Source organism: Ambystoma mexicanum, chromosome 2q, assembly GCF_040938575.1.
Source record: "Ambystoma mexicanum isolate Mex_15411 chromosome 2q, UKY_AmexF1_1, whole genome shotgun sequence".
In the NCBI taxonomy this organism is placed as follows: domain Eukaryota; kingdom Metazoa; phylum Chordata; class Amphibia; order Caudata; family Ambystomatidae; genus Ambystoma; species Ambystoma mexicanum.
In genome coordinates this window covers 1,253,630,758-1,253,702,846 of record NC_090924.1, presented here as the reverse complement: position 1 = coordinate 1,253,702,846, position 72,089 = coordinate 1,253,630,758, and positions in this window count along the sequence as shown.

Sequence of the window (72,089 nt, the reverse complement as noted above, 5' to 3'; positions counted from 1 at the left end):
CCAGGTCTGAAACATTTGGCTTTCCAGATCCATGTTGCAGATCCCTGCATTAGTGTTAATTTACCTGAATAGGTGCAAAGCTTCTACCGTCCTAAATCTCTAAGGCCTTACGCACCTTTCAATAGTTCCCCATCAGGCAACGTACTGACTCATATATGTGGTGACAAATATACTTTTTGAGAGGAGTTTCGGACCCACGAAGCCCAGATACTCACAATTGTATCAGTGGCTTCACCTCGTTCACCTTCTCAGCCTGGAGACAGAGGTTCTTCAGCTTGGCTGCTAGCTCAAGTGCTACCTGTTCACTTAAGAACAGGTGGATGTTGTGGGACGTGGGTTTAAACCAGCACTGCCCTTGTGCTCCCCCATACCCTGGTTGATAAATTGAGAACCATGAATGGGTAATAATAGAGGCACCATTTATTGCAGCCCTTAGGGGATGGCATGAAGCACTACATACATGACTACTAAGGGCCCGATTCATGGAAAAGTGCGCAGAAATCCTGCAGCGCAAGTGTGGCGAGAACATCACTGTGCGAGCCTGCGCACAGAGGTTTTTCAAGATGCGTCCGGAATGCCCCTGAGATGCCCACATGCAAATCAAAAACAGCCATAGACAGCCACATTTTTGTGCTCCCTGGGCCTGAATAGATGCACCCTCAAAAGAGTGCGTGGGGTCCCCTGCATGCAGGTCTGCATCTCAGGGACCCTGTTCAAGGTCCCCCATAACTATCACTGGCACCCTGACAACATGCGTACAATTTATCGTAACTCGGGTAAACTGTTCCTGCACCCAGCTGCACAACAAAGGAATACCCCTAAGTTAGATCAGAACCCCAGCTGTGTGCACGCACCCCTAAATCTGACACCCGATCTTACCTCTGTGCAGTGAATCCTATGCGCAAGTGTCTGTATGCCTGCCTTCGGGTGGCTGATAGTATGAGGGCTTTGCGTGACCAGTTCCCTGCTGTAAGGTTGCATGGTTGGATCCATAAATAAGTATTCCTCCTGCAATATTGGGCATGCAAGGGACTGCCTGCAGGCCTTCCTTTGTAACACCACTTTTTTGCTTGTTCTTCCCCATTTTCTGTGTTTTTCCACCTTCCCCACCCTCTGCGCAAACCATGCCCATGCTCTGCGTGGTGTCTTGCGCAAAGCACTCGGTCCGACCCAGGGCCGTGAAGGGCTGTCGTGAAATCCACGCAAGTCCATGGAGATCCCACGCATTTGATTCCATGAATCAACAAACAGGATTACGAACGCAGTTGGCACACAAGTTCTCTATTTTCTGTTCAACAAATTCCATGAATCGGGCCATAAATATTCTCTATTGACTTGGGTGGGACTTTGGGAATGCATTTCTAACCCAAAGCCTTTAACAAAGCACATAATGCTTTAAAAAAATAAATAAAATGTGCTTTCTGTCCCCCAATGTTATGTGTCCTGCATTCTTTTTCCACTTTTTCCCTCCTCCTTTCTTATTTCCGTGCAGTAAGAAGTTTCATCAATGAATGCTTGTAGTATGTTAGAAAACACGAAACTTCACATTTCATGGCAGGCTAGCCTGAAATATTGTCTGGGTGTGTATTTCGGGGTAAATGTGGTGCATTTTAAATCAAATTGTGCAATTTATATTGGGCCAATTTTTTTTTTTTAAAGAGCTAAATCTGTGGCAAGTAGTTAGGCTCCTCTAGGATTGCGGTCAGCGCCTGTTAGGAAAGATTTCATATTTGAATATAATTTTCCCTCCATGTGTCAACCCCCAAACTTATTGCTGCTGTTTACACCCTGATCTAACCTTTGCCAGAGAAGCGCAGCCCTCCACCGCACTCCTCTGGGCTTTCGCTCAATTCCTATGGGGAAACTGACATGCCCTTAAGACAGTCAGTACTGGGAGACTTCGTTTCCCTTAGTCCTTTCCTCATGTTGCAGCTTTTGTGCAACATGTAACAAGAGTGCAATGTAACTTACTTTACCGCACTCGTGGGTCTCTAGGCTTTCCAAAGGCCCTAGAAACTCTTGCTGGACTTATTATGAACTGTGCAGGTGTGTCACGGACAGGACTGGTGGCAGCTATCGTTTATCTTATGTTTTGAACCCTTTTTTGCCATGTTATCTGCGCTTACCGCGTTTGGCACGAATAGGTGGACTGGCTCCAAAATGGCCATGCCACACGGTTCTTCGTCGTGTCCTTTGGCCATCTTGCCCCTTTACCTTCCCCAGGTCGAGCCGACCCGGGTCAGTCCTTATTTGGTCATGCAATTTCCTACGAAACCCAAAGCTTTCGCTGGCTTCTGCATGCCTGGTGTCTGTGCCTCCAGGATGTGGGCTGGGATGTCTGTTCCCAATACACATCCTGGGTGCCAGAGAGTCTGGAGTGTCCTGAATGCCTGGGATCACCGTGGTCCGTGATTGATCCACGTATGGAGTGAGTGTTTGTGAGCAGATCTCCCATTGTGTCCTCTCCTTTTTGGCGCAAAGAAAACTTTGGATAAGAGGAGGCCGAAAACACCACTACCATGTCGATCCCCTGAGTTCACACAAACAAAGGAAAAAGAGACAAGTATCCTGCAACAAGAAGCCAAGTCGAGGAACCACTGGTGAGCCGCTGGAAGGTTTGGCACCCTGAGCCCGCTGTCGTCCTGCGAGACCCCTCTGCATCTGATCGTCCCAGAAGGTCTGCAAAGGCGGTTCGACCCATTGGAATAGTGGAACCAACTATTCTCGGCACCTTCATCAAACCCTGCAAGTAAGCCTCTTCGGAAGTGTCCCTGGGCCAACCAGTGTGCTGACCAGCTTACACGGGACGTTTTCTCTGTCACCGCCGCCGTTTCGAGCAAGCCCTCGAAACTTGGTATCCTGCTTGCTCTCTGTCCCCAGCACCCTCACACCAAATTTCGTACACTTGTCATTCCCAGGTCTGAAGTGAGACGAGTGCGCCCGGACCGGAGTAAAGGCGGTTACCGTGTTGCCCTGCTACGGCGACGACCTGTGCAAGTTCGCTGCACTTCTGATCCCCTCGACCCTGAACCCTGCTACCGCGGAATCTACATGGTGTCGAGACGTCCTGATTGTCGCATCCGAACCTGCCAGCAACGTGAAATGAACTGGCAAAGTCTGGGTCTGCATGCGTCGGGGACCGGTGAGTAGTCCATACCCCAACCGGTGGCCCCTAGCACAGGAACCCATTTCTTTTCTACTGCTTTTGCGAAATAGCGGACCCATCCCACACTCTCACCCTACCTCTCCCCGCAAGTGGAGGTCTTGCTTGAGTAGTGGGGACTTGTTGTTCATCGCCTAATCCACCTTCCTGAACTGTCAGAGACCCTGGAAGAGACTCTATTTTGTCCATTGGCACAAGCGCGTGCATGTACTATTGAGCATAAGGCTCCTCTCTTCGTAGGGCTTGGACTGCCTCTAAGTTAGGTGTATTTCTGATGTCGAACTGAGTCTAATGATTACTTGCACCTCCTGTTTTCTTCCCACCTAGGTGGTCTACATATTTCATGCATTTAACTCCTTAGACCCCTCGGTCTTGTATATATATTGTATTGATTGAGATGTGTTGGTTTACTTCAGTATTATTGTGATTCTTTGCTATGGTCGATGTTACAAAGGCTGTGTAATAAATGTGTCTATATTTTTTAATATAACACCTGTCTGGAGTCATTTGTAAGTGTCCTTGCTTTGTGTGCTCATTGAGGTCTTTCAGTCACCCTCACCCCTCTTGAGACTTAGGACCTCATTACACGGACGACAGTAACCATGGCGCTATGGTGGCCGCTGGTATTTTACCGAGTCCGCCATGGTGAATGGCGGAATTACTGCCCTATTGCAAGGTGTATGGGGACAGTAATTCCCCATTCACCATGGCACTTCCCCATTCCCATTTTTGCCCCCATAGGGCTCAATGGGAATGGGGAAGGCAGTAATTACGCTACCGCAAATTGTGGTACCGTAATTATCTCCAAGGTCCCTTTGCGGGTCCCGTCCTTAACAGCTGGTAAAACCAGCCGTTAAGGTAGGGTCCCACAAAGTGACCTCGTAGTAAGGCGGTAAGGGTTTACCGGCACCGGTACCCTTACCGGTACCGGTAAACCCTTACCGCCATCCATGTAATGAGGCCCTTAGTCTTGACCACCGCTATCGCTACCCTGATTCGTCTGGATTGTCCAGAGGTTACCCTGTTCCAAGAAACTAGGCTGGCCTTCTGAACCTCTGCCCCTCCAGGTCAGAGTTCAGAAATCCATCTTAACAGTGCCCACTCCAATCTCTCGGCAACCTCTGCCTTGGCCCTGGCAATTGTTGCTTCATGCGTGCACTGCCTCTCCTTGTCCCGCTGCCACAACAAACCCATCTGTGAAGACACCAAGACATGAAGGCGCCGTCAGGCCTCTTGAATCATTTGAACCATGTCTGAACCTTCTTGCCTTCTGCTGCTAGCAATGTCATCCAGGATTTGCCTTCTCACCAACATCGCCTGCTGCCTGGCAAGGTGTCTATGGTGCAGGTTCTCTCTCTGACTGTATGACAGTCTGCATCAGTGGAGTACAGCACCGGCACTTCTATCAATTGCCTGCTGTTCCTCCACAGCCTTTTGATCTGTAGGTTGCTGGGCAGGTTTCATGACCATCTCATCTGCCATGGTACTGACTCTCACCTCCACCAGGGACACATCCGGAATCCCCAATGGAGGGACAGGAGCACAGGCTACAATGATGTTAGCTTGTATGGAGGCTTCAGTTGAGTTTGACTGGGGCACAGTCCATAGGGGCCAACGGCAAGAAGTGCAAGCAGCGCTGTTGCCAGTTGGAACAAGAGTCAGCCCACCTGACCGTGATTCTCTGAAAACATCTCATGAGTTGCACGCAGAGCATCACGGAAACATGCCTGCCGGAAGTGTGGGCTCTGTCTGGTTAGAGGCATCGGTAAAGGTGGGTAGTGCTGCTGCAGGGGGCCCTGGGACAGGAGGTTGTGCTGACCCCTCCATGCTGGACTGCTTAGCGTCCTGTCTCGGGACATAGTGTGCAGCCTGCACATCCCCCTCCCCCGGTACTGCCACCTGACACCATGGGCAGGTCTGCAATGGCCACCTCCTCCTACTCCTCATCCATCATCTCAGACACCCCCAATGAGGTTGCCAAGCCTTGGGGTCTTTGAGTGGATTTGTCACAATTACCCTGTACCTCTGCTTCTGAGGTGTCCATCGCAATGATGGGATCCTGGAACTCCTGCTCAGCAGCAGTACAAACAGAATGGGGCACTCCACCAGATACATCGCCCTCAGAGGAGGTGGATATAACTGCCTGGGGACTTTTCCTGTGCCCCTGAAGGCCTTGGCCCTGGGATTCATCTCCACAGACCAGGTGGTATCCTCCTCTTCAGCCACCACAACTATGGAAAAGGGAACAAGAACACAGGGATCAATCGTATGTGCCAATGCATGTGTACTCTCATCAATTGTATCAGTCGCATGCTGTCAACATTATTCAACAATCATCTGCCTCACACACACATGCTCTCAAATATGAATGAATCCAGTCTCACAAGTGAAAGCACAAATGATAAGTCACATTGATGAGACATGCACCTATGAATATAGCACATTGATGTGTGGACAGATACATGACAACAACTAATTTCATATCACAATAACCATGAAGCAATGATCCAAGTGTATGAAAAAGGCATCTGGCTACATGTGTCAGTACCACCAACACCATAGCAACATCTCCATCCAACCACTTCTTGCAACATGCACCCCTGACAGTCCACGTTACTGGCCCAATCTGTAAAGTCCTGTATGATGTGACATTTATAACGTGCTTGTACAGAGGTGTTTCTAGGTGCAACAAGAAAAGGAGAGTTAAACAAAGCGAGGAAAAAATAATGATTGTACTAAGCCTTGTGTCATTCAGATTGCGCACGTGCGGGGTAGAGGGAAGGGGAGAAGTGCCAGGGGGGAGGGAAAGGGGGAAGTGCGATTATCTGACAAGTGCAGCCAGCGGGTGGCTAATAAGTGAAGGCGCGAAGGGACTCTAAGGTTGCTGGGGAGCCTGGAGGCAGTACAAGGGCAACTCAACATGCAGGAGCCTGGGCCCAAGTTCAGCGGTTGACCAGGTGACCAGTGCACGGAGCAGTCAGGTGCATCAGTAGGGGAGAGGAAGAGAAAAAGAGGAAGCAAAAGGGAATGTCTTGAGTTGCTTCTGGAACCAGAGGTGGTTCTGCTCAAGTTTGAGAGAGTAAGGGAGGCTGTTCCAGAGGGAGGCCTGAGCCAAGGAGATAGACATGCCCCCAACTATCTGTTTGGAGAAGCGCCTGATCCTCAGAGAGTTTGAGGTGGATGAGCAGAGTGCTCGATAAGGAAGATGTTTTGGAAGAGAAAGATGAAGGTAGAGCAGTCCCATGCCCCAGAAAACCTTGTGGACGATGCAGAAGGTCATGAACTTGATCCTTGCAGCTAGGGGGAGCCAGTGAAGAGATTTTAGAGCTGGAGCGATACGATCCCTGGGCTTGAGGCCAATGACAGGTTTTGCAGTCCTGTTCTGGATAAGTTGTAAAGGTCGAAGAGTAGAGGCAGGACGGTTTTGAAAAAGGCTGTTTCAATAGCCCAGCCTACAGAGGAACAGAGCTCCGGAGACAGTGAGCTTCTGGGGGAAAGTGAGAAAAGGGAGATTACCTCTGAGGAGGTGCAGCTGATAGTTTGACTTCTTTGAGATGTTAGAAATGCGAGGAAGGAAGGAAAGGGTGAACTTGAAGATGACACCAAGGTTCCTAGCCTTACAGGAAGGAGCAGGAAGAGGGCCCAGAGTGGGTGGCCAGCTAGAGAGACAGAGGAAAGGAGGAAGCGGGTGTCCCAATTAGGAGGAACTCCGTTTTACTGGCATTAAGGCTGAGGTCATTGGTGGCACATGATTCCAGAATTGTGGCCAGACAGTCTGGTATGAGAGAAGAAGCAGAGGTGGCTGAGGGGAGCCAGAAAGAGAGCTGAGTGTCATCCACATAACATTGAAAATTGGAGCAGAAAGTAGCAATGGTGGGGCAAGAGGTGCCAGGTATTGGTTGAAGAGCCAGGGAGAGAGGTTAGACCCCTATAGGATAGTAATGTTAGGAGGAGAAAACGTGGTAATTGCATGTGTTTTGTGTTTGCATGAATGAAGTTGAGAACAGGCTCAGCAAGGAAGCATAGAAATCCATCTATCTACTGTTACATCTTTCACTCTCATGTATGGTTGTAGGTATAGTCAATTACTGCTCCAATCTGTGGCTTTATGCATGACCCAATTTGCCATGACATGACAGAGCATTGATTATCACCCACCTGTGCACATTACAGATGGCCCAGTTAAAATGTCTGACGCATGTCTGCCAGACCCTTTTGTGTCTGTATCATTTGATTTTGAATATGCATGTTCAAGTGTATAGGTGGCCTTCTGAATCTTGTTGTTTGACTTTGTACAGGTCATGACACAGAGGATGAGGAGGAGGAGGAGTAACAGGAGGAGAAGGCTGAGAAGGATGGGGCCGAGGATGAGACGCAACCATCCACCAATGCAGCCAAGGGTGATGTGTCTGGTGAGAATTCCCTCATGTTGCAGGCCATCATCAGCAGGCCTGCCGACTCATCTTCCAATGATGCTGCTGAAGCAGATGAGGAAGGCTTATTGAGGGACATGGTGGAGGGGCCACCAATGAGTAGTCTGGATGACATGGAGCTGCTAGAGTATCTAGAGGCTGCTGAGTCTGAAAATGAGTTGAGTGTCATCCGCATAGCACTGAAAGTTGGGGCAGAGAGCACCAAAGCAGTGGGCAAGAAGTGCCAGGTATTGGTTGAACAGCCAGGGAGAGAGGTCAGACCCCTGTGGAACACCACAGGTAGAGATAGAGATAGAGATATATGAGAGGAAGGACCCAAGGTGGACCTTGGAGGGTTGATCAGAGAGTAAGGAGGTCAGCCAAGCTAGGGCCTGATTGCTGATACCCAGGTCATCACAGAGATGGTTGAGCAGGATGGCATGGTTGACCATGTCAAAGCAGAAGAGAGATCAAGTAATATGAGGACACAGGGGGTGTTGTAGTCCAAGTTGGAGAGTAGGTCTTCTTGGATGTTCAGGAGAGCAGTTACCGTGCTTCAGGCAGCACTGAAGCCAGACTGTGATGGTCATGGAGACACCAACAGATTAAGTGTGAAGGTTAAGCTTGGAGATGGCCAACGTTTCCAGGATTTTGCGCAGGAAAGGAGTATTGGAGATTGGACGATAGTTAGTCGGGCAGGAAGGGTCGGCAGAGGGTTTATTAAGAAGAGGGTGCACAAGGGAGTGCTTCACGGGATAGGGGAAGACTCCAGTGGTGAAGGAGTGGCTGCAGAAATCAGCCAGAGCTGGAGCCAGGGCATCAATGTGGTCCTCAATGGTTTTGGAGGAACAAGGGTGGACCTGTTTTGACAGGACTTTCATAGATCGGACTTGTCTAGGAACCTTGTCTTAGGATAACAGGGGAAAGGCAGAGAAGAAGTGAGGAGAGGTGGCTGCAGAAGGGCCAGAGGAAGAGCATGGAGTAGAGGGAGGAGGGGGAGAGGATGTCCTGTGTTTTAGAGATGAAATGAGCAGCCAGGGCCGTGCAGAGGGCCTGTGAGGGGACAGGAGAGGTATAGACTGCAGCAGGATTTGTCAGCTCCTTGCAGATTTTAAATAGTTCGGCCAAGTAGTTAGATGTTGTGCAGAAGTGGGCTTGGATATGGGCTCTCTTCTTGGTGTGGACAGAGAGCCGGTATTGCCTTTGTAGCAAGCGACAGGCCAGCTTGTCAGAGGATGTACAGGAAGCATGCCATTACCTCTCAGACACCCTGAACTTGCGTTTAAGGGTGACAAGGTCTGAGTCGAACTAAGAGTTACACTTGGCTTTGGGCTTCAAGCGGATCCTCATGTCAGGGGTAAGAACATAGAGAGTATCATATATAGCAGAGTGGGGCATGGAAAGGGCTGTGTCAGGGTGTGAGTCAACCAATGGGGGAGGGGTAACCGAGAAGGTAGGTGGCAGTGCTGTAGTTGGCTTGACCTGATGTGTACAGAGGGTGAGATGGGAGGAAAGGACAAAGTGATCACTCCAGTAGACAGAAGTGGTGAGAGGGATCGAAAGGGGGAGGTCTGAGGAGATTGGAACATCCAGAGTGTGCCCTGCAGAGTGAGTTGGTCCAGAGGGGAGAATAGAGAGTAAGAGAATTGCAGGATTTTAAAAAAAAAATCTATGTGTTGTTATGTGGCACACTTTGTTTCATTGATGTGTGCACTACTTACTGGAATGTTTAAGGTGCATATCTATGTGGTCTTCTGGTTATAAGCACTGTTGCAGTAGGAGGACTTGAAATTGTGTATGATTTTCCATTTGGATGTGGTGGTACTGTGGTTGCAGTTAGATGCCAGTTGGCGTATTCAAACTGTTTATCTGTTTCCTCTTTTTAGCAGCATTTGTTTATGCATTTGCTTGCTGTTGGTGTTTCTAAGTACTGTGGTATTGCAAACTAATATTGCAGGATTTTGGGGGCAGTTAGATACCTCTTGGTATATTCTGGTTATTCATACTTAATAAGTGATGAAGGGTTTCCTCAGAAGAACTTTCATTTTTATTGTTGGATTTCAAATTGTATAGTAATGGGAAGTAATATTGTAGTATTGTGGTTGCAGTCAGATACCAGTTGGCATATTCTAACTGTTTACAGTTTCTCAGTTTTGGAGGGTATGTCTTCAAGCACGTTCATTCTTGTTGGTGGATTTACATTTTTCACTATTGTGAAGTGCCTTTGCAATACTATGGATGTAGTTACATGTAGTTGCATATTTCTTGCATTGGTATGGGCATTGTTAAACAGCTGTTGCCTTGTTCTACCAGTTGGTGGTTTCACAGGTCATTGAGGACAGTTTGTAGACCCTCATACCCAGTACTTCTCTTTTGAAGTACTTTGTGGGAAACAATATTAGTGTGTCCTTTGTACAGTTGTTGTTTCTGTGACTATAATCATTGGGTCATTGGGGAAAAAACTATATGGCAGTGCAACTGATGTCTTCATGGGCCAGTTGTTGTATGTTAAGTTGTTCCAGTTTCACAGTGTAGAAGGTTGTTTTCCTTTTGCAATTACATATGACATATGAGATCGTTGGTATTGGGCAGTAGGTTATGCTATGTTTGTAGATCAGTGAGTACATTTTGGTTTCAAGAATATTAAGTAGGCATTTGCAAGATTTGCTGGCAATCTCTGCCTGGCAATATCATTGCATTCACACGACCCACACTTCTTTTTAAAGTATGCAGTATAGTGATCTGCCCTGGTTGTGGCGCCCGTGTGGTAGATTATGCCTACTGTTGTGAAGGTTTTCTTGCAAAATGTGATACTTGCCCTTGTGTGAAGCTAGTAAGCTGCAGTTGTTTTTGGTACCATTTGCATTGTATTGTAAACGCATTACTATTACGTATTGGCTATGTGATTGTATCTGTAAGGTGGAACGACACAAAGCGTTTGTTAGGGACTTGTTCCTGCACCACATGGCAGTGGAGAGTGCATATATGTTTCCACATGTATGAAATCTGGAAGATTTCATTTTTAGGTATGTTTTTGCTTTCCAGTACTTGCAGTAAGTACATTAGACATTTTTGTTGATCTTCTTGTGATTTTATAGTGAATCTCACCATTCCTGCACAGTTGGCTAATTCCTGCCTTATTCATGAGGCACTGTAAGTGTTCTCAGGATTGGTTGTTGCATTTCTGTGAAGTAGTGGTCTGCGCTGTTTAAGTACATGTTTTCAACAATTGGTGGCAATTGGAATAGAACATTGATTGCTACATTTGCATAGCAATTTACACCAGTTGTGATCGAAAATTGGAATGGACCAGACAGTTCTGTGTCTGACTCATTTGATGAGAGTCAATGTTGTTTTTTAAAAAAAAGTTGTTTTCTTTGTTTGTGCAGTTGGGTATGCATTTGCCTTTTCAGTACATCCTTCTGCGGTTGTGGTAATTGATGGAGTACCAGCTGCTTTCAATTTCTTTGGTGGTACTGTTGAGAGATCATATATAAATTGTGTTTGCACTACTTTTCTTTTACAAAGTTTGCCTTTTTGAGGAACAGGGTACAATTTGAGATGGAGTGTGTAGAGTGCACGTAGTCTGTTGTACTCTACGATGCAAGGAATGTCAGCCTTGACTTTACTTGCATCAAAATTGACTAGAAATAGTCCTTCAAGTGTACGTAGGCGTGGCAGTGCTACGTAACTCATGCCTTCTTTAAAGACTGTGCTGCCATTGTCAATCAATACTTGATCTAGTGTTAAACCTTGCGATTTATGAAAAGTGACTGCATATGCTTGAGACAGAGAAAACGGTTCTGTGCATACATACATTTCTCTGAAAAGAAGACATTTGGCTGTTGAGCTTCCCCTCATTTTAACTTCTGAAAGTCTGTCAAAGTGAATGTTGACAAACTGAATGCTGTTGTCATGTGGGTATGTCTGGAAGCCAACAACTGTTCCAACTGCTGTATTAACAAAACCTTGCTCTATGTCAAGGTTCCGCTTTAGCATTACTCTACAATTTAAACATAATGTTAACATTTTCTCCAAACCAACTGTGTTGGAAATAGAGTTTTCTAAGGTATGTAGTCGTGCTGTGGCTTTTTGACACATATATACTGTCATACCATGCAAATCCAGTGTGTCTGTGAAGTATATTTGCACTAGTGGTTGCATTTCTTTTTTCAACATTGTTTTATTGAATTGTGCACAGCTTGCTAGGGTTGGCATTAAGGACATACAGTTTACGTTTTTGTGTGCTAATTGTTCATTGACATCAGTAGCACATGTGTTATGCCCGTATAGCTCATGGATGCGTCTGCTATTTAAGATAGACTGTGCTTCCTTAGAAAGCACACCAATCTGATTGCTTTTCAAAATGTTGGCATAGGTGAGGTCTGCAGACTGATGCATGTTTTCAGTTAGTTCTCTGTATTGGAAATGTTGCCAGAGATGTACATTTCCTATGCTGCCAAGTGTTTTATGGCACAATTTTGTCCTAAGGTTTGAAACATAGATTCACCTTTCACTGGTGTTAATTGAAAAAGATCTCTGAAAACAATAACCTGTTTTCCTCCAAAGAGTTCTTTGTAGTCTGTTTTAAGGACCTCTTGCAATCCGAGGTGAATCAAAGCCAACATTAGGTCGGAGACCATGCTCCCCTCATCTATTAGGAACATTTTGATTTGTTTCAAAACTCTGCATAGCTACATAGCAGCTTCTGTTGAAAGTTTGTAGTAGCCTAATTTGTTTTGGTGTTCTACTGGAAGGAGTAGCAATCGGTGTAAAGTAAAACCACCTATGCTGTAGTCAGCTAAAGCAGTGGGGTCCGTTACAAGAGCGGAAAGCGTATTGTTTGTCAACTGTTGGAGGAACTTGCTGATGATTTTTATTAAAAATGTTTTGCCTGAACCAGCTTGACCACTTACAATACAGGAGTACAGGTTTATAGTTTTGTCAGGTACAAGTTTTAGCTTCGTGCTGCACACCATGTTCAATTTCTTTTGTTATTTATAGGAAAATGCTACGCTGCTCATTGTTTAGTTGTGATTTCATTAGAGCAAAGTTTTCTTCAGATTTCTCATAATGCCACATGGAGCCTCATTATAAGTTTGCCAGTCCGGTAACAACGGTTCCAGTAAGCTTGCCGGTACTGTTGTTATCGGACCAGCAAACTACGAGTTCTGCTCGTAGGTACCTTCCTGCTGGCCAGGTCTGACCTGGCGGGCGTACCGGCACCCACGAGCATAGCATGTCGGATGCACCGGCACCATTCACGAATGGTGCCTGTTGCATCAACCTCCCCATTCCCATTGAACCCTACGGGGCTCAAATGGGAATGGGGAGCATTTTTCTCTAGCGCCCGCAAATGGGCAATTACCGGGTCTGGCATGGGAGTAATGACCCAGTAATTGGTCATTCGCGGAAGCTGGAAAAAATCTCAAGTTTGGCAGCAGCCTGCCGGTTTTATATCAGTTATAGTGCTTTCACTTGCATTGAAAGCATCTTCATAGGAGGGATGGGTATCCAATAAATCTTCTTCTTTTCTCCATGATTTAAAAAGTTGCAATAGGAACATGTATTAAAGTTCTCTATGTTGAGGAATTTTTAATAATAGCTTCATGTGATTAATCAGACTGTGTTTGAAAAGTTTAACCAGGCTGCCCTCACAACTTTTGACTATATATTTACCTTTTTTCTCTTCTGGTTTAATATTATTTTTGTATGACAAGCTTTGGGCTATGTGGTAGTTTGGGCTCCTGTTTGGGTAGTATGTGTTCAAAAAGTTATTTTTCAAAATGTCCTGGCTGTTGAGATCGTTTGTGGCTATTTCTATGTCTTGGTATGATTTGAGAACTATTTTTCTGGATGCAGCAGGACCAAGGCTTAGCCAGACTATGTTTTCAGATTTCCCATACAAGACGGTGCCAGTTAAACGGTCTGCGGCTTTGTAGTAGCCACATTCTCTATGGGAGAACATTTTTATGCCAAAGCTGTATAATTTTTGTGACAGTGTTTTGTCAGATGACATATCATCCCAGATGACTTTCGGCTCTGTTGTCTCTGCTTTGGTTAAGTAGGCTGTGACATATCGTGCCACAGCAGTGGAATTGTATGCAATGTACTGGACATCTATGTTTGCATTCCATAGGAGGGCAATGATTGCATTGTAATCATTGATGTACTTTGATGCTTCAGTTCTTTTTATGCAGTATGTGTTCCTAGGTAATTTTCCTTTCACACTGTGGACCTCATCACGGGTTCGGCAGTAACCCTTAAATCCGGCGGTCATCTTATTACCGCCGGATTTAAGGTTCCGCCAAATCAGGGCTTCGGCGGATTTCTCCCCAGCTCTGAGCTGGGGGGAAATCTGCTGAAAACGTGCGCTATTACCGCCGGCGGCAAATCCGCCGGCGGTAAGAGCGTGAAAATTCCCCATTGAGCCCAATGGGGAATGGGGCATTCCCGAATGGGCTCAGTGGGGAATGGGGAATTCCATTACCGCCAAACCCGTGATCCGGCACTAATAGCGCCGGGGGGTTTGGCGGTAGGGCTAATACCGCCGGCGTTGCCACCCAACTCGTGATGAGGCCCTGTGTCTAACAGAAGACATGAAGCTGTTTACTTATCCTTTTTTCTGAAACTGGTCTAGGGAAACCAAAGCAGCATTTGGTGTATTATTTGCCTTTGTTTTTATATTTGTGCCGACAATACTTGCCACACTTGTGTGTTTGAAACTGCAATATTTGTGCATGTATAAGAACACAGGGAACTTTTTAGGAAGAATCACTCTTGGACCTCCGCGACTTGAGTTCTAATCACCATTTAGGTGGTGTCGCAATGGTGCGTGCAGGAAGACCGGAGACACTGAGTTCCCCCACTCCGATTGTAACAATAATCAAAGAAGCTGCACGCATCTGTTTACTGCGCCACAATAAGATTTGAAAGACTTGAAGTTGTTGCCAAAAAATGAAAAAATGTATACGTCTTCTGAAAATTTCAAGATTCACGCATCACGCGTCGGATTACCAGATATCCTGGTAATCCGACGCGTGATGCGTGAATCTTGAAATTTTCAGAAGACGAATAGAGTCTGATGGGACTCATTTGATAACCACGTTAATGTGTAGCTGACAAATAAGTTGATGGACATTGCCCTGATCTGAAGAAGGCACAGGGATTGTGCCGAAACACGTGTCATCAAACAAAGGGCTATTAATAAATACATTTTTTCATTTTTTGGCATCAACTTCAAGTCTTTCAAATCTCATTGTGGCGCAGTAAACAGATGCGTGCAGCTTCTTTGATTTGTGCATGTAGGTAACTGTGCACTTTCTGAAGGGATTTCGCAAGTGACATATTTGTGAATGAACGGCAAAACAGTGGCATCACTGTCCTGACCAAATTTAGGAGTATCTTGTGGATGTGAGGTGCTCCTCTGGCTTGATTTTTTTTTTTCTCCAAAACAAGTGGTCCACTTCTCCGAGGGGTGGAATTGTTTTATTACAGATTGAGTGCAGCATGGCAATAAAGCGAGGATGAATGTACCTTGACACATTTACAGGGACAAGAGAGCAAAGATGTCCTGGTGTTTTCATGTCTATCCCTGCTTTGTTTTCGTTTGCTATGCATTGGAAATCGTGCAAGTCTTCTCATGATATACCGAGAGGTTTAAGAATCCTAATATTTCCAGACTTTACGAAGGAAGAAGATAAAGATCTAGCCGATTCATGGGAGCAAAACCTGAACCAAAGTTCTTATACTATGCTTGAACTTTTAATAGAACATGCCTCAAGGGAACATAAAAGGATAACAGAACAAATTGAATTGATCAAGAAAGAAATTAAAGAAGCAAAGGCGTTGGAAGTAACGAAGGAAAAAAACTATCAAAAAATGTTTGAGGTGCTGAAAGAATATCAAGATGAGATCAAACTAAGAAAAATGAGGAAATACTTTAGAGATAATAGAGATTATGAAGATGACAAAGTATACACCTTTCAAGACAAATATAAACAACTTACAAAACCAAGATCACAAGAAAGTACCCCAAACACCTCACCAGGCAGCTCATATGTGGAGTCAGAAGACCAAGAAAAAGAGTCTGAAGATATAAATAACAAAAAAACTGGAGGAGAAAGATTTTTAAACCAAATTAAAAGATATAAGAAGGGGAACAGACTAAACTATCAAAAGCAAGTTCGTTTTTTAGTACCACAGCAAACAACACAACAACCACCGCCTACAGGAGGAGGGGGAAACGTGGGAGCGGAAGACACAGGAAACCTATATGCCCTAGAGGATTTCAGGCGGCTCACGAGAGCAGGGGCAAGGGAAGCCGCAAAACGGAACAAATAAATGACCTAGTACTAAATATATCTAATCACCAGTTAAAACCAGAGGAGATCTCACTACTAAACAAAGGATTTACATTTGCACCATCTACGAACTTTGAAGATACAGCAGCGCATATAGATTTATTCAAGTTTGTAAGGAAGCTCAAACTGAAAAAATATTTTGACACACAAATCTCAGCACATCGCACTAGGAAACCACTAGCGGCAACAAGTACCTTCACCATTGAAGATTTAACAAACACACATCTATTAAGATCTCTACAAGAAACAGATGAAAGACATATTCATGGGACCCTTCAAGAACTCGATATAAAACAAACTGGTCTCACAGCCGAAGAGATGAAACCTAAATCAAAATGTATTCCACAACTAATGCCGGACAATCTAGTGGATACTTTTTATAAAGCGGTTACTAAAGACCTGAATGACTATATGGATACTAAGTTCAAATCCAATAAGAAATACAAACGATCATATGACAATCTGACACCAATGGAAAGAAAAGCTTTAAATGATTTAACAAAAGATAACAATCTAGTCATTAATGGAGCAGACAAAGGTAGAAAAATAGTAGTGATGAAACGGGAAGACTACCTAGAAATGGCAATGAAACACCTAAATACACCGCTTCGCTACACTAAACTTAAATCTAACCCCAAATTTGAGATACAATTAGAATTAAAGGATGCTATTAAGACTTTGCATAGACAAGGACTTATAACGGACGAGGAAAGCCACTTCTTGGATATCAAACAACCAACTTTACCAACAATATACTTTTTACCTAAAATTCATAAGAAGTATGAGAGAATCCCGGAGGGGAGACCAATAGTAAGCGGAATTGGTTGGGCGACTATGAACATGGCACAATACATTGATGATATTTTAAGACCCTTGGCAACCCAAACTAAATCATATTTAAGATACACAACATCGGCAATCAACAAACTATCCACAATAAAATGGCAAGAGGGCTACCTATTAGCCACGTGGGACGTAAGATCCCTTTACACCTCTATTAGACATCATACTGCTATAGAAACTATAGATTATATTTTTTCAAAAGAAACCGCTTCTCATTTTCAATCAATAAGTATGCTAAAAGAAATGTTACTACTTACCTTACAGAACAATGTATTTGTATTTAATGGAAATGTCTTTAGGCAAACCCGAGGGGTAGCGATGGGATTAAGTATGCTCCGGCGCTAGCCAACCTAACAATGGCAATGTATGAAGACAAACAAATTTACACAGATGAATCTTATGAATCAATTGTGATATTATGGACATGTTACATAGATGATGTTCTATTGATTTGGAGAGGGGAAGAAGAAGAACTAGAGAATTTCAGGAAAAGAGCTAATGCCAATGAGATGGGGATTGAATTTACTGGCATTGCAAGTGGAAAAGAAATTGATTTCTTAGACTTGAACATTTATATTTCAGACAACTCAGTTAAACCAAAAACCTTTAGGAAAAGCACAGAGGCCAACTCAACCCTTTATGCTACCAGCTGCCATCCCAACGCAGTAATTAGAAACATACCAAAGGGAGAATTCATCAGAGCCCGCAGGAATTGTACTGAACAAACAACCTTCAAAGAAGAATGCAAATTACTAACGCAAAGATTCAAAAGGAGGGGATATGGCAGGAAAATGATAGCGAAAGCACAAGAGAAAGCTATGAAATTAGACAGAGAAAGTACCTTAGCCACTAACACAAAACTGGTCAAAGAAGAAAAAATAAGCTTAATTACTACCTACTGTGCTGATAACATAGTTTTGAGGAAAATTCTAAAGAAAAATTGGTATTTACTTCATTTGGATCCGAATGTGAATAAATACATTGATGACAACTCAACTATAATCTACAAACGGGCAAGAACGATTAAAAACTTTCTGAGTCCTTCACTTCTTCCAGAGTTGAAGAAGGATAATACAATAACATGGCTTCCAGCACTTCCTAAAGGCTTCTATAAGTGTGGCACCTGCACAATGTACAAGTATGCATTGGACAATTCAACAACCTTTAAGGACAAATATGGTGTTACACAAAGAATTGAACATTATATAAATTGCAGGACGAAATATGTGGTGTATGCCATCATTTGCCAATGTGGAGAAATATACATTGGTAGTACCATTAGGGAACTTAGAATTAGAATACGGGAACACCTATCAACCATTGGAAGTCAAGCAACAAACCTACTACTAGCCCAACACTGGCAGAAGAACCATCAGATGGACGATAAAAAAGCACTGAGATTTGTTGGTCTGAAAAAAGTAACCTTAGGCCCAAGAGGCGGGGACCAAGAACTAAAACTCAGGCAACAAGAAGCTGAACTAATTTGCAAATTTTGAGCTGTAGTGAAAGGCCTCAAAACAGACAATGGGCCTCATTCCGAGTATGGCGGTAAGGGATAGCGGCCACCGCTAACGAGAGCGGTGGCGGTAATCCCTTACCGCCATACTCCGAGTTCCCTTTGCGCCATGGTGGTTTTAACACCTGCTTTTAGCAGGTGTTAAAAACCATGGCGCTAAGGGACCTTGATGTAAATTACGCCACCGTAATTTACGGTGGCGTAATTGACGCCTTCCCCACTCCCATTATGCCCTATGGGGCAAGAATGGGAATGGGGAAGGGTAAATGGGATTGGGGAATTACCGCTCCGCCAACCTTGGAATGGGGCGGTAATTCCGCCATCCACCAAGGCGCTGCCGGTCCGGGTACGGCGTCAACCAAGGCGTTAATAGCGCCATTGGTTAGCGCCGTACTCGGAATGAGGCCCAATGAGATGGCCTCCTTTTTATGAATAATGTGTGTTTATACGCACTGAGATGAGCATTGACTGAAAATGTATTTGTTGAACTTGCGGATTGAGAACAAGCATGTTTTAATAATTAAAAAATGTGCAAATGTATAAATTGCTTTGTGTTAACCATGAATACAGATTTAGAGTATATATTTATCCATGTGTATTGAATAACAAAGAACTACCTTCAACTTGAACTGATATAGTAAGGGATATATGGTATCAGGGAAGTCATACGTGCTATAAAACAGGTTTTCACACATTGACAGAAAAGCGTTGACATAAAATCCACTCATAACATATCGCAGGGACTAGAACTGACATACTATATTAAACAAGACCGTAATTTTGAGCAGCCCAGGAACATGGCCGCGGTACCAGTAATTGAGAAAGGACTATAGATCATGCGGTATTAACTAGCATTAGTAACCTATTAAAATAAAAAAGAAAAGTAACAGGCAACTATTTGGCTAATATTTTTTCAACAAAGAATACGAGGTGAAGTCTTCATGATATTTAAGGGTTTTAGAAAATTGTTACGATTTTCCGATTTCGAGTATCATGAGATATCCAAAGGCCAAATTAGTAACTGTACACTGTACATCGGATCACTCTTTGCAACTAAAGAGGTTAATTCAGGATCAGAACTATGGGTAAACATGTGAACTCAGTTAGTTTTCCCATTCCAATATGGCCGTGGGCAATTACGTTGAAACGAGACTGGGTTGCCAGGCAACCACAGCGTAGCATACAATAGTTTGGTGGGGACGCCGTAAACACAAGGACATTTTGGCACGGGACGCAGTGAAGGAAAGGTAAGCCCGCTCACGGGGGGGCTAGAAAGACAAAGGGGTCTGGTTTATCTCGCACACGAGGGAACACGTGGAATATTTCTGAACAACTACTAAAGTGTGTGCTTTGTGTTAACCATGAATACAGATTTAGAGTATATATTTATCCATTTGTATTGAATAACAAAGAACTACCTTCAACTTGAACTGATATAGTAAGGGATATATGGTATCAGGGAAGTCATACGTGCTATAAAACAGGTTTTCACACATTGACAGAAAAGCGTTGACATAAAATCCACTCATAACATATCACAGGGACTAGAACTGACATACTATATTAAACAAGACTGTAATTTTGAGCAGCCCAGGAACATGGCCGCGGTACCAGTAATTGAGAAAGGACTATAGATCATGCGGTATTAACTAGCATTAGTAACCTATTAAAATAAAAAAGAAAATTAACAGGCAACTATTTGGCTAATATTTTTTCAACAAAGAATACGGGGTGAAGTCTTCATGATATTTAAGGGTTTTAGAAAATTGTCACGAATTTCCGATTTCGAGTATCATGAGATATCCAAAGGCCAAATTAATAACTGTACACTGTACATCGGATCACTCTTTGCAACTAAAGAGGTTAATTCAGGATCAGAACTATGGGTAAACATGTGAACTCAGTTAGTTTTCCCATTCCAATATGGCCGCGGGCAATTACGTTGAAACGAGACTGGGTTGCCAGGCAACCACAGCGTAGCATACAATAGTTTGGTGGGGACGCCGTAAACACAAGGACATTTTGGCATGGAACGCAGTGAAGGAAAGGTAAGCCCGCTCACGGGGGGGCTAGAAAGACAAAGGGGTCTGGTTTATCTCGCACACGAGGGAACACGTGGAACATTTCTGAACAATTACTAAAGTGTGTGCTTAAAACGCAAGAGAACCAAAGCCTGTAAATCTAATGCTCTCTATTTGCTGCGCTTACCGTTAAGGCCAGTCAACAACAACAAATGAAAAAATGCTCATAGAACACTTTTCCAACCATTTAACGATTTATACTCTTTCTTTATGGGAACTATGAGAATTAAGAAACGTTAGCCAGCACAAATTCGGTTAATGTAAACACATGGGTGATATATATGTTAATACCAAATGGGATACGATTATCATCAAAACCTAAAAGATATTTAACAGGATGAACATTCTTCCCAACAACAATTGCTTTGGTTTTTGTAGATGGATCTGGGATTTAACCCATGACATTATTCACAAGACATTAAGAATACTAGTGGGAAACAGTGCAACTAGGTAAGGCTGTGTGCGTAGTACCTGATACCATAATAATTAAAAGTAAATCAAGAATAATAACGAAAAAATAAAAAATACAAATCAAGAAGCACATGGACTATTACATGAATACCTGTTCATTCACCATTGAAAAGTATTAGTGAAATTTAACCTTATGGTATTTTGTGGTTTAACTTATCATTTTCTCTTTTTTCTCATCTAATTGGTTTTTTTTCAATCCTTAACACTCCTACCCTTCACCCCTCCCTAAAATGGCCATTCTTTAATTTTATTTTATCTTACTTAATTTGTGTATTTTTGATTTAAAAAATTAATTGACTTGAATGTTCTTACTTGATAAATCAATGACTCTCATATGATGTTAATATGGGAATATCATGGTATGTGCTTAACATGTGTACATTTTAAAAATAAAAATGTCTATGTAATACTAATAGCCCTGATTTGAAAAAGATGATTCAGTCATCGAAACACGTGTAATCACAAAGGGCACCAGAATATCTCATAATAAACCACAAGATGTGTAGGTTCTGAATACTGTAAAGGGAGTCATTTGTCATCCTTTTCAGTTATCTGTGGGCGCTTGGGAACAAGCTAATGTAACACCCCAAAGAGTTTCATTTTTCAAAACAGAGGAGAGGAACCAAGGACTCCATTGTTACCTTTCCATGCGACCCTGAAAAGTCATACCAGCAATATAACCAAGGGCGCTGAGGTCCAGCAACAGGATAACCCCACCGAAAGAGTTCCTCGAAAGATATACTATTACTTCTCATGATATACTCTCCACAACTTAAAGTGACAAACCATGTGGGTGTGCCAAGGTTGCGTAGCATACACCGTACATCTGTGTGATGTCAGAACTAGTATTCTTTTGTACCATGCATGTTTGCCAAGAAATGTGTAATACTTGACTGTAAAACCTCATATTATGTTGCACCCTTTGAAGTAGCTGCGTAGCAGACATGTTTAGAAAATTGGAACCTGTTTTCAATGTGTGTGCAACTCTGTAGCATAGAGTTGCTAGTTCACTTTCAAAGAGGAGGCGGAATATGTATTAGACATTTTGTCTGAATCTGGGGTCTTCAGAATACCTTCATAACGAGAGGTATTCTGATGCTGTTATTTGTGTGCAATTTTCATCATAATTTCCACCTTTTCCAGTAGGAAACAGTAGAGGAAAGGCTCCTGCTTCTACACTTTTTTCCCATATGCTGATTGTAGATCCTGTGGCTTGCCGTATTTGATATGTTTCTAGTGCATCGCCTAGGTGTCTTTGGAGCGCAGTGGGTGAATTGTATAATGGTCTCAAATATTGGAGGCTGTAGCAGGATCTAGAAGTTCAAATTGGCTAGTTGATGAGAATTCTAAATTATTTTGGTAGATTCTCTCAGGTTCTCTTCAATGTGTATTTATTTTTTAGTATTCATTGTTGTCTTTAAGGTATAGCAGGGCTTCTCTAACTTTGTTTAAGTCTACTAGTTGCTGCCACATTTGTTTGTATTTTATAGGTAGCCATTCACTAGGATAATCAATGATTGATCTATTGGCCATTGCACTCCTAGAGTATCTACATCTTCTTTAATATTTAATGGCAAATACAGTACTTTGCCACAAATGCCTGTCAGTAATTCAGAAGGAGGCAACTTGGCTGTTTTCGGTTGAAGGCATATTATCGCTTGAAATGGGTGCAATGTTTGGATTACAATCCTTTCATACAAATTACGCTGTTGGAGTGGTTTTGGCAGTGGGAATATTTCCAAGTTATTAGTGATTTGGTTATTGTCAAGTTTTGGAGTGCAGTATGAGCAAAGTATTGAGGGGTTAGTAATTTTGTATTTGTTTTCTGCTATAAGATAGAGATCTAATTGGAGCCATTGGGATTATTCATTGTCTTCTATTTTGTATGTTATATCTACAGTTTTGGTACTCTTTGTATAAAAAGTTCTGCGGCAACACACACATACTTGGTTTGGTAGTTCAGAGGATGTGCTTTTAAACTTTGCTATTTCTTTTTTGTACGTATGCAATAGAAGGTTGACAACTGCAAGGTTGTCGCTACTCTCTTCTAAAGTTACTGGATTTTGTAAGTGCTTTTCAGTTCTAAAATATTTGCTATGGATGTGGTCTATTTATTTGAGCAGTTCTTTGGCTGTACCATGTAGGAAAATGTCATTTAAATGCTCTAGTGCTAAAGCAGGACTTTTTGCAAAGCACAGTCTCTGAACGAGATTTCGTACAGTAGAATGGTGTGTTGCTAACATTTTGATGTGGTGGAAGGTACTTTTGCAAGCAGGCTAATATATATCCCCGTAGTCCTGTGTATTTGCGCACTGGACAGGAGTCCACAGTTTGTAATATTTTCATTTTTAATGTGTCTTTGGCTTTCACATATTGATTGAAAAACTGCTGCAAGTATTTGAAAGATTGTTTTCACACATTACACATTGAGGTGCACAGCCATTTTTAGACGGGACGGATTGGATAGGTGGAATGGAGAGTTCATTGTAAATTTGCTGTGGATATTCTTGCAATCAGCGTTTCTTCTCCCATAATGTTATTGTCTACCTTTTCATATCCTTGCCCAATGGTATGTATGACAATTGGGTTTGTTTGATCTTGTTTGTATGCCTCTTCATTGAAATATGGCTCTGTGCTGGTGGTGTGAATCCACTCGCCTGCAGAGACGTTTGTAAAGGTATCTATGCAAATATTGCATCTGTTGCAAAGTACTTTTTATAGCTTACTAATTAATTTTGTTAGTGGTTTCATTCTGTTTAAAATTAATATAAATAATTTCCTTTTAAGGAGCATTACACTGTCTATGAAAGCTTCCAGGATCAGTTCTCTGTGGTAAGTTTTAAGGATGGAGCGTGATTTCTGCCCTGTTTTTATGGATTCTATGGTGGAACATTTTTTGTACAATACATTTTTTGCAATGCTTACTTGTGACTATGTTAGCGTTGGTAGATGTAGTGTTTGCACTGCTGGTAGTTGCATTATTCTTAATACATTTACTTTCAGTTTTACATTTGGAAAGAGAAGTCACACTTTTTTCCCTGCTACCTGGTTCTGATTTGCTTAGTGACTGTATTAGCTGTTTTGTTTGAACCTTTTGTACAAAGTCTTCAAGGTGGTTGGGCATTTTGCATGGCTTGAGTTCTATCTGCTCTATTTCTGTGTTGTTTTCTATGGAGTTGCTTTTTGGTAGACATTGGGCCTCATTACGAGGTGAGCGGTAAGGGATTACCGGCACCGCTAAGGTCACTGGTGCCAGTAATCCCTTACTGCCCTACTACGAGTTTCCTTTGCGGGTCCTTCCTTAACGCCTGTTTTTTTCAGGTGTTAAGGACGGGACCCACAAAGGGACTCTAGAGCTAATAACGGTTCCTATGGGGCTCAAATGGGAATGGGGAATGGCCCTGGTGAATGGGGAATTACCGGTCCCGCCAACCTTGGAATGGACCGGTAATTTCTCCATTCACCAGGGCGAGTCGGAACGAGTTTGTAGGCAGCCATGGCGCTAATAGTGAAGCCCTGAGGTGGAAAGGGCTGTGGAAGCATAGCTGTTTGCTGTGGCGAGTGGAAGAGAGACATTACATTTATCCTCCGCTCAATAACCTGAGAAAATCCAGAGAAGCCCGTGGAAGAGGGGAGAGGTGCGTGTGCCTTTAACAGCTGGGCTGGGCTGTCAGCTGACCACCCAGCTGTCTACTTGAGGCCGCCTCCGTGACCCTTGCGGCGTGAAGCCCTGAGGTGGAAAGGGCTGTGGAAGCATAGCTGTTTGCTGTGGCGAGTGGAAGAGAGACATTACATTTATCCTCCGCTCAATAACCTGAGAAAATCCAGAGAAGCCCGTGGAAGAGGGGAGAGGTGCGTGTGCCATTAACAGCTGGGCTGTCAGCTGACCACCCAGCTGACTACTTGAGGCCGCCTCCGTGACCCTTGCGGCGTGAAGCCCTGAGGTGGAAAGGGCTGTGGAAGCATAGCTGTTTGCTGTTTGGCGAGTGGCAAATAATGGCGTCTACCCAGTCCCCTGTGCTAAGGACCCGGGCACAGAGGCGGCGTGATGGCGTGGTAGCCCCTGACGAGATAATGCCTACTCGTCGACCTTCTCGCGTACAGAAAGTAAGTTGCTATCACTCATGCACCTCTGAAACTGTTGAATACAACGAAGGTATTACTCAAGCACATGAAGCACTTCCCCCCGACAACGTAGCAAACAATATATCTAATCCACCCACTCTCTGTGACAATGTGTTCGACACCGCAGGTTTCACGCATGATGTCATTACGAGTCGCGACATTACTCACGGGTGGCGCGGGGGGTCAAATGAGCGCCGCGCGCCGGAGGTCGGTGGGCCCCTGCAGGCGGTGGCGGCGTCTGGAGGTTGCGTGGTTCTTGGAGCCCCGCCGACTCGAGGCGGCGGCGGTGCCTGTGACGAACCATTTGGACTCCGCCCGGCACTTGACGTGGGGTGTGTTTGCTCGGCCGCCGCTCCCGCGAGCGATTGCGCTGCGGGGGCGGGACTCGGAGCATGCGAGTCGTTGAACGCGCACGGCCAGGGCAGCCTAGACTCCGTCACGGCTCGAGGTCTCGCTGAAGACGGAGCAGCGCCCTCTAGTAGTGAGCGCGCTACAGAGCAGGATAACGACCAAACGAAGGAATTGAATTCTGCTGAAAATCAGACCGCTGGGCCACGGCCGGCCATTCATTCTCCTTCTATCTTACCCTACGACGATGTGGGGCTCATTTTAAATGACTCTAGCACAATGATTACTGCGAGCTCTCCAGTGAGTGTAACCACGAGACTGTCTACAGTGGGCTCGCATGAAGAAATCGTATATATGACTGCGAACAACTCTGGCAATCAACATAGCATTTTTAACACTAGCTTGCACGACTGTGATCGCAACTGCGTTTTTAACTTGGAGCACGGTACAAGGGGCGAGCCAGAGGCGCGTAATTTAATGCCCGCAAGAAGAGACTCCCTTGGGGTAGTGAACAACGTTCTTCAGAACTTATCGCGCTTGAACAAAATGTGCGCCAGTAAGGCATCCAAAGAGACGATCCTTTCAGCCAAAACGAAAGTAAAATCAGCAGTTAAACGCAATAACAGCCAGCTGTTGGGGGCAACTTCTGACATATGGCCTGACTCGTGTTATAAACGGTTAAAAGAAACCGATCAATCCTTAAAGGTCGACTCGAGGCACGAGACATCTGATTTACATTTGACTTCAAAAAAAGACTTGCTATCTCTAAATGGAAGTCCAATGGAGCCATCGACGAATCTGATGATAACGAACATTCCTCACATAACGAGTCTATGGACTCTTCACTAATGGAACGCCCATTTCCGAAAATTCGTCGTGACAAGGAGCCACATACGACCAGATCTGCTGAGTCTCAACCCAATTCATTTTGTACAAACCTGCCGACGAGGTCTTCTTCAACGGAATCACAAGCCCTTTTCATGGCCTCCCTGTCGATCTCATTGGCCCCGTTTACGAAATTGTATGAAAATATACATGAAGCCACCAAGGACTTAACAACTGTGGTCGCAATGATGAGTTCCAAATTAACTCAGATTGAAAAAACTTGCGACCGCTCATATGTAGAGCAACATGAGTGCCTTAAACGACTGGAAGGAGCATTTACCTTGTTAAACGAGACCAAGAAAACTGACTCCTCCGACAAAAGACTGTTCGCTGAAGTTGCGCGAGAGACCCTTGCCCTATTTAAATATGACATCAAAAATGTAGGTAGGCGGCTGAATGAAGAGTGCCCATGTGGCAAGTTCACTAGCTTGAAAGATAAGCCTCAGATTGAACAAGACCTTACTAGGACATCTAAACAACAGAACTCATCAATTGATGTTGCTCCAAACCAAGACCCTCAGTGCTCGCAATCGCCACAATCGACACATAACTCTTTAGTGGAAGTGGATCTTGCTCTGGCACCTGTAAAGGACCTTGGAGCACCTCACGACACAGGGATTACGATTGTTTCACCTACTTCAATCACTGGGCCTTGCTCATCGGTTATTCCGTTTGTACCGAACAGTGTTAATTTGTCGTTTAACACAGCATTTGAGCAAGCCAGATGTGCTGCTAACAAGACCTCCGTAGACCCCCAAATGCCTTCTTCTTCTGGCATTGGTTCTGCAACTGAAGCGACTGCAGAGGTTGCGACTATCCCCGCAAATGTAGGTTTACCCAAGGTGTTTTCCGTTTTTACGGGATCGTCTAATGTTACAGGGAAGCAGGTGACTTCGTCTTCAAAATCAAAACTTGCGGCAACCAGTAAGAAACTGAAAAACCCAAAGTCAAAGAAAAAAGGCTCAAACGGATCTCAAAAATGTTTACGCAACATAAAGATGGTTCAGGCCGCTCCTATTGACTCGGACAAATCTTTAACGGCTCATGCTCCAGCTATGAGTAACCTCTTAATATCACAAAAAAGTGCACATTCGACTTCAGTCAATCAATCTCAATTAAAGAATACTAAGCCATCTGATGACGACATAACTGATCTCTTGGATTTTTCAACTTATAATGACCCAGAATTCGTAGAGTTAGAATCTGTCTCACCCACAAGCTTTGATGTGCCCTTAATCACTGTACCATTTCCTCAAGTTGATCCGATTCCATGTGTGGAGAAAGCTGTACCATCATTAGTTAAAGTCGCTTCAAACACTGTAATAACAAATCAGCCTCGTACTAAGGAGGTTACTGGTAACAATTCGACATTCAAACACAAGTTCCACGAAAGACACTGTGAGCTTATTGAAGTTTGCGATAATTCGAACTCCACGTGCCTGCCAACAGTCAGTCCTGTGTTTATGACCATGGCCGACAAGCGGAATTTTTGCATAGCTCAGGCTCAAATCAGCAGACCAGGGGGACCCTTGGATCTGTCATGCCCCTCAATTAAAACAGATAAAAATAAGGAGCCCGTAAGGACTTTGCTGGAATGTATCGAGGAAGATCCCCTTGAAACCAATCGAAGAAGATCAAAAGAATTGGCGGTTGATAGACCTCCTCAAACTTCACACGATAAGGTTCTAAAATCAGCGCAGGATAAAGTCCCCATATATAAACTGGCAATCGAGAGTCTGGAACCAATTAAGAATCTGATCTTGAATCGAAGAACGGTGCTTCAGTTACTCCATCTCGTTCCAAGCCTTCGTGCAATCTCCTCAAACGACATAAAAGTCGTGGAGTTTCCAGCGGAAGGCACGAACGACAAGGTGTTGCTTCACTTTACATCGAACCTTCTGATTAACTCAATATTAAAAGAAAATGTAGCACTGTTTTCATTAGGTTTCGATGTTTACAATCTGAATGTCTCTGATGTATCACCGCAATATTCCAGCGGAGTGCCTAATAATGGAAAGGATGCACCCTCGATTGCTGTTGCAGTACCAATGTTGTCGAAAGATGTGCCAATAAGGACACCGGAAGGATCGTCTCTCTTGACAAACACCCGTATCCAAAGGTTCAACCAATCACCGCGCCGGCCAAGGTCTCCTCAACTGCCATCTAGCGAGGCTACTGCTAAACGCGACGGCTCCAATGCTCAAATAAGAATCACAATTAAAAGAAAGGATTCTTTCAACGGAACTCTTAATGAGTGTCAACACCTCATAACACCTGAAGTTGAAAATTTAGAATGGAATTGGCTTGCCGGGGCGCTAAATGTTAAAAAGAGACAATAACGCCAGGACTCTAAAGCCCCTACGGTTTGTTCTGTTGCCTCATGGAACACTCGAGGGTTTCTTCACCTGTTTAATAAACCTTGGTTAGAAAAGCTTCAAATTGTGTGCCTACAGGAAACATGGCTAAGTGAATTACCACTCGTACAGGACTTTGAGTTGGTAATAAATCCGGCCATAAAAGCTAAGACGGGTCGCCCTATGGCAGGGCTTTTAACGATGGTCAGCAGGACTTCTGGCTGGTGCGTTACAAATTCCGTCAATCACTCTCCATATATTCAGGAAACCACCATTGAAAATTTAGGGAGACGGGACTTGCAGAAGGACATGATGATCATATTGAACGTATATTGGAACCATTTACGCGCCGGTAAAATGGTGTTCATTGACCAGATCATCGACGTTATTTATCATCTGATGGAACATTCAGACTCTCCAAAGATTCTTCTGTGTGGCGACTTAAACATCGATCTATGTAAGGAGCCACAGTCAGCCCAAAGCTCACTGGCACTGGCCTGGATAACCGAAATGAAGTTACGTAACTTTCAGATGCTGAATGGCAACACTCATGGCGACTTACCGTCTAGGCAAACATGGCACCGTATGGCCTCATCCTCAACGATTGATTATATGTTCGCATCCGAAGCTTTACATCCGAGGATACAATCGTTGAGGATTTGTGAAAAAGATCATTGCGACCATAACATGTTGCTTATGGAGTTTGTATCAAGCTGCACCATTCAAAGACCAAAATGGTCTCACAAGCTCGAGGTTGAATCAAACAGGGTTCGCTTAAGACTAGAGGAGAGCGAAGTTAAGGGGGTGATGCTCCAGTATTGTCATCCGAGTGCCGACCTCGAATATGAACATCTTTTGACACAATTCAAAACGGTAAAAGTGGGTTCCAAAAACCCCAACATGGTCCGTGCCCACTACTTTGATATTGAGATATTGACGCAAAAACGAATGATGCGCACAGCCATAAGGAGAGCTAAGGCTCTTGACAGGGTCACTCGTAAACTAGAAATAAAGGTGGCAAAGCAAAAATACAAAAATTGGTTGAAAATGCACAAATACATACAAGTGCAAAACGACGCAGAACAGATGTTAAATACTCTAAAAAACAAAAACACGAGTGATTTTTGGAGACTCATTAACAACTTTCAGGCTCCTCAAATAGCACTACAGTCCAGTATGGTTTCAGAAGAAACCTGGATCAATCATTTCGAAGCCCTATATAAAGATAAAATCCCTGAGACTACCACCTTGGGATTATCCGCGAATCCATGGAATTTGACGTTTCCAAGAGAAGAGATTGTGTCCATTATTAACAAAGCAAAAAAATCAAGAGCTCCTGGACCGGATGGGCTTTCCAATTTCACGATTAAACAACAGCCTGAGTTATGGGCGTCCATATGTGTAATCCTATTTGACAGGATTTGTAAATCTCAAAAAACTCCGAAATCCTGGAATTCTGCGGTTATTGTCCCAATATTTAAGAAAGGTGACAGATCATGCCCAAAGAACTATCGTCCTGTGGCTCTACTCGACAGTTTGGGGAAAATCTATGCCACAATGTTACAACACAAACTGGTGAAATGGGCAATTGAGTCTAATCACGCAGATAAAAGACAATCAGGTTTCGTAAAGCAAGTGGGCTGCTCTTTAAACTTGTTAGTTCTAAATTTGCTGAAAATGGAAGCATTAAAATCTAAATCTAAGGTCTACTTGGCCTTTATTGACTTTTCTTGTGCTTTCGACACCATCGACACGTCCCTCTTGTGGTCAAAATTGCAAAGTTGGGGATGTCCTGTCGACTTATTGGCAGCAATCCGCGAATTGCACTCTGAAACCTCCATAAAAATCCGGTTGGATCAAACTGGAAATGTAACAACCCCAATTAAAACCTATAAGGGGGTAAAGCAAGGCTGTCCCTTAGCAGCTGCAATATTCAGCCTATTCATCTCGGATATTGGATTGGCAATTAATGCCGTAAGATCTTTTCCGCCGAAGATCGGCAAGACCTGCTTAAGTTGGCTGTTATATGCTGACGACCTTGTTCTTATGGACCTAACTCCTGTAGGTTTGCAGAGGAAATTGAACGCAGTTGCCCAATATGTTGCATTAAACCACTTGGTAATAAACACAAAAAAGTGTGAAATGATGGTGTTAAAAAATCTTAATAGCGGAAGACAAAACAAGAAAAGTCAACCAAGATGGTATTTGGGTAGTGACACCATCAAGACAACTCTGAACGTAAAATATCTTGGAATGTTACTAAATTCATCAATCAACGACGGCCCTTGGATAACTGAAAATAAAAGGAAATGCAAACAATTGGCCAGTCAAGCAGCCATCATACAGAACAAATATGGGAAATTTTCACTAAAACCGGTTCTTGCCTTTTACCATCAGAAGGTAATCCCAGTATTACTATATGGCGCAGAAAACGCCTTGGGCTGCAGTTATGACACATGGTCTTCGCTGGAGAATTGCTTTTGGTCGAAGGTACTGGCGCTGCCCAGGGGGATTGCAACTGCTTGTGTGAGGTACGAACTTTCGCTTATTTCGTTACACGCAAGGGTGTGCTGGGCCCTAATAAGCTTATTTCGAAAATCGCGCCTGCGAGAGCACATTCTACAATTTGACATCTTTCACGACCCCTCACCAGCATTTAACAGTATGTTATCATTATGGTCGAAAAGATGCGAAGCGATCCTAAGTACTCACGGAATCACCATGGATCAGCTACATAATGACCCGAACGCTGCTAAATTAAAAATCTGGCGTGCCGACTGGGAACAAACTTGTACTCAACGCACTACAGCTGCCTTGATGAAGGACGCCCCGCTCGAGATAAGGCCTTTTAACATCTTACATTACAACGTTACATTGAATTATTTCCAGGCCCTCAGGCCCGAAGAGCGTTCATGCTGATGCGGCTGAATGCATTTAAAACTAGTGAACGGCTGGCGTCTTGGCGAGCAAATAAAGTTGCATCCTTGAAGTGTAGAATATGCACTAAAGACAGGGAAACACTAAAGCACTTGGTGCTATTTTGCACTAAACTTCGTTCTGAAAGGACATTCCATCTGGGGCCTTGGGGAGCAAATTACCCCTCCCGCTGTGCGGATGAGTGGTGGGCTTCCATGTTTCAAGGATGTGACAGGAAGCTGATCTTACCATTAACTCGATTTCTGATGTTGATTGATAATCGACTGAACGCACTGTCGGTTGATGTTCAAGGATGACAATGTTTCGTATTGTTGTCGGCGATCTTGGAGGGGCATTGCTAGTGACTGCCAAGAGACTGTTAAGGGATTGTCAAGGACATTTCTCTCTTGATGAAGTTCAGTGCTGTTTGTTCGTTTGTAAACTTTTTAAAGGTTTGTAATAAACCGATTAAAAAAAAAAAAAAAAAAATAGTGCCATGGCTACCTCCAACCTCGTAATGAGGCCCATTGTCTTGTGTTTGTTGGAGAAAAAAGGAAAGTGTGGGTTTGGAAGTTGTGCAATGTATTTGTGTGTACTGTGCATGTGTGTTGGAATATGAGTGTAGATATACATAGAGGAGTGTGATTGTGCAAAGGGCTGTTAGTTTTGGTTGGGAAGGTTGTGGTGCTATGTGTGTTTGTTCCTGTGGGAAAGGTTTGCTTCAGTGTGCATGACAGTGTAATGTGCATGAAGAAGTAAGGACATTGCAATGTTTTTTTAAACTAGTGGGTGTTAGCATACTGATGTTATGATGACAATAGAAACAGTGCACTGTTTGAGTAACAGGCAGAACACTACACCAGTACTTTCCTTACCTTTCTGGATGCGAACAGTAGGTTTCTTCTGGGTTTTATCTTCCAGCAGAGACTTCACTGGCTTTTAGCAGGCAGTTCTTCACTGCAATTGCAAAAGAAGGAAGTTAGTGAGTATGTGTGTTAATGGTAGAGTAATAGAAGTAGGAGAACACATGGTTTTAGATTGTAGGAGGATTTGTTGGCAGGAAGAGTAAGTGGGTGTGTGCAGTTGTACAGCACTGCATACAAATGGGGACTTGGGAGTATTAGCATTGTTGGGGCGAGTGCTGCAATGATAACTGTGCCCTATGGGGCTGCAGTTTTGAAGTGTGTGAGATGTGTTTGCACTATTTGTTTTGGAAATGGATAAGTGGAAGTCATAGTAGAGTGAGAAAAGGGCAGAAAGCTGCAGAGAATGGAAAGGAGAATTTTAACCACATGGCATGCTTTCCTAATATTCATGAAGTTTCCCTTTTTTGTGTTCATTCTGGGCATTTTACATAGGATCTTGCACTTGCATGTGCTGTAGAAATGTTCCCAATGTGTTTTTTTCTAAAGAAAATCACAGGCAGTGGTGCTGAAATTGAAATATGTGGTTTGCAGGCGTTATGCTAGTGTGGAGTACAAGAACACTGTGAAAGCAAACAGAATTGTAAGTAAGTGTCAGTTGAAGTGAGGAGATGGTACACATGACATTATGATTATTTGGTACGTTATGCAGAGCAAGTGGCAGGCACCCTGTTTATATGCAATCAATATATGAAGTTGTTATGCTTTGGTAACATATATGCATTCTATGTGCATAACAAAACATATGCATTCCCGGTAGTTTGTGTTGCTGGATGTAGATGTGAATGAATCTGGGAGTAGACATCTTGGACAGTTGTATAGTACTTTCGGATGCAGGTGCTTGGGAATCATAGCAGACCTGTGCTTTGAGTGTTGAACAGTACATCTACAGTGTTGTACTGAGTTGCTAGAGTTAGATGTACAGATCTTGGATGTGATTGGTGGATGGTTGTGGGACTGCTTACCAGTAGCCAATGAGAGAGTGCTGCAAAGTGTGAAGTGGAGAGGGAAGAATGGCTGCCCCTGTGTTATGGGAAACATGGGCACTGCGGTAGTTCGTGGATCGCATGTGCTACATCTGGCGCTTCTCAGCATGTGTGGCATGGAAAGGGAAGTGTACTATGGGTATTAGCCAATCAGGTGTTAAGGGTGTGCTTTACAGGAAGCGGGGGAGTAATACTTGTTTTCATCGCTGTGTTGGTTGTGTAGTGAAGATGGCTGGAGTTATTGTATGGATAGTGGGAGATTGCTATTTCTGATCTCTAGAGGTATGCAAATGCAAAAGGTGTTTCTGCAGATTTTGGTTTTGCAGGCCTGGATTCTTTATGGAGGAGTGCGCCTGGCCGCAATTTGCAGGCACTGCTTGCTCTTTGCAGAAACATGGCTACTTTTGGTAGTCCTGATGTTTTGGTGGTGCACTGTGGAGGGGAGCATTTGCGGTACATCTGTCCCCCAAGTTTGATTCCTTTATTGAAGTTGTTGGTGGAGGAACTAATGCTGCTTTTCCCAAATGCAAAGGTGTTTTTTTCTGAAATGCTACCCAGAGCATAATGGAACAATCCCAATGTCTTCAATCCCCAGCAAAATGTTGGACGGTGCCTTGTGAATAGTGGCATTGCTATAGTTCTGATGAGTGCTTGGATGTCTGTTTTCTCCAAGGACAACATTGACTCCATTAGTGTGCACTATTCTACTGCAGATGGTGTTTCGTTGTCCATTCTTGGAAACACATGTTTTTTTGGGGAATCTAAGGGATGCTTTGCAGAAGTTGATGTAAGGCAGTAAGGAAAAAAAAGAAGAGAACCCCACTACCCAATAAAATACAAAATAAAAGATGTTTGTTTTCAAGCACCTTTAAAAAAAGAAAAGAAAAATGATCTTTTCAGCAGCACCACTAAAGAGGAAATCTCCTACCCTGCTTGAAATTTCTTTCCTCACCCTCGTGCTTTGCACTATATGTCCACAGACACCGCAGTATTTCGCAGATCCCACGTGCCACATCCAGGGCTTCTGAGGATGGCAGGCATGGAAATGGGACTGTGGAGGCCAAGGGATTGGTCAATAATCTTTCCTGGGTGTGGTATGCAAGGAGAGACTGTGGCAGAAGGTCTGTTTGCTGAGAGGAGCGCAGATTGTTATGGCTATGACTATGCCCTTCAGGAGGCAGAGTGTATGGATTTTGGGGGACCCGTGGATACATTGCTTGCAGTAGTATATAGAGCACATCTTGGATTCCCTCATGTGGATGTGCACTGTTATGGAGTGCGTGACATGAAGTGGCTGGATTTGGTTCCCCTTTGTGCCACTTTGATGATGCACCATCATCCAGCCATTATTATTGTTCATTGTTGAGGGAACAGTTTAGGCCACGTTACTGGAATCCATCTGCAGTTTGGAATGAAGGAGGCACTTGGGAAAGTCATGGACATGTTTCCAAACTCTTGCATCATTTTTTGTGCACTGCCCAGAGACAGATGTGGCTGCACTCTTCACCATTTGGTCCGCAAACGTAGAAAGCCAGGCGCAATGTCAACAATGCTGTTTGCGCATTTTTGCGAGATGTTGGTATGGTCTTCCTTCCACAATGAAAACATCACATTTCATAGCACCAACATTTTATGCAGAGATGGCATCCATCTTACTGATGCTGGTAATCCCCTTTTTTTGCGCAATATACAAAATGCTTTGCTGCCGTTCTTGCAAGCATAGGAAGCATGTGTGCAGTAGGTATTGGCCATTTCAAAAGGTCCAAGAACCAAAAAAAAGGCTTTTGACAGCGCCACCACTTTGTCATGGAAAAGAATGCAATGGTTTACATGATGCCACTCCCTGCATGCCTTAGAAATCCGTGGACTACCGCGATGTCCGCAGACTTCTGAGACTGCGCAGGGCTTGCACCGTTTCATAGGCACTTCTATTTTTAAACCACTGTGAAAGTAGGCTCCTGTACAAAGTAGTTTGTGCTCATCATCAGATGTTTTAGGATTGATTCAATATATTCAGATGTGGTTTCTGTTAATGTGGTGACCCTAGAGATGATTGGGTGGCCTGGATTACCTGGTTTGTGGATCCTGGGGAGCATATAGAATCTCCCAGGAATCAAATTGTTTGGTTGGTGGGTGTTCTTCTACAATGCTTGGCATGGACTTGATGTGTTAGAGAGATGTTTTGTACCCCATGCTAGGATCATCACACAGTTTCTGGTTATACTCTGGGTCAAGAAGTCATCTCCCCTTTATATTTGTGGATGTCCATGTCCACAACAGCTCTACCCTTGTTTTCAGGCTTTATTATGAGTCACTTGTTTGTTTGGAGTGTTCTATTTGCCCTTCTCTCTCGGGAGGTAAGGTTCTGTTTAGTTACATGTTGCTTTTCAAATATGTTAGATATTACACGTTTGTTCAGAGCGTCAATATATCCCTCGCGTCTTGGGCTCTGGCCATATGGAGGTGTCTCAATTTAGTGTTTTTGTGGCATCATAATCTGGGCCAGCTCTTTGTTCATTGCACTGCCCATGGAACTATTCCTTGAGGTCTAAGCATCATCTGTAGTCTTCAATTACCCCAAAATGTTTCATTTAGTCAAGTTCCTGGCAAAACCACAGTTAAACAACTTGGGATCCAAATAAAGACTCCCAGCTAAATCAACATTTGTAAGTCAATTTAGTTTGAACCCAAAAAACATACTTTCGGATCTAAATTGAATATATAGCTGTTAACTTACTTCCAATTTTCCAAACAAATCTGTTCTGGAAATCCAAAAATAGAATGAGGAGCAGCATTGGGGTGTGACCTTTTATAGGGGTGCTGGGGAGCTCTTCGCGGACAGTTGTGTGATCTCCAGATGCTTCAAACCCCAAGCTGGGCTCAAAAAGTTCTGAAAAGTGTCCAGATGGCCAGGGGCATGGTCTTGGACCTCTGAATGGGTGAAGTTTCACAGTAAAACACCTTGCATTGCTCAAAAAAACACTTTTTTGCTGTTCGGGAGCCCAGACTCTATTCGCGGATAAGGGCCGACGCTCACCGTAGGTGTATTCACATGGTGACATCGCAGACATTTGCAAATGGGATGGCTGTCCCCAGCACAGCTATAGCGTGTGATCCGCTCTGCGCATGCACATAGGTGTCCTACAGACAGAGTTGAGGTCCTCGAACAAATTAAAAGTGTGGCACACATGCCACAACCTCAACTTTGCGGACGTGCTGGAGACAGGCACGTTGTTCGTAGGACACAGGGAATGAGATGCGCATGCACCCAGTTGTCTGCCCGACATGGGTGGGTTCACCGAACTAATTAAAGTACGTCACTGCTATGCGGACATGCTGGATGGGCATGATGTTCGTAGTACTCGGGGGGAGAGATGCGCATGCCTCCAAGAGTTCGCCAAACTAATTAAAGGTACATCACAGCCTTGTGGACATGCCAGTCAGGCGCGGATTCCTACGGACAACTCCATTTTGAATGCAGACTTTCCGGACAGGCGCAGTGTCTGCAGGACACTGCCATTTTGATTAATTGCGGACATCCCATACAGTACCACGGTCCACAGTCTTGTATCAGGGCTTTTATAAAAAGGAAACACACACACAGTAACAGTATACACATAGAACTTTATTTACACACGTAAATACACTCAATTAGGAAAGGGAAGGGGTAGCAGAAATGGAGATATTTACAGCAGAATTGTGGTTTTCCACAGGTTGGGCATCAGGGGAGGAAGGGATTGAGGTCTCATCATACAGTCTTTGTTTACAGGGAATTTGTGGAGATGGTTGGCTGGGACAACGGGGGAGGGATAGAGGTGCAGTTGGGGCAGTGGTATTTAATATTGTCCATTATATGTCTCTGTACAAAATCTTTTAAGTCACCAAAACTGTTCATTAATTGGTCAATTTTTTCCTCTAGGCTCACTAGTTGATATTGTATACTGTTACTATGGTTTTCTATGTGGTCATGGACTTGTGGAGGAGCTGCTACTTTTGGGCCATTCCCTTCATTTCCTGTATGTACTGTTAAAGAAAGAAATATGTGGCATGTACATGCGAAGCAATGTGTATGAAATGTCTTACTTTTCAAACTGTACTGTGTACCAATGGAGTTACTGTCTTCACTCATTTCATCATGAGAGAACTTCTCTTCAAGTCAATCCAGGGTGCTTGCCATTTCTGTGTAAAAAAAGTGAAATATTGTTGACTAGGTTTTCACACAGAACAAACTGTGCAGTTATAGGAAAAAATGTAGTGTACTTACCACTTTGTAGTACAGTTCTGCTGTCAGTACTTTGCAGTTGTCCCGCCGACAGTTGCTTCTCAGTTTGTATGTAAAGCAGCAATGAGGTGATACTGTTGGAAGGGGAGGTTATTTTTCTTCTTGGTGCATTACATTATGTTGCACACCCTATGCATTTGCACTGCTGCTTTCATAAGTACAAAGTTTGTAGATCTACTTCTTTTTTCCTTGTGTGCAACACTTATGTGTTGTTCTTTAAACATGTTCAGAGTCTTTGCTGCACCCTACAACAATGTGGGACAACCCTGAGCTTTTGGGCAGTATGGATGCTACCCGAGGTCTGCAAACAGTAGCACAGTCCACAGACCCTGTAGTTATCAGCATGGGGACAGTGGGTCCAGTCTGTTGTATGGTAAATCTATACAAATTAAGAGTATCCTGGTAAAAAATTCAGTGAAAACATTTTGTTAAAGGGAGGTTATGGTTCAGTTGCTCTAATAAAAACCTATCAAATTCAGTGCAAAAATGTTGTTAAAGGGATGTTATAGTTACCTTGCACTAATAACAACCTAGCCATGTTATGGTTACAAGTAAAACCAAAACCCCCCAGAAATTTGCCAGTTATGGTAAGCTAAGCAACCATAAATTGCGCCACCACGGTGCACTGCAAACACCCATGACATCATAGATGACATTATGGCATTTTATATATATATATATATATATATATATATATATATATATATATATATATATATATATAAATATATATATATATATATATATGTATATATATATATATAAATATATATATATATATATATATATATATATATATATATATTCAGTAAACAAACTTTGTTAAAGGGACGTTATGTTTAAGTTGCACTACTAAAAACCTATCAAATTCAGTGAAAAATCATTGTTAAAGGGACGTTATAGTTCAAAGTAAAACCGAAAAACCCTTTTGGTAAGCTAAGCAACCATAACTCATGCCACCGTGCACTGCTAAGACGAACACCTAGGACATCAAAGATGACATTACAAATGTCATTGATGACATCACTGATGATATCACATGTTTGGCTCCCCCTTTTTTCCTTTACTGACATATCTAGACCACATGGTTTTGTTCAGTAACAGTCAAGAATTAAAAATTGAAAAGGCACTGTATTTGTAGACTTATCCTTCAAGTATGTTCTTACAGTAATTCCCTTAGGGTCAAGTCACATCATATGAAACATATACATAGCGGAAGACACAGGTTTGAAAGAGCGCAATACTTTCTGTGCATGAAGACAATCTTTAGGCTTATCAGCACTTTCTCATTACTGTACTTTCCCTATATATACTCATATTTGTATACATTGTACTCACTCCTTTCCTTAGGGTCCAGTCACATCATGTGATACACATACATAGGGTAAGTAGCAGCTTTGAAACAGAGCAATCATTTCTCTGCATAAAGTTAGGTTATGAACTCTTTCTGCTACTACTTCTGCTGTTTTGCTTACTTCACTTTCCCTGCATATACTCATATTTGTATGTGTTGTTGTCTCTTTGTGTTTTGTCTGTAATAATGCAATTATGTATTAAGTGTTTTTTTTTTAGCTACTTATTACATGTTTCATAATGCTATTTAAATTTTACCGCTCGAGGCAGCACCAGTATTAAGTGTTTTTTTTTAGCTACTTATTACATGGTTCATAGTACGCAAAACTCTAATAAGAAAGCAGTTATCATTTCACTATTCAACATGGCAAGATTATGAATATTGCACCTTCATCATGTATGCTGCACACACTGCCTATGTTTCTACATGAGTAGCTTAGTATACTGGATAGAACTTGATAATAGAATGCGATTTATATCAATGCATTGCTTAATGTACTAAGTAGCTCATGATATTTATTCCAATGATCCTTGACACTTTTTGGTCAACATTATAAGAATCCCTTGTACAGTTTTCATGAAAAGTAAATGCACATGTGATGTCATCAGTGATGTCATCAATGACATTTGTGATGTAATTTTTGATGTCCTGGGTGTTAGTCTTAGCAGTGCACAGTGGTGGCGCGAGTTATGGTTGCTTAGCTTACCATAACTGGCGAATTTCAAGGGTTTTCGGTTTTACTTTGAACCATAACGTCCCTTTAACAAAGTTTTTTTACTGAATTTGATAGGTTTTTAGTAGCGCAACGTAACCATAATGTCCCTATAACAACGTTTTTTTACTAAATTTCATAGGTTTTTAGAAGTGCAACATAACCATAACATCCCTGACTTTATATATTTGTAACATAGAACATACTGAACCCCCAGCTAGAGATTTTGATGTCAGCGGACTGTGCGAAGGTCCGCGGACGGACACAGACAACAGCAACACTACCCAAAAACTCAGGGGTATAATTTAATTAATTGTTATATCATGCCATATGAACACTGCACAAGTTGAAAAACCAACACACAAACACATCATATGTAGTAACCTATATATATATATATATATATAACAAACACATCACCCATCCATTTAAATAACATATATACTAAAATGGAATATACCAAAACAAGAAAGATATGCTTCTAACATAATTACCTCACAGAAACTCCACAACTAGGAGCAACAGCAGACCTACAGAACAGTGAGAAAACAACTTACCACAATCTAGTAAGTAAACTTCTATTTTCTTATATATTTCTAAAATGCCTTTATTAGATATAATAAAAGTATTATATATTGTTTCTCCTCACAGAAATGTCAAATACTTTAGAATGGCTTGAGGAGAATTTCCCAAATGGTGAAATGTCTGAAGATAGTGAAACTAATGGTAGACACTTCTCTATATAACCAAATTAATAAGCATTACTTTATGTGCACTTAACATATATATATTTTTTTTAACAGACCATACAAACATTGAAAACAATACACAACAAGATACTTTAGAACAAACTCTCCAGCGCATGGAAGAAAAAATGAACAAGCTCATGACAAATTTCCACCTTTTGAATGATTTTGTGGAGGACCATATAAAAGAAAAAAATAGATACCATTGTGCAACATGTACCTGTCCCCCCTCTCCATATCCCATTCAATTATCCCCAAACCCTCCCCACATGGAAAACGTTTTGATGAGACTTCCATCCCTTCATCTTCTCCTGTCCATCCTCTTGACAACCCCAATTCCCCTTTGTTTGTGTCACGATGCCTGTCCCCAGACATCCGGAACAGGTCCATCTGTCCAGGGAACAGGCACCCAAGAAAACACAGGAATTCCCAAAACCCCGCCTAGGGGCTATATGGGTTCAGTCCTGGTGCCGTAGGCACCAGGCTCATATTGCCAACTTTGAACTATGCAGGTCATCCTGCAAAGAACTCATGTATAGGCCATCATGAGGTCATGAAGGGACTACTTTTCTTTAGGAACTATTTTGCTGCTTGGGTGTGGTACTGGAACTTCTTATCTGGGAACTACTTTTTCGATGCTATTTAAACCAAGCCCGAAGAGCAGCTAACGCTTCGTGTTATTCTGCATCTTAGCAGCGTAACGCTCACCGTGTCTGCAGTCCAGCATCCAGTCTACAGCCACACCCGTCTTGTGTCCGGAGCCGATCCTAGAGAAAAGGAAAGAAGAAGAGAAAGTTAGAACAAGGAGATTCCATTTGGTCATCATCTTTTCCTGGAGCAGCCACACCTGTGGATAAAGGAAAAATACATTAAAATAAACCGCGTCGCATTGCCAGCTGCAGCGCCGCGCCATACTCACTTGTCTTCGGAGCATCTCCACGACCCAGCGCAGCACCCGTTGAATCGCCACCCGAAACATCAGCATCTGAAAAGACAAGAACAAACAAAAGGTGAGCGGGGTTCCGTCAAAGACATTCTTTTACTTACCGCAAGATACTTACTCAGAATTTTACCGCTCGAGGCAGCACCAGTCACCATCCTACGTTAGACATTTTCGGCAAGGCGACGCACCTGCAAAGAAGATAGAGAACTATTCGTTGATGACATTTGGAACAATATTACTTGCTAGACAGTGCTTGGTACAAACTGACCCTTACCTAAGCGCTACCTTCATCCATCGAGGCAAACTCACTCCTTGGATCACGCTGCAAGGGAAAAGGTATGAAAGGAGCAAGAGTGAATTAACAGACATTTGAACTCTAAAAGAACTATACATTCAGTTTACACACTACTTACCTCGGAGTCATTGTTGTCTGGAACTCTGCCAAATACCTTCGGATCAGTGAAGTAACTGAACTTCTACATGCCCCTGCACTCCACGCAGGATGGAGAGTTCATCCTTCCAAACAATAAGGTGAGACTTAATGAAGGGGAATACTGGAAGTTTTCAGGGGAAATAGTGTTAGTGTAACCTCTCTACCACGGGTGGCTAATCCCCTTTACTGCTTTTAGGAAAATATTCTTGCGGGCCAGGCTGACGAAACTGAGTGGGCAAGTGCAGTCGATCATCACTTCGCTACGAGTCACACTGGTGGAGACCGCAGCAGTCCAGCTTCGTTCGACGCCCCTGTGGAATCCAGGTGAGCGCAAAAGTTTGTGTCGGTTTCAGCCTCCCCTTCTCTATCATAAATTGTACATATATATATATATATATATATATATATATATATATATATATGATATAATGTTATGTGTGTGTTCATTTAGTCCTTTGGGCTTTTTTAAAAAAAAAGTCAGTTTTGGTGTCTGCGAACAACACGGGTGTCTGGAATGTTCGTAAATAAACAAAATAGGGGTGTCCTGAGAACACTACGCCTGTCCGTATTGTTCGCAGGCAAGTCGAAACTGTTCTAAGAACCCACGCGGTGTCCTGAAATGTTCGTAAGTAAACGAAATGGAGGTGTCCTGAGGACACTATACCTGTCCGTACTGTTCGTAGGCAGGTTGAAACTGTTCTAAGAACACATCAAGTGTCCTGGGATGTTCGTAAATAAACAAAATGGGGATGTCCTGAGGACACTATGTCTGTCCGTATTGTTCGTAGGCAAGTTAAAACTGTTCTTAGAACTCACACGGTGTTCTGAAATGTTCATAAGTAAACAAAATGGGGGTGTCCTGAGGACACTATGCCTGTCCGTATTGTTCGTAGGCAAGTTGAAACTGTTCTAAGAACAACTGCCTGTCCGTAACTGTTTGTTTCACTTGTGTCACACTTTTAATTAGTTTCAGGACCCGAACACTGTCTGTAGACTATCTATGCACATGCGCACCACATCCATAAGTCCTATGAACATCGCGCCTGTCCGTAGCTGTCCGGCACACCTGTGTCGCACTTTTAATTAGTTTGAGGACCCGAACACTGTCCGTAGAACACCAACACGCATCCGCAAAACAGTTCCTGTGCATTTGGTGTCCTGAGGACACCCGATCCCTTCGTGGACATGTTTGCGACGCCATCATGTGACCGCGCCCACGCTAAGCGTGTGTTCTGATTGCGGACACTGTTTGTGTCCCCGAACAATTTAAAAGTACCTTTTCAGGCAATCTACAATATTTTATAATAATAAATCACCATAACACATGTCCCAGACAATGATCCTGACTTTCTACATACTTTTTGGGACTTTTTGAGCCTTTTTCTGGTGTTCGATCTGTCCGCGGACAGCGTGGGTGTCCGCGAAGCGCGCACCAGCACCCCTATAAAAGGCCATACCCCAGAGCTCATCCTCATGGTGTTTCTGGCTACCTGACAGAACACAGTACTTTTGCTGCCAATCTTCCTGATTTTTCAGAAACCTGATGGCATCCATGGCTGCAGTACTGCCACCTGGTGCTACATCTACCTCAGCACCTCCCCCACCCCCTCCACCACCACCTCCTCAAGGGCCTGAAGAGGGGAACAGGAGTGAGGATGTAGAGGAGGATGAAGAGGATGAAGAGGATAAGGTAGTGGAAGTCCCTACTACCAGCACTCGCCGTGACTCTTGGGTGTGACGGTTATTTACCCTTCATGGTAACGTACCCAAGGCGCGTGCGGACAAAGTCACCTGCAAAGAGTGCAAAATGGTGAACAGTCATAGGAGGCTTGGTACGACAACTATGAAGCAACACCTAAAGTCGTTCCACAGAGGAGCGTAGTAGGTTGACTTTCTCTACTAAATCCTCCGTTTCCGATCCTGTCACCACAAGGAACACTCCTGTGGGAGAGCGTATCCCTCCAGATGCCTCACAGGCCATTCGCAATGCTGATGACACTTACCTTTTGAGGGTCACAGTTGTGTGTATGTGCTGTGACACAGAACTCTGCAGGGGGGAGAGAATTCGTAGTGCTTTCGAGACTACGGTCTCAGGGCACGAGAAGATCTGCCCACTACCTAAGTGAGGCCCTCCCTACAACTTCCTCTCTCCATCCGCCCTTTCTTATCCCTGTGGTTGGTGTCCCTCCCTTACCCTCCTTTCCCCTCCTCTCCTAGTGTGACGTGTGTAAGAAACCCAAAAAATATAAAACAACAAAAATCAACAAAAAAAGGCTCTTTTCCTAGCCGCCTTTCACAGATTCAAAATAGAAGTGGCAAATAAATGGAGCAGGGCCCTGTGTATTTTTTAGAAGTCTGCGGACAGTTCGCGGACATCTAAAATTTTGGGGTGCTGCCCTATGATAACCATTGCACTTTTCTCTGGGAGGAAGTGGTGGCTCTGAAAAGAGCCTTTAGGTGGTGTTTGTTTATGTTTGAAAAACTTAAAATGGTCAACACCTACTGCAAAATGGATGGCTGTAATTCCAAAAAAGGTTGCAATGCATTTTGTACATTTCTCAGAAAAATCTGATTGCCAGCATAAGTAAGATGGACTCCATCTCTGCGAAGAATGTATGTGCTATGAAACATAATATTTTCATTGTGAAAAGAGGACATGCCAACATCTCTTAGAAAGGCACAAACAGCCTTATTGACATTGTGCCTCGCTTTCTCCATTAATAAATAAAAAATGTCTATTATTCAATGTTATAAGTCGTTACAAACTACAAATACTAACATGATGTTTTCTTTTATCACAGAAATTGACAAGGAATATATGTAATCCAGTTACCAAACCAAACAGTAAGTATATTATAATAAGTGCAACCACTGCAGCATATCACACCCATAGTGGCTTATGTTTATGTTTATGTTTATGTTTACATTTATATAGTGCACCAGGTACCCTAAGGCTTAAGGGCGCTGTCAAACGCAAAACATTCAAACATGACAGGACAGATATATACAGCCGAATCCAGGACCTTGCTCACAAGCGAGAGTCCAGCCAGAATAGGGTATAACTTCGGTGCTTATACATTTGGTCTTGGCCATGCACCCAAGACTCTAGGCCCTGGCCACAACCACCGCAGCATATCACACCCATAGTGACTTATAACTTCAGTGCTTATAAATTTGGTCTTGGCCATGCACCCATGACTCTAGGCCCTGGCCACAACCACCACAGCATATCAAACTCGTAGTGGCTTATAACTTCAGGGCTTATAAATTAGGTCTTGGGTGCATGGCCTTCGGCTCCATAAGTCACTCCATAAGTCAAGATACCTTCCACTTGACCCCTAAAGACCAGATAAATCCTTCCACTTCTTGTAGAAGCAACACTGGATGACAATCTCAGGAAATAGCACCTCATATTCTATTCCCTTCCTAGGTAAGATCTTTGAGAAAGCTGTAGCCACACACCTCCTCTAACACATCCAATCCAATTACCTCTTTCAGTCCTACCAATCTGGCTTCATATCTCAATTCAGGACTGAAATGGCTAACATTAAGCTGATCGATGATGCCCTTGAAATCCTCAATGATAGCCATTTTTACCTCCAATTACTCGTGAGTAGCATTTGACAGAGTAGACCACCACACACTCACCGACAATCTACACAGTTGCATGATGATCTGCAAGATCATCCTCAGCTGCTTCAAATCCTACCTTGCAAATGAAAAACAGTTTGTGCATATGGATTTTTAAATATCACCAACTCTACCCATCTCTGTGGCATCCCACAAGGTCACATCCTGTAGCCTGTGAATGTCAATCTTTACATGGAACTGCTCCGATCACTCTTCACTCCACACTACATCCACTCAACCAATACACAGATGGCATGCAGATTTACCTGTGGCTATCAGCCATTGAAGACATTAACAGATTCAAGGCCTGGCTCACAGTGATCCTGTCCTGGATGTCCAGTGCTTACCCGATGCTCAGTTGGCTAACAACAGATTTCATGAAGCTGACCAATAACAAAGAAAACCCTGGCATACAGTCTTGACAATCTTCTATGAACCTTAAGGGCTTCACACCACAGATGGACACCTTAGCCAGGTATCTAAGTACCTCGGGTGAAACTTCAACAGACAATGCATATTCAAACAACACATTGCAAGGCAGACCAATGGTCTTGGTAGGTACTTTCTCTTATTTGTAAAATGAAAGCCTTTAGCCCAGAAAGCAACTTTAGATCTGCTGGCCAGGTCCTGCTCCTCTCACACCTGATTGGCTATACTGCCCTTTTGGAAGGGTTCCCTGCAACTACACTGGAACTCCTGAGATGTGTCTTGCATCCTGCAGCAATACTCATCAATGCACTCCGTAAATTCATCCACTTCACACAAACCCTCATCAAGCTGATGTGACTTCTGCTGCAGGCATACATCATGTTCACATCGTGTTGCATCTTCTACAAGGCTGTGACTCTGAAGTCCTCAAGCAACCTCACTGAGAACCTTGGCATCTCCAGAGGCCTGAAATCCACCAGAGGTAAGGTCATTGCCAGATTCAAACTCTGACAGTGAAATAAGGAAATTACCAGTGGATGGACCTTCTCTGTCTATGGGACTAGATCCTGGAACTGCCTCCCCATCAACATCAGACTTGCCTCATCGCTTTGTGTGTTTAGGATAGATCTCAATACCATCCTTTTCATGAAATGTCTCCTCTCTAACATGTAATTCTACACACCCTGCCCTCCCTGCCTTACCTGGCACTCTGTGATCTGTTCCCCACTGTCTCCTCCCCTGCTTGCTTGTCACTCCCTTGCTGCCAATTACCCACACTCACATCCCCAAGCTTGCTGCCTGCTTCCTTTTTCTCTGCTTCCCTCACTGTGTTTTCCCCTATGATTGTGAGGCACTCTGTTACTTCCCGATCCTAGGTCCATGGTCAATTGAAGCCCTTACCACAATTATTATGGTGATGTTGATTGGTTACCTGTGGTGTCATTTCTTGTGTTTCTGTGTGTCATGCGACTGCTTGTATGTGTGTGATAGTTGATACACACTGATGAACCAGGTGTTGCCAAAGGTTCCAGATGCCGGGGCCTGGTATATATCTTCCATACACCTCTCCATCTGGCATCCCAAATACTGTTGTTTGGGCATGGAGGATTCTGGCCTTCCTCGTCCTCCTCATCCATGTAGTAATTCCAGTGCTAGCAAATCTGGATGCAGTATTGCGGCAATTGTATGTTCGTTTGTCTGCTTTCTGCTTTTTATGCGTGGCCTTTCATTGTGCTTTCTGCTTTGCGATGGTTGACGGTTGGTGGTAAAATTGTTCTCCTATGAAGTCAGGAACAATAGCGCAATTGCTTGTGTGAATAGCTTAGCACTTGATGGGGCGTGTTGTTTGTTTGTACGTGGCTCCCTCTCCACATCCATGTTATCCCTCATTGTCCTCCTTTAATGATGATTTTGCATATTCTACCCCCTTATAATTCTTTGCTCTGTCCCTTCCTGCGTGCCTGGCAAAGCACTTGAGCAGGGCGCAAAGTGGGAAGGGCCAGCATAAAGTCTGCATTCACTGCCATGCATAGTGTACTTTCGCAGTGCAATGTCACTTTGCGGCACGCTGATATTTTGGTAAATTTGACCCATTGTGTTAAAGTGCGGGCTGCATAGCACCTAAATCATCAAACCATTGGGCAGTTTCCTATATGCCAGTTGGTACCTCATGACCTAAAAGAAAGTTGGAGGTCTCTTGCGGGGAACACCACAATAAGAAAAAAGTGTTGGCATGCTTTCATCATACGTTCTTTCCCTTCTAATCTTCCCTTGCTTGTTTGACCGGTCTATGTTTACAATGACGTTGCTATTATATCAAAAATATATTTGATACATTTCTCTCATCATGACTTCTTAAATGATCTTTCTTCACTTACTTTTTTGTCGTTTTCAATACAATAGTCATTCAGTGCTTCTCTTACAGATGAAAGGTGAGTGGCAATGTCTGTTTCGTTGTGTGCAACCGTTTTCTTTTTGAGGAGTTCTATGACTACTACCTACATAAATGGTTGAGGAAGCGCCATGACTAGCACCAACCTCGGAATCAGGGCCACTGTGTTTTGTTATGGTTAACAGCAGTCCTTGACGGCATACTGTGTGCGAGGACGATCATCCCACAAGCAAAACTGTCTTACAATGTAGCAGAAATCTCATGCTACAGATCAAAGTGTAAGGCCTATTTACACAGGATCTGAAATATTTGCATGAAGATATGCAAATATTGGCGGGTCCTTTTTCTAATAGACTCACATAGCCAATATACCTGGCACGGTTTATCTAATGCCACTCACAGGGCCTCATTACACGGAAGGCGGTGAGCCATGGCGCTATTAGCGCCATGGCTCATGCCGGTAAAATACCGGCACCGCCTTGGCGGAAAGGGGATTTACTGCCCCATTCCAAGGTTCCACCATTGCCCTTCCCCATTCCCATTTCTGCCCCATAGGGCTCTATGGGAATGGGGAAGGCGCTAATTACGGCACTGCAACTTTGCGGTGCCGTAATTAGCTCCGAGGTCCCTTAGCGGGTTGGTTTTTAACGCCTGCAAAAAGTAGGCGTTAAAGCACCAACCCGCTAAGGGACCTCGTAGTAAGGCGGTAATGGTTAACGGTCACCGTTACCATTAACGGTGGCCGTTAACCATTACCGCCTTCCGTGTAATGAGGCCCACAGTCTTGTATTCACACAGACATCACTTGGCATGATACTGCCATCATAGACAGGTGCCACCTGAAATAGCCAGATAACAGCATAATATGGCAGACGTTTGAGTTTAGGAAGGTTCATCCCCGTGCATGCGCTCCAAAAATGAGATATATGAAGAAGGTATAGGTGAAGTGTTTAATTTATTGCATACCGCAAACCAAACTGGTTGTATGCAATTTTCACAGCTACTTGTATAGTTCTCAGTGAGACTGTTAGTAAGTGACTTGCATAGATTTCATATCAACATTTTATTATTATTGAATCCTGTTTTTGGCAATAGCAAAGCGAATGAAAGTTTGGCCTGTCTGGGCTTTGTCAAGGCAGTTTAATCATATATCAAACAGTGCATTTTTTAGGCGTTCTACATATAAGTACATTTCTGTGGGGACCTAACATAAGTTCTAATCATAATAATACATTTCGTTTAACCAGAAAACGTGGGAGGAAATAGGAGGGATGGAGGAAGGGACGAAGGGTAGGGGAGAGAAAACATAAATTGTGCCAAAGTTAGCAAGTTGTATGTAGGTAAGTTCATGTAATTGATATTCTTTATGGTAAAGGTCAATACGTGTTACAGCAAGCATGCAGTGTCATTGTGTGAATGCAGTTTTTCCGTTTGATAGTTATTCGTCCAGTGTTGGTGAGGTGAGATGACCCATCGGATTGTTGTTAATTGCCTGGTGTTCCCCTTTGTATTGGGGAGAGGTCGTCTACGAGGCAATGCTATGGTGATTTTGTGTTTCTATTTCTGACAGAGGCGTAGCTAGGATTGTCTAGCAAGTGGGGCCTGAAGCTAATGTAGTTGGCCCACCAGAGTGACATGTATTTATTGTTTGCTTGTTACGTACTTATACAATATGTTAGGCCATTACCATCAGTAAAAGCCCACACAGTGCTGCTGAGTGGGCATTTACAGATTTAGGGTGGGCCTTGCCCGCTCAGGCCCGACCCTGTCTATGCCTTTGGTTTCATGGTTTACGGTTGTTCCCCGAGATCTGAGAAAATCCCGAGTTGCAATGGCATATTCAAAAGACACTCAACAATGCCTACATCAGAGTTCTTTAACACTCAGAACTTTGCTATCCTGCCCTTTTAATTTCTTTAGGGTCATGTTTGCTCTTCTAAGGAGCTCATCATTAATATACATTTACCTCCATTCTGCCATGTCTATCACAGACCTTGAAAGTGATGAGTGCTGGCCGTGAGCAGTCTGCATGGTCTTATATGACAGAGCAAATTTTCCTCCAAGGGGAATGACTCCACATGCAAGTACTGTCATGGAAAATCATGTTGTGCGACAATACTTGTCAAATGTATGCGCAAACGGTCTATCAGCATGCAGTTGTAAAAGGCCACAATGCTCTGACTGACATCTTTGACCTTTCAGGAGAATCTGGATAAACCTAGTTACCATGGATGATGACACCCGTGTGGAATCCACAGACGCCACAGGAGGTGGCCTACAACAAGGCACATGTCCACACCAGGCACTGCATTGATCTGACCTTTGGCTTGTTGAAGGCTTGTTTACAGTGCCTACACCGGTCTGGAGGGGCTTTCACTTACGGGACAGAGAAGGTGAGAAACATTGTTCTTGTCTGTGGCATGCCACACAACATTTCCCTCTGACAGAATGTCCACCTTCCCCCTGATGAGGATGCAATGAAAGTGCTGATACAACACTGTACAGGGGGCACATCTACCAGTTGCAGGAATAGGGAGAAAGGAGGTGTCACCTCCGGCAGGGTATAGGGCATCATTGACGGCTGCACACTAGGTGCCTGGAACACGCACACAGCCTGAGAAGCTAGGGGACTGAAATGGGCTGAAGACTCTCCAGGGGTGAACAGGTGGCGAGCGATGGGCATGATTGTATAACTATATGAGGGGCTTCCGCACAGGTTGAATCAGGTGAACGTGACAGGTGAGTGGACTTCATGGGGGATCCAGACATGCCTGGCATGGGAATAGCGCGGAACCCTCATGACTGTGGGGTAGGGGGAGATGCACTAAGACAGATCGTTCCCCAGGTGACAACAGTCACTGGGAACAGAACCAGTTGATACACACAAGGTTGGCCAGCCGAGCTATCAGGTACTCGCTGGGACCGAAGAGAAATTAAGCTGGCAGAAGTAAGCCTGGGAAGGTACAGCTAAAGTATGTTCAGGAGTTTCAAATGGCCCCTTGGCAGGTGGGCCAGAGAAGAGGGATGGGGAGGTGACAGGTGATACGTGAAGGAGCCAATCAGAAGGTGAGTTTTGGTGACCCTGACAAGCAACAAGTATCTTGTGCTATCACCGTTGTCCCTTCCCATGCATAGGTCCGTCATGCCTGTCTGGTACTGCTGGAAAGATAATCCTCGCACCACAGGTTTCAAACATCTTTGAATTCACAATGGCGCATACACCTCCTGTTATTGCCCAATTGTCACTTAGAAATGTTCCCCAAAATACACTTTTAGGTTCTATAAAAGCGATATGGATTTTCTTTTTATTTCTGTAGAAAATAAATACAATCCCTCAGAACATCTACATGCACTTTGGTTCTCTCTCTAATTCAGGCAGGCAGGGGCCACTAATTGGCACCAGGTAATGCTCTCCCTCTTTGGGCACCAAACCCTTGATATGGCTTCCAAGTCATTGGGGGTCATTACGAGTTTGAAGGTAGCCATGGTGCTATTAGCACCATGGCTGCCTCCAAACCCGGGTCCGGGTCCGGTGTCTCTGAATGGGGATTTACCGGGTCATTCCAACCTTGGAGGACCCGGTAAGTCCCCATTCAGAAAACCATTCCCCATTCCCATTTGAGCCCCCATAGGGCTCAATGGGAATGGGGAAGGAGCTAATAACGGGCCCGCAAATTGCAAATTTGCAAATTGCGAGCCCGTTATTAGCTCCAAGGTCCCTTCACAGGTCCCGCTAAGAATGGCTGGTCAGATCAGCTGTTCCTGGTGGGACCCGCTAAGGGACCTCGGAATGTGGCAGTAGGGGGTTAACGCCACCAGCATCCTTACTGGTGCCGTTAACCCCCTACCTATCAAATGCTATTACACCACTTCTTCGTTGTAGGGCCACATGAAACCCCTATGAAAAAAGAGTCCATTAATACATGATGTTCTGGGCTGAAACGACCTCAAAACATCAAGAGGAGGGGAAGACCTCTTAATGTCATTTGAGACATACTTTGTATGCTGGAATTGAATAAACTATTATGCAAAACAATTTCGTCAGATACCCTACCCTGGTATAAAGCATATAGAACAACACGCTCTTAACCTTACAATCCCAATGTTTTGGAATTTGTAAATACTCTTTTGTGTCTTTCGTTCATTCTCTGTTAAATACTTCGTTATCAAAACAGAATATTACATGTTCAGAATTAGCATGTGTCACAATTATATCTAATTAATTGCTACATAAACTGATTCTAGTTAATACATTCGTTTTTTAACATTTTTGTTAGTTGTATATTTGTCACATAATTAAGTCTCAGACACATTGCGATATCAATATCATGGAAGGCAAAAACAATGAAGTATGGAGGTCTGTAGTCCTTCTTTGGGTGCACATTTTATCCATTTTCTTATTAGTGTTTATCTAGTAATAAAAGTGTGGGAGCAGACGTAACTCACATATTTGTCTTCATCTGTGTTGCTAAGTTGCAATTCATTTCTTGTGTTCATTTGAGCTTTAGGGTCTAGCTGCCCTCCAGGGGCCAATATTTCAATGTCCATTTAATGTATATGAAGTTTGTCTGGCCATTTAATGTAGGTGAAGCATGTATGGACTAGGCAGGTGATTGTGTTAATAATCTATGGACTTAAATACAGCTTCAAGTCAACACAGACACGAACAAAGGTGAAACACAATAAAGACATAGGATGGATGGAGGTCATGGACTGCTGCTGATACTGCTACAATTCAGTATGGCCTCCATCACCAATCAAAACACTCTAACAACAAAACTTAGTAGAAATAGTTTTCGTAGTGAGCAGTGCAGAAAAGATAACTTGCACAACATTAAATGTATCTCTCCAACACTAGTACACAAACTATAACTGGAACTCTTTCAAGAAATAGGGATTCATAGACGTGTTTAACAGATTCTTCCCTTCTTTCCAAATCAAGAAAATGTCATTGATGTAGTGCATCTATGTAAGTGTTTTCTGGGATTGTTGCTGTAAAAACTGTTGCTTGACAGCGCCCATGAAAAGGTTTGCATATCAGGGCATTATTCGTGTTACCGTGGCAGTTTCAGTCTTGTGTAGAAAATGTCTTGCACTAAATCAGAAATAGTTGTCTGTAAGTATGAACCCCATGAGGTCCGTTATGGCTCTAATTGGGAGGCCTGTCATGCTGGTTGTGTTTTGCAGGAATCTCTGGAATGCCGCTATTCCATCTACATGTAGAATGTTGGAATAAACTGAGGTGACATCCAATGTGGTCAATAGTGCATACAGTGATGCACGTTTTACCTCTCGAATCTTCCTGAGGAATTTTGTTGTGTCCTGTACAAAGTAGTTTGTGCTCATCATCAGATGTTTTAGGATTGATTCAATATATTCAGATGTGGTTTCTGTTAATGTGGTGACCCTAGAGATGATTGGGTGGCCTGGATTACCTGGTTTGTGGATCCTGGGGAGCATATAGAATCTCCCAGGAATCAAATTGTTTGGTTGGTGGGTGTTCTTCTACAATGCTTGGCATGGACTTGATGTGTTAGAGAGTTGTTTTGTACCCCATGCTAGGATCATCACACAGTTTCTGGTTATACTCTGGGTCAAGAAGTCATCTCCCCTTTATATTTGTGGATGTCCATGTCCACAACAGCTCTACCCTTGTTTTCAGGCTTTATTATGAGTCACTTGTTTGTTTGGAGTGTTCTATTTGCCCTTCTCTCTCTCAGGAAGTAAGGTTCTGTTTAGTTACATGTTGCTTTTCAAATATGTCAGATATTACACGTTTGTTCAGAGCGTCAATATATCCCTCGCGTCTTGGGCTCTGGCCATATGGAGGTGTCTCAATTTAGTGTTTTTCCTTGAGGTTTAAGCATCATCTGTAGTCTTCAATTACCCCAAAATGTTTCATTTTGTGAAGTTCCTGGCAAAACCACAGTTAAACAACTTGGGATCCAAATAAAGACTCCCAGCTAAATCAACATTTGTAAGTCAATTTAGTTTGAACCCAAAAAAACATACTTTCGGATCTAAATTGAATATATAACTGTTAACTCACTTCCAATTTTCCAAACAAATCAAAATAACAACTGTTCAATAGTGCTACGGTTACCTACGTTATTGAAATATAAATCATATGTTTACAAGTTGAATAAGGGGTCATGCAACACAAAATGCATTACAAACCTGACAAAATCCATGTGTAAACACGTTCTTGTAGTGGTGGAATGAAAAACAATAAACATTTACGTCAAAAAAATGCACATTGTGGAGCGCAAAACTCATGCTGCCAATTTATGGATCGGAATTTGCGTGGGTCTGCACTGAATTTGTGTGGGTCTGTCGATCCATAAAAACAGACACCCCTCGATCATGGGGAAATGTACTATGTTGGCCGAAGACCAACCGTCTCATGCTCTTAGTGTTAGTAATACATAATCATAAGCTTGACCACAGTGCGGCCATTTTAAGGTGACTGAAATCGCCATCTTGTTTTCTCTAACGTTTGCTTATTGCCTTCTGTTCTAAATGCTTCGCTGACATGATATTCTGTTTTACCAGTGTGCAATGCAAGGCCAAGGGAAATATGCTGAAACATAACGAAGCAACCCTGATAGAAATACCGGGTCTCTTCCTGCGCGCTACCCTTGAAAGAGGGCAGCGAGGCATCCTAATCAGCCCACAGGTGCCAGTGTGTCTCGGAAACACAGTGGAAATACTCGGAAAGAACATTAACAGGGTAATTCATAGAATTTCGCAGAAAAGTGTCGCAAGCGGCTGGCGCAGCGTGTCTGCGTGCGATTGTCTGCGCCAGGCGCGTGCGCTAAAACCGATTTCCGCGCACAGCGTATTCATGGATTTTAGGCTCCCAAACCAGCCGTGGCGCAGAGTATCGCAGCGACCCTGCAGCAGCGCCAGTAACGCCCCCAAGAACGCCCTCGCGCAAGGAAAAGCCATCAAAATCGCTAAATCATCGCAAAGGGCTGCGCTAACCCTGGACCAGTTTACAGGGCTGCCAAACAAGGAACGCAAAGCGGGTAACGTTTATATCAGGGGTACGCGGGAAGATTTACACACGATTAGCCAGGGTACGTGTATTACAGGGGCACACGGGAAGTTTTACACGCGATTAGCCAGGGTACGTGTATTACAGGGGTACGCGTGAAGTTTAACACGCGATTAGCCAGGGTACGTGTATTACAGGGGTACGTGGGAATTATCACACGCGATTTGGCTGGGTACGTGTATTACAGGGGTACGCGGGAAGTTTTACACGCGATTAGACAGGGTACGTGTATTACAGGGGTATGCAGGAATTATCACACGCGATTTGGCTGGGTACGTGTATTACAGGGGTGCACGGGAATTATCACAGAGTACGTGTATTACAGGGGTGCGCGGGAATTATCACACGCGATTTGGCTGGGTACGTGTATTACAGGGGTGCGCGGGAAGTTACACACGCGATTAGGCTGGGTGGGTCCTCACAGGTGTTCCCTGTACACCCTCCACGGCCCCTGCAGGCAGCCCACAAAACAGGGGACTACCCTGCACACCTGCTCATGTCCCCCAGCACCCCCACCCCCCAGCACTGTGGGCCACCCTCCACCAGGCCCCCACTCATGTCCCCTTGCACCCCCAGCACCCAGCACTGTGGGCCACCCTCCACCAGGCCCCCACTCATGTCCTCTTGCACCCCACCCCCCAGCAGTCATGGGGCACCATCCACCAGGCCCCACTCATGTCCCCTATCACCCCCACCCCCCAGCCAACAGGGGCAGCCTCCACCAGGCACCCACTCATGTCCCCTATCTCCCCCACCCCCCAGCAGTGCAGGGGCAGCCTCCACCAGGCCCTCACTCATGTCCCCTTGCTCCCCCACCCCCCCAGCAGTCATGGGGCACCCTCCACCAGGCCCCCACCCATGTCCCCTATCACCCCCACCCCCCAGCCATCAGGGGCAGCCTCCACCAGGCACCCACTCATGTCCCCTATCACCCCACCCCCCAGCAGTGCAGGGGCAGCCTCCACCAGGCCCCCACTCATGTCTCCCACCACCCCCACCCCCCAGCCACCATGGGCAGCCTCCACCAGGCTCCCACCCATGTCTACCACCGCCCCCACCCCCCAGAAGTGCAGGGGCAGCCTCCACCAGGCCCCCACTCATGTCTCCCACCCCCCACTGCCCCCCAGCACTGAGGGGCACACTCCACCAGGCCCCCACTCATGTCTCCCACCACCCCCACCGCCCAGCAGTTCAGGGGCAGCCTCCACCAGGCCCCCACTCATGTCTCCCACCACCCCCACCCCCAGCCACCATGGGCAGCCTCCACCAGGCTCCCACCCATGTCTACCACCACCCCCACCCCCCAGCAGTGCAGGGGCAGCCTCCACCAGGCCCCCACTCATGTCTCCCACCCCCCACCGCCTCCCAGCACTGAGGGGCACACTCCACCAGGCCCCCACTCATGTCTCCCACCACCCCCACCGCCCAGCAGTGCAGGGGCAGCCTCCACCAGGCCCCCACTCATGTCCCCTATCACCCCCACCCCCCAGCCACCATGGGCAGCCTCCACCAGGCCCCCACCCATGTCTACCACCACCACCACCCCCCAGCAGTGCAGGGGCAGCCTCCACCAGGCCCCCACTCATATCCCCTATCACCCCCACCCCCCCAGCCACCATGGGCAGCCTCCACCAGGCTCCCATCCATGTCCCCCACCACCCCCACCCCCCAGCAGTGCAGGGGCAGCCTCCACCAGGCCCCCACTCATGCCTCCCACCCCCCACCCCTCCCCAGCACTGAGGGGCACACTCCACCAGGCCTTGCCAACTCTGGTCGCACTCTGGAGTGATTGGCCCAAGTGGTGAGCGTTCCCGCTCACCACTTAGCATGTGTTGATTGACAGCTAGGCTGAATGAATGGGGGTTTTCTGCATAAAAGCAGGGCTTTTGGGACTGGATCTTCAGAAGTCGCCACAGGACCTAACAAATCCGACGAGGGTAACGCTGAGCTGACCTGCACGACGACACCTCCGGTGGATCCCTGCGGAACCGACTCACCACTTCCCGACGACAGAGGAGATCTCCCTGCCGGAGAATCTCTTCCCTTGACTGGTGGGAACAACCAGTCACCTTTGCTTTTTATTCGCCTCAGGACGCAGTGGTCGAATTGCCCGTGCAGCGCACCTCGGCAACCGGATAGCCATGACACTCTGACGTGCAGTCTTTCCACGTGTGCTCCGTCATCACTTGCTATGAGGGAAACACCCGTGCGGGTCACGTCACAGACACGCTTACGTGCTGAGGGCCTTTGGTCCAATAGAATCGCGTATGCGTGCTGACGCGCTTACGCGCTAAGGGCCTTTCCTCGAATTTCACGCTGACGTGCAGGATTTTCACGTGCCAAATCACTCCGTATCAAGCTGGCCACGCGAAAACACACGGAAGACCACGCTCCTGCCCAGAAGGCCGAATTACTGCCCCCCAGTGTCCCAAGCAGCCTCCCACGTGCCATCTGCTGCTGCCTGCCTGCCTGCTGCCACCATGCCCTGCCATCTGGTGCATGCACATCAGCCATCTGCAGGGGTCCAGTTGCTGTGTCCACCCCTGCTGGAACAGAAGACTCCCGACTGGGATAACGTCCGCTCCACAGCCCAGCCCCAGGACCCAGTTGCCCACCCACTCCTGCCTCTGGGGTTGCCATGTCGGGCACTTCGACATCTGGCACCAGTGGCAACCCGAACCAGAGGGGCAGAGGGGCACCAGCTTCACTGCCACCGAAGTTGGTGTCCTGGTGGAGCATGTCCTGGGGCAGTATGATGCCCTCTTCGGATCGTCCCGCGCCAGCAAGGAAGGACGGGAGAGGATCTGGGCCGACTGTGTGGTTGCCATCAACGCGGAGGGGGTGGCAACCCGCAACGTCCAGAAGATCAAGAAGCGCTGGGAGGACTTGAGGTCCAGGACCCTCGTGAAGGCCCGGCGCTTCGTGGAGGGGGGCCGGGGCCGCATGAGTTCCATCCAGATGAGGGTCCTGGAACGCCTACACCCAGCGCTCCACGCCCAGATCCTTGAGAGGGAGACCCGTCTGGAGTTGAGCGGTAAGTGGCCAAGCATTGCTGTGTGAGACAGGGCATGTTGCGGTGTGCTGGTTGTCTGATACTTGCCTGTATGTGTGACATAGGCAATGCAGGGACATCATGGTAATGCATGTGCGACCAGTGATGTGTGAACCACATGGTCGTTGCAAGTGTTTAAATGCGACATGGGGAGCCCTATGCAGATTTTACACATGAGAGCATGCCAGTCTCTGTTCCTGGACATGGGTGGAGGTGAGGGATGGGTGCTGATGCCAGGTACATATATGGTAGCCATGTCTGTGTGCCTGACCTGCATGTCTGTGACTTGTGAATGCCATGGATGCATGACACATGTCTGTGACAATGTACAGATTCACTGATGCAGCCTAGTTATCCTTGTATCTGCTGTGTTTGGGGTGTATGAGGCCAGATGGATGTTACTGAGGTGAAGTGTGTGCATGTGATAGGCATGACCCATGATGCATGTGAGTTCCATATCATTGTATGTTTCAAGAGTCCATTGGACATGTATGGAAATGTCCATGGCATGCACCATGCCTGTTACTGTGTGTGTTTTGCCTGGACTGATCCATGTGTTGTGGAGGGACATGATGGAAGTGTACTTTGACAGTGGTACTCATCTGCTATTGCTTCCTGTCTAGGGGACCATTGTACAGTACCCTGATGCTTGTGATCTATGTCTCCCTCTACGCAGCGGATAGTGAAGAAGAGGGCGGAGACGGCGCTGTGGAGCAAGGCGGCGGGGATGCCCCTACGGTTGCAGCGGAAGGGGTCGGTGAGCCTACACAGGGCCTGCTATGGCGGAAGACGGTGAGGAGCCATCCAGGTTGGTGGTTTCCACAGAGGAGGAGGAGGCCGCCACTGAGGCGCACATGGGGCATGGTGGGGGCATCCCTGCTGCTGAAAGTGGTGCAGTCCATGGGCAGGGGCAGGAGGCAGCACAGGTCACCATGGAGGGGCCTGTGCATGTCGCTGTCCCTGACCCTGTGAGTGCACCACCATGCACCAGCAGGGATGCCCCGTCCCAGGCTCATCCACAGGTAGAGGGGATGTCCATGTCACCTGACTCCCCTCCACCTGCGGACGAGGGGACCCGTGGCCGTATGGAGAAGGTCCTGATTGGGGTCGCGATGCACGCGGGTGCAATTCATGATGACGTGCGTGCTTCCCGGGAGGAGCACGCACGTCATCACGAAGAGCACCGTGCCGACGTGGCCCAATTGGGATCTTCCATGTTCGGGGGTTTCCTGCATGTGTCAGCCAATCTGGCGGCCCTCTCCTCCTCTGTGGAGGCTATACGCCGGTCGTTCTCCTTGCCGTCTTCCGGCCCAGATGCCACCAGGGCCCGCTGTGGACCTGCCCTGACCAATGCAGCCAGCTCGGTGGGGATCCCATCCCTGCCACAGTCGGGAGTCAGAGGTCCAGCAGGGGTGGACACCACAGCAACTGTACCCCAGCAGATGGAGGATGTGCCGGCATCATCAGGCAGGGCACGTGCACGACGGCGTCGGTGGATTCCATCAGCCTGGATGCCGTCGTGCTGGCAGAGGCGGTTGCGTCGGAGGCAGCAGCAGAGTCAACGTGGGAGGCATCATGGCTCGGGGCCATCAACATCGGAGTGGCAGGCATCGGCCGGAGGGCAGGAGGACCCAGGACGGGAAGTGTCTTCCGTGTGGCTGCGGTTGGGCCAGCAGATAGGTGCGGAGCGGCGGCGGGCGGAAGAGGCGTGGCTCACGATGGTCAGGGCGGAGAACTCCATGCGGAGGGCCCTGAGGCGGGCCGAGTGCCTCGAGGCAATCCGCAGGGGGTTGGAGGAGGAGATGGGGTCGTCCCTGCGGACCCTTGGGGCAATGGAACAGGACCGCCTCCGGAACATCGAAGAGGAGTTTGATGATGCCCTGGCCCGGAACACCACGGAGTGAGCCGCTGGACTTGCCCGCCGCCTTTGTATATAGTTCTTTAGTTTTAGGTTTCCTTTGTTTCTTCTTATGATTTGGAGTCGACGGACACTGCTCCACTTTTTGTATATAGTTGCATTTTAGTTAGGGTTTTTTGTAGGTTTCCTTTGTTCAGTTGGGCTCATGGACCCTTGGATGTTTTGTACATAGTTCTTCATTGGATTGTTTTATTTTTTTAGTTTTTATTTATTCACCATGGAGCAATGGTCTTTGCATTTATTTTTCTCTCTTGGATTGATTTTATTTTTACTGTGACTTTGGACAACATTTGAATTGGGATTTGTAGTTTTAATTTTTTTAAGGACATGCAGCTTGTCTTTTTTTTTATTGACATTGTAGTTTGTTTCATTTCATTTACATTCATTTTTTTTTATACAATTTTGTTTTCATACTTCACTGTGTGGTATCATCTCATTGGTTTCATGCATGTCATGTTGGGTGTTTTCCCATTCAATTGCAACCATTGTGTGTGACGGACATGGGTTTATTTGCTTTATGAACATTGGGGGTGTAACATGTAATTTCCTTTTCCATGTGGGTGAATGGGTTACTTGGTAGGGCCTTTTGGCTGTGGAGGTTGACCATAACGCACATGATTGGGGATTGTGAGGACCTGGGTGCAGGGGGACATGGGTGGGAGCCTGGTGGAGGTTGCCCATGGTGGCTGGGGGGTGGGGGTGGTGGGAGACATGAGTGGGGGCCTGGTGGAGGCTGCCCCTGCACTGCTGGGGGGTGGGGGTGGTGGGAGACATGGGTGGGGGCATGGTGGAGGGTGCCCCACAGTGCTGGGGGGTGGGGGTGGTGGGGGACATGAGTGGGGGCCTGGTGGCAGGTGCCCCACAGTGCTGAGGGGTGGGGGTGCTGGGGGACATGAGTGGGGGCCTGGTGGCAGGTGCCCCACAGTGCTGGGGGTGGGGGTGGTGGGGGACATGAGTGGGGACCTGGTGGCAGGTGCCTCACAGTGCTGGGGGGTGGGGGTGCTGGGGGACATGAGTGGGGGCCTGGTGGCAGGTGCCCCACAGTGCTGGGGGGTGGGGGTGCTGGGGGACATGAGTGGGGGCCTGGTGGAGGGTGCCCCACAGTGCTGGGGGGTGGGGGTGATAGGGGACATGAGTGGGGGCCTGGTGGAGGGTGCCCCTGGTGGATGGGAGTGGGGGTGATAGGGAACATGAGTGGGGGCCTGGTGGCAGGTGCCCCTCAGTGCTGGGGGGTGGGGGTGCAGGGAGACATGAGTGGGAGCCTGGTGGAGGGTGCCCCTCAGTGCTGGGGGGTGGAGGTGGTGGGGGACATGAGTGGGGGCCTGGTGGCAGGTGCCCCACAGTGCTGGAGGGTGGGGGTGCTGGGGGACATGAGTGGGGGCCTGGTGAAGGCTGCCCATGGTGGCTGGGGGGTGGGGGTGATAGGGGACATGAGTGGGGGCCTGGTGGAGGCTGCCCCTGCACTGCTGGGGGGTGGAGGTGGTGGGAGACATGAGTGGGGGCCTGGTGGAGGCTGCCCATGGTGGCTGGGGGGTGGGGGTGATAGGGGACATGAGTGGGGGCCTGGTGGAGGGTGCCCCTGCACTGCTGGGGGGGTGGGAGTCATGAGGGGGGGCCTGGTGGCAGGTGCCCCACAGTGCTGGGGGTGGGGGTGGTGGGAGACATGAGTGGGGCCTGGTGGAGGCTGCCCCTGCACTGCTGGGGGTGGGGGTGATAGGGGACATCAGTGGGTGCCTGGTGGAGGCTGCCCCTGGTGGCTGGGGGGTGGGGGTGATAGGGGACATGAGCGGGGGCTTGGTGGAGGCTGCCACTGCACTGCTGGTCGGTGGGGGTGGTGGGAGACATGAGTGGGGGCCTGGTGGAGTGTGCCCCTCAGTGCTGGGGGGTGGGGGTGGGAGATATGGGTGGGGGCCTGGTGGAGGGTGCCCCACAGTGCTGGGGGGTGGGGTGGGTGGGAGACATGAGTGGGGGCCTGGTGGAGGGTGCCCCTGCACTGCTGGGGGGGTGGGAGACATGAGTGGGGGCCTGGTGGCAGGTGCCCCACAGTGCTGGGGGGTGGGGGTGGTGGGGGACATGAGTGGGGGCCTGGTGGCAGGTGCCCCACAGTGCTGGGGGGTGGGGGTGCTGGGGGACATGAGTGGGGGCCTGGTGGCAGGTGCCCCACACAGTGCTGGGGGGTGGGGGTGTTAGGGAGAATTCTCTGTTTGGGCTGAATTTCCTAACCTAGTGAGTCCCCCAGCAGCTTTGCTGGATTTCGGGAGTTTGTTTTTTTTCCATCCTGCCAAGAGTGGGACTCTTTTCCTCCCACTCTTGGACATGTATGTGTGTAATTCCTTTGAATGTCAATGTGTTCTATGGGCTATGGGGTATTTTACTCCATAGGGTCTCATATGTTTTTCTATGTGTGTTACACTGCACCCTACGTGCCATAACACTGGGGCGTCCTAGCGGATCTCCACCATAGACTCCATACCCGGGGACTGACTACTGTCTCCCCGGGCATGTAAAGTCACCATTGGCTTTACTAGACCTAAATTTACTAACAGGACTAGTACAAACCATCTTATTGTGGACGTACTAGTAGGGGTAATTCGATTACTCCTGGACCTGTTACTCGAGGGGGCACTGTCCCATCCCCCCTCGTCAAGTTTTGGCTGGTGGCAGTGGAAACTACTTGTTATGTTCGACCCCGAACATAACCCTATGGGATTCGTCCCATTGTTGGAGATTGATACTTTTTCTCGTTAATCTCTAACGTACCACCGATCTACTTATCTTAAATAAGTTTATCGGATGGTATTTTCTGCCAGAACTCGGTTTGTAAAATGGCGTCTGTGTTCATCTCTGTGACTCCTAAACCAAAGTTTGAGCCCTTTGTTCCACTTTTGGCGGGCTCTGTACAGAGACCCTCCAAAGTGGTGCCATTCTGTCTGGGTTACCACAGGGGTGTGGGAGGGGGTTTAGGCACTCTGGACCGAGTTGCCTTGCCAACTCCGGTCGCACTCTGGAGTGATTGGCCCAAGTGTTGAGCCTTCCCGCTCACCATTTAGCATGTGTTGATTGACAGCTAGGCTGAATGAATGGGGGTTCTCTGCATAAAAGCAGGGCTTTTGGGACTGGATCTTCAGAAGTCGCCACAGGACTTAAGAATCCGATGAGGGTAACGCTGAGCCGACCTGCAAAGACGACACCTCCGGTGGAGCCCTGCTGAGCCGACTCACCACTTCCCGACGACAGAGGAGATCTCCCTGCCGGAGAGTCTCTTCCCCTGGCTGGTGGGAACAACCAGCCCCCTTTGCTTTTTATTCGCCACAGGATGCAGTGGTCGAATTGCCCGTGCAGAGCACCTCGGCAACCGGATAGCCACTAACCCTGTACCGCGACCAAAAGGTGTTGCCTTGTGACGGAGCACTCTGCGGCTGGTCTCTTCCCTGGTGGTGCACTGGACTTCACTTTTCTTCGACGACGAGAACCTCTCTACTCTTGGCAAAGATCCGACGTGCATCCACCACCAGGAACAACTGAACCCGCCGGAGCTGCCCTCCACAACAAGGTGCCGTGTCCGCCTGGCTTCCCTTTCGATCGGATTGAGTGAGGTGTCTTAATCCTCTCCTTTCCGTTGGGTCGCCTCCAAGCTTTTCTCATTTATAGTTCTGAACTGGTTCAATCTGCCGATAACAATTTGCTACAAAGACTTGAATGCATCTCCACTAGAGACTTTTTGGGACATCGCGCCTTGCCTCTCTCCGAGTGGGCCTGGCCTCTGAACTTCATGATCTATTGTGATTCTTGCCTTCTTGCCATGCATTTTACCCGCGAAGTATTGAACTGCGTTGATTTCGTAACCTGCCTATCTTTTTCTCTCCCGTTCTAACTAATATTCGAGTGTCATCTAGGTTGAGGTATACACCTCTGTCTGAAAATAAGTGGTACCGGTAGAACCTAGAGTTGTCGAAATATTGCTAGGGGGATTGATCGTTTTCTTCTTCGTAGAGAAATTGTGTTTGATTTGTTTGCCGTGATAGTGCCATAGTGTTTTTCATAGATGTTCTGTTATAAATAAATACCTTAATATCTTTACACTAAGCCTCGTTGCGTGTTTGCTTGTCTTGCTGTGAAGAATTGCCCTATTTTGTATACTCCACATACTGCTCAACTTTTCTTGAGGGAAGTCTGACTGCTCAGCCACAGCTACCAAGTGAATCTGTGTGGTGCAGACTGCTACTAAGTGGGTTCACCGCCAAACGACTGTAGTCTAAATCTTTTGCAGTGGTCCCAGAGGGAACTGCACAGGTTTCTGCCTAACAGGGGGTGCTGGGGGACATGAGTGGGGGCCTGGTGGAGGGTACCCCACAGTGCTGGTGGGTGGGGGTGGTGGGGGACATGAGTGGGGGCCTGGTGGCAGGTGCCCCACAGTGCTGGGGGGTGGGGGTGGTGGGGGACATGAGTGGGGGCCTGGTGGCAGGTGCCCCACAGTGCTGGGGGGTGGGGGTGTGGGGGACATGAGTGGGGGCCTGGTGGAGGGTGCCCCACAGTGCTGGGGGGTGGGGGTGATAGGGGACATGAGTGGGGGCCTGGTGGAGGGTGCCCCTGGTGGCTGGGGGGTGGGGGTGATAGGGAACATGAGTGGGGGCCTGGTGGCAGTTGCCCCACAGTGCTGGGGGGTGGGGGTGCAGGGAGACATGAGTGGGGGCCTGGTGGCAGGTGCCCCACAGTGCTGGGGGGTGGGGTGGTGGGAGAATGAGTGGGGGCCTCGTGGAGGCTGCCCCTGCACTGCTGGGGGGTGGGGGTGGTGGTAGACATGGGTGGGGCCCTGGTGAAGGCTGCCCATGATGGCTGGGGGGTGGGGGTGATAGTGGACATGAGTGGGGGCCTGGTGGAGGGTGCCCCTCAGTGCTGGGGGGTGGGGGTGGGTGGGAGACATGAGTGGGGGCCTGGTGGAGGGTGTCCCACAGTGCTGGGGGGTGGGGGTGCTGGGTGACATGAGCAGGTGTGCAGGGTAGTCCCCTGTGGCCCGTGGAGGGTGTACAGGGAATACCTGGGAGCACCCAGCCAAATCACCTGTAGAATTTCCCGCGTACCCCTGAAATACATGTACCCAGCCAAATCGCGTGTGAAACTTCCCGTGCACCCCTGTACTCCAGGTACCCTGCCAAATCGCATGTGAAACTTCCCGCGCACCCCTGAAATCCACGTACGCAGCCAAATCGCGTGTGGAAATTCCCGCGCACGTACCCGGCCAAATAGCGTGTGGAACTTCCCGCGCACCCCTGAAATCCACGTACCCTGCCAAATCGCGTGTGAAACTTCCCACGCACCCCTGTAATCCACGTACCCAGCCAAATTGCGTGTGAAACTTCCCACACCCCCCTGAAATCCACATACCCGGCCAAAGCGCATGTGGAACTTCCCGCGCACCCCTGAAATCCACGTACCCAGCAAAATCGCGTGTGAAACTTCCCGCGCACCCCTGGAATCTACGTACCCAGCTAAATCGCGTGTGAAACTTCCCGCGCACCCCTGGAATCCACGTACCCAGCCAAATCGCATGTGGAACTTCCCGCGCGCCCCTGAAATCCACGTACCCAGCGAAATTGCGTGTGAAACTTCCAGCGCACCCCTGGAATCCACGTATCCAGCCAAATTGCATGTGAAACTTCCCGCGCACCCCGAAATACACGCACACGTTATTTTTCAGTCAGCGGGTGTCCGTGTTTGTGGGTACCCCTTTGCACGTCATTTGTCCTGGAGGGCCACAGTATAGGACATTCATCATAGCTGTATATCGGTGCTATTTGTTGGCTCACCTTTTGGCGCACATTTATTACAGGCGCAGAGACGCTACCGCCTGCTTTCTTGTGGCGGTCGTGTTTGTGCCTGTGCGCTGGTTTGACCGTGCGCTGTTTTGCCCTATTCGATTCCATGAATACGTGTTGTAGGCGAGCGTGTGGGCGTTTCGCGCACTTGCACCCTGTACTTCCCCCGTGACGCCCACATTTTGGCAAGTTGTTCCCCATTCCGAGTGTTACGCCCCGTGTTCCGCCTAGTTTTGTTGTGTGCGCCGCGCTATGTGCGATTTTCGCTGTGGCCTGTGCGATTTTCGCTGAGACCTGGCGCACGCCGTTAGATGGCCTGTGCGCCAACGTGCGCCGAGCACTTTTTTAGCGCACATCCGATGGTTTTCTCGCGCATGGCCTTCCATGAATCGATGTGCGCTGCTTTTCGTGCGAATTTCGCACTTGCACTGCGATTTTCGCTATTTCACTGCAAATCGCACATTTTTGGCCACTTGCGCCGCGCTAATTATTCCATGAATCGGCCTGCAAATTGTTTGAATTATGTTCTTCTTTGCGGCCCCCATTCTTGAGCACTGTAGAGTCCTGGAGAGCGAGTTGACCCCAGGACCCAAATAGAAACTAAGAGATAGGAAGGCCTGAAATGTGGCTCTCCCCCCACGTGCAGCTTGCTAGCGAGAACAGAAGTATTCTGTTCTTTTCATCAAAGACTTATGTCTGCAGCCTTACAGAATTGCAAACTGTTGCTAAAACAAATGTTTGAGGTGTCATACTCGTCACGATTGTCAATCATCGTGCTCAGTTCAAAGGAGATGTGCAAGGGGCGGTTTTTGACACTAGTGATTGTAAAATGTTAGTTTTGTATATATGTAACTGATGTTTGTGTGTCGCTCTTTTGCGTTTCCCGAGGTATGTTAGACACACGCCACGGGGCATGGGACCAGTTGGCCAGCTGACACTTTTTACTTTGCAATAAACCCTAGCTTTTGGGAATACAACCTCGTGTCTGGCGTATCAGTTCGTGTGTGGTGACAGTGCCTTCTTTCCACATTCGAGGGTCCCTCAGGGGCCCCTTCAGGTCATTCCCTACTTTACATGGTGCTTAACGCTTGCGCAAAACACTGCACAAATTGTGGGAAGGGCTAGCGCAAAGAAACAATTAGGGAGTGGAACATGCATATTCCGCAAGGCTTGTGGAAAATGAAGAACAAGGAATAATGTGGCCGTGTTGAGGGATATACCACGTAAAAAATATAACATGCCCAGGGAGGTGCAAATATAACCCAATTTAGTGATTACTAACCACAACTTCCACGAGTGAAAAGGCACACGCAAATCTTGTGACCTCACCGCCACATGATATGCAATGCAATGTACAAAGCACCAAGGATATGTATATAAGCAAGCAATGCAAACCATTTCAAATTTGCACCTCCAGGATGAATCGAGCTGTAGTGACAGCGATCGTACATGCTCATGGATGAAGGAGGAGGGGGAGGATGGTGAGGGACAGGATTTTCCATCCTTGCATGCTTTTTGGGGTACCAGATGATGAGGTGTATGCAAGGTACAGATTCCCTCTCCATGTCATCCTAGACCTGGTCAGGGAGTGGGAGTAAGTCCTTGCATCACCCACCATCTGCTCCCATAAACACACACCCCTGGGGAAGATGCTGACAGCCCTACATTTGTTGGCTATGGGCTCTTTCCAGCACACCTCTGCCGTTATTTGGGGCATATTGCAGGCCTTGCAATCCCGGTGCCTTCACCAGGTATTGCGCTGCACTGCTTCACGTGTGCGTAGGTACATATACATGCCACGCATACCGCAGGCAAGGCAGAAAGTGTTCCAGGAGTGTTATGCCATAGCACACTAAATAGCCCCCCCCCCGAGTGACCAAGCACATGTACCACAACCGGAAGCATTGGTATTCAACCAATGCACATGTCATCTGCGATGCAAAGAGAGTCATCATGCATGTGAATGCAACTGTCCCGGAAGCACATATGATTAATTTATCATGGGTCATTGCTATACTATGCCCTGGTATTGGGAACCTTTGGCAACACAAGGCACATCAGTGTGTATCAACTATCATACACATGCAAGCAGTCACATGACACACAGAATAACATACCATGACAATCAATGCTAACAATGAACATTTCCACATTTTCATGGGGACAGTGCCTACCCGCTATCACCGTTCCTGCTCACGTCATTCAAGAATACTGCCACCCCAGCTGAGGTAAGGTATAATGCAGCACACACAGCCACTATGGACATAGCGGAGCACACACTTGTGGTGTTCAAGTCACGCTTCTGCTCCCTTGACCACTCTAGCGCTGTATTGCTATATGCCCCACCAGTAGTGTGCAAGAGCATTGTGACATCTTACATCCTGCACAATGTTGCCACATGGCGTGGCATAACAGTAGATCTGCAGAAGGGACATCGATACTCAGCCACAGGCACTACCCATCCCTTTGGCAGGCCAGGGCACACAGATAAAATGAATGCAATCAGGTTGTGCAAACCTACTTCACATGAATAGCATCCCCTGTAGAGCACACATAGTGAAGCCACATCCCTGGTGTCCTTCAATGATGAATCAGGGCTAATGTACCTTGCCCATCATAACACCCTGATAATGTGTGTTTAGTGGGAGACAAACTTTGTGTGTGTCCATAGCCATCAAATCAACTGCCCAAACCACTGGCACAGTCATAGCAGGTTGAAACAACAGTATCCTTGTCAAGCACACAACACACTCAAAGAAACCTGTAATCACTTCCACATGCTCACCACCTACAATTGTGCACACAGACACCCAACAACACACAGGAGAACACAAGTAGAAAGGCACAACATATAATGTAAGCAGGAACAAATACTTGTGAGGACTGCTCTGTCCACCCTGGGTGTGTCTCACCCCAGAATACTGGTGGAGTGGCTACTCCATTCCCTGCCAACAATACTGAACCGGGACAGCTCACCCAGCCATTTAAGATGAGGTAGCAATACTTTGAGATGAATGGGGATGCAGAAGATTCTCAAACATCAATAATCAAAACGACTCAGGAAGTTGGCAAAGTTCACTGTTTTAATGTCAATTATCTAAAATAGGGAGTACAATGGACATCAGAAACATTCTTTATGTAACAAAAAACAGTCATTGATGATGTTAACCTACGTGTTTACTAAAGTCATCCTACGTGGCAAACTACAAAATCCTAGTGGCAAATGTGATAGCCTTAAGGGGAACATCTACGTTCCATGCTAGTCTAAAAAGTGATAGGCTCTTCAACATCAGGTGGGACTACCGAGCCCACCCTTCAAACAAGTCACTAGGAACATCACTGAATACACAACGTCCCATTGGTTATACAAACTATAGGGCTCTTAATTACGTGGCCCCCTATAATTGGTTGGCACTCTTACATCCATCAGTACTTTTGCACCCACGTCAGCAGCACGTAGGCTTGACTACCAGGAGCTGGGGAGTTGGTCATAACCCATCAATTAGCATATCATCTATCATCACCACAGTGGTCTGCACGTCAATTAAGGCTTTGAACCTGGCATTGAAAATGTTCTTTGCTCTGGAGAATTCAGGGGAGTAGAGGCACACTCTCCCCCTCTGCGTAGGTGTGGTTCATCATGTTTGTTCAGTTCCATCCATCCACATGACTGAAGACCACAAATTTGAGCTCTGGTGCATTTAAAATACTATTATTTAATAAACCTCTGACGTCTTCCTTGTTTTCGTCCATGACTTCTGAACAGGAGTTTCATTCTTTCACATGATTGTAACTAATGTCTGCACATCCAGTCTGATAAGACCTTGGCGTCTGAGATTCACTTCTGTAATTAATTGTTTTTCCAACTGTGACACACTGAAAAAGGTTTTCCTTCTCTGGTCCAGCTCTGCTATAACACATAGCGGAATCCTCCATTCTTTACTTACTCCTATACATGTGTACATTGGCGCTTGCAGCAATAAATTCACTACATAGTTAGCCTCAAGAATACTTTGCTTGCATTTCTTTGCATCTGTACACGTTTAAAATAACTTCACAACTATCTTCATTGTTTCTGTAGCATAAGTTTCTTCATTCTCGAGCCCGAGATGTCACTTATCTGTCATACTTTCTTGATGCCTTATAGAATATCTACATTTTCTTGTCTCTGCATCTCTTCTGGGTGTGTCAGTTTTACATCGCATGATGTCACCAATCTGCTCTGTTTGCTCCTTTTTCATACTTCCTCTGTGATTTAATTCAAATGGCCATCATACTGTCTTGTATGCAGGTATGGCTTTCTCAATGGGAACCTTGCTTCCAGGATTCTCCTTGGTATGGGGATTTTCACTGGTACTGCACATGTTTCACACTCTCGTTCCCAACATATAGGCAATATGGGCGAGATGCTGTTACGCTCACCTGACTCCCACGGAGGCGCTGGCCTGGTTCGCGCTGCTGTGACCTCTTCTAAGGTGATGCGCAGGGTTCGGAAGACGGACTGGACCGGGCCCCCAAATCTAGCTTGTCTGGCTCGCAGAAGTATCCTTCTGTAGGCGAAAATAGGGGATTAACTGTCTGCGGGGTAATGCAATCGGCCTCCCACTTTCCCCTCTCACCCTCCTTGAAACCTTTCTGTGATTTCTCGTAGCGTCTCACCTTAGGGTCTGGAAGGACGAGTTCTCCATCCTGCTTCTGATGCAGGGGCGCGTTGGTATCCAGTTACTTCACTGGATTTTCGGATTGGTGAGAACCAAACTTGCTTGGCTTGCAGGTAAGTTCTTTTGCTAAGAGGTTCCCCTTGTGTCCATGCATTAATGTACTAATGCTAGTGTCTTTTTCCCCATAGGGGCCGGGGTACGGAATGCCGGGGAACAGGCACCGACCCGAGATGAGAGGTGAAATCCTTGTAGAAATCAGGTAAGTCTTTAATGAGCGTTTTTTGGTAATGTCTTTTCATTCGCTCATTAACGCTGATGTCTCTTTTTCCCCTTAGGGGCCGGGGTTTCCGGAAATGCCAGGATGCGGCGCGGACCCGAAATGAAGAGGTAATGAATCAACAGGTAAGTCTTAACATGGAGATTTAGCTTTCCTTATTCCCGTTCTCTCTCTCACCTTTTGTTCTGGTCTTTTTCTCCCTAGGCGCTGGGGCGTGACTGCGAATCCGGATGATCGCTGCTGAACATGGAGGCGCCCTGTAAAGGTGAGTGGAATGTGGCGCTGCAGCGATCGACGCAATGAGCTTTTAAATTAAAGTCTTCCTTTTCAGGATTGTCAGCGAGATGTCTCCGGGATGCGGATTTAGCAGGTAAGGACTTTTCCTTCTTCTGTTCTCTTCTTCTCTTCCTTTGCAGGTGATCCAGGATGCTGGCAGGCGTGGCAGAAGTCAGGATGCAGGAGCAGACACGGTGAGCGTCCAGCTGCTAGATGCAGAACAACGCGAAGCACGTGTGGCTGTTCGGGTGGGGTTTAAATAGCCTTGGAAGAAGTTCCAGGAATGTATCCTTCCTCCAATCAGGTATGTATCCTTCTCCGACCACGCCCGGATGGTAAATTAGTCCCACAGGTAAAGTAGTTCCTTTCAGGCCTGATGTCTTTTATGAGCCTGGCGCCATAGGTGCCAGGACACTGTCCAAAGGGCCCCTATATTTGGTTGCTGGGTCCTTCCTTGGGGACTGGATGTCTGCTTTCGGGGACGCCGGGCTTGAACCGGCTCCCTGGAGCGGGCATCATGACAGATACTTGAGGTGGGGGCACTTGGCTCCTTCTCTACATTCCCACCTCTGGGTGATTCATCGGCCACTCTCACATCACCCTTTACATCTAGACATCCTTTTCTGAAGAAATGCTTCTTTGGGACCCATATCTTTATGACTCCTTTTGGGCATCAAGCTGATTTCACATGCTCATCCTTGTTCCAAGTCATGAGCATGCACTGGCCACTTGGACTGCAACAGATCCAGTTGCCACATACTTCTTATGGCTCTTTGGATACAGGAATATTGCTCATGTGCATGGATGCTGGCCTTCACGAAATCTCTGATTTTGTCATCTGTCAACTCTTTAGTGTTCCATCCGGACTCAACATCAATCATGATCTTCATCCCTATGGCTTTCTTTGCAGTCTTCTTGCAGTGTGAGATTATTATCCTGACCACACAGAATCCAAGCAATACCATCACTATCAGGGCTCCAAGGAATTTGAACATATCTGCCATCCATTGTGGAACCCAAGAAAATAGCGATCCAAAGCAGCTCTCTTCAGCAATGGTCTCCACTTCGTCCACCATTAGGACGTGCAGCTTCGTCAGCATCAAATATGGCCTCTGCCAAGGTGCCATTTTCGTCATCATGAGAAGGTATAAATGTGCAACGTGATTTTCCAATTTTTGCACAAACACCTCCATCCATAGCTGTGATCATGTCTAGGATGTATCTGT